This window comes from Stomoxys calcitrans, chromosome 2, assembly GCF_963082655.1.
Source record: "Stomoxys calcitrans chromosome 2, idStoCalc2.1, whole genome shotgun sequence".
In the NCBI taxonomy this organism is placed as follows: domain Eukaryota; kingdom Metazoa; phylum Arthropoda; class Insecta; order Diptera; family Muscidae; genus Stomoxys; species Stomoxys calcitrans.
The window spans coordinates 144,616,705-144,688,793 of NC_081553.1; the positions used below are offsets into that span (position 1 = coordinate 144,616,705).

General features: G+C 37.9%; 1 protein-coding gene across 1 annotated transcript; it reads left to right on the plus strand.

The window, feature by feature from the left end:
- The first annotated feature begins 13,779 nt into the window (after positions 1-13,779).
- LOC106092077 (uncharacterized) lies at positions 13,780-46,105 on the plus strand. Its single transcript, XM_013258831.2, has 5 exons — positions 13,780-14,930; positions 14,985-15,133; positions 44,904-45,183; positions 45,254-45,508; positions 45,725-46,105. The coding sequence occupies exons 1-5, from the start codon at positions 14,136-14,138 to the stop codon at positions 45,803-45,805; spliced, it is 1,560 nt and encodes a 519-aa protein (XP_013114285.1). The 5' UTR covers positions 13,780-14,135; the 3' UTR covers positions 45,806-46,105.
- Positions 46,106-72,089: the final 25,984 nt, after the last annotated feature.

Genomic DNA, 72,089 nt, shown 5'->3' on the forward strand with positions numbered 1-72,089 from the left:
ATCTTCGCCTACGGTAAAATAACCTTTCTTTTGTTATAAAACCAAAAACGCTTTAATGGTAAAATGTTTCGACAGTCGCAAACGTTTATTCGTTTACTATTGTGTCTCTCCTACTAGAGGAAGAGGGTGATTATTTAAAATTCGGAAATTGACAATTTTTAAAATTTCGCTACAGGTACGTCCAATGACAAAAATCATTAGAGCAATATGGAAGACTTTAGATATAATTCGAAATAAATTCGAATATGTTCTGGTACGGTTTTAATTACCAACTTAGATCTGCTTATAATTGATACAAATATGAGTTTGAATTGTGTTAAAAATTGTGTGTTGGTTGAATTGAACTTGGTAGCATTTTCAATATGCACAATCTATTTTAAAATTAAAAAATATACATATACATAATCATGACGTTAAACTAATTTATAAGCAAAAAAAAAAAAAAAACTGGTTGAAACCCCGAATATATAAATTTTATATATCAAGAATGAACGGTATTGCCAGTGTAAAAATCGTTATACTTGTCAAAAATTTTTGCAAGAATTTATCGCCAAAACATATATACACCTAAGCCAGTAATCGACTTGTTTTGCGGTCTAAATAATTGAAAAAGTAACCTCGAAGAAGAATATTTAAGTTAACCTCAAAGAAGAATATCTACTTACAAAATCCTTAATTTTTTTCAATAGCACGACCCTAAGTTGTTTCATGTCTGGTATTGTATCCCCACCTAAGTACCGGTGTCTGTAAGCCGCGAAAGCCGGGCAATGATATAGTAAATGCCCAACGTCTCATCATCTTCCCCACATGCTATCACTTGCCGGACCCATTTTTCATAAGTGAGCTCGTAGTCCTATGTGTCCCGTTTTGATACCAAAATTTATATTAACCTCTTTCTCACTTCATTTTAGTAATAGCCTCGTCTTCTCACGATCCTGATCACCCCATAGGATTTTCGCCGCCCTACAGACCGTTTCGCTGTTTATACATGCGCGTTCGTTGACCACGCCCTCAACTTGGGCTGCGTCTACCCGCCTTCTCTGGCCTTCACGTCAAATCGTTTACTCTTTTATTCCCCCTTACTCCTCTATTACCCGTCACGCAAACAATGCGGATTGTGCCACCCTCAGAGAAGGCGTTAATATCCTTCTTACACTCCAATACTCTTCAAGACCTTATCGTCCTGGTTGTTATTGCCCTGATGGGCAATTTACTTTACATACTCGACATCCTCGACGTACTGTTCACACTCGACGTCCTCGCGTTAACACCATACCAATTCTCGTATTCCGTGGTCGCCCGGATCTCTGCCTACATTATCATATTATGGTCAGGCAGTCTTAAACGGATCTCAGTCCCTGGGTTCTCAATGTAGGCTCCCAGGTCCACTCTGTCCTCTAGCTTTGATCCCTATGTATATCATGATCTCCCAGATGCTAATACCAGAGTTCCGTCAATCCAAGACTATGCCTCTGGCAGGTGGTCAAGTGTCCGATCGGAAATCTCTTCTAATCCATCCGGGTTTCCTATCGTTGCCTCTATTATACCGCGATGGAACCTATCCTTTATCCTATCGCCTTAGCTCTCAAAGCCGCAATGGCTGCCTCACACTTAATCTGTATGTCAATGGGTCGGATGTCAAGAATAGTCTTCAGTGCCCTAGTGGGCGTGGTCCTCATCGCCCCGCCTATGCCAAGACAACATGTTCTCTGAACCTGTTGTATTATCCTAACGATGCACTTTCTTCATCGCATTTCACCAAACTACTGAGGCATCAGTAAGTATTGTTCAAATCACGCTCCTGTAGAGCCAGTGGGCTATCCTACGATCCTGAATGTGACACTGCCAATTCAGTTTCCTGTCCGAGATCACTCCTAAGAATTTGACCTTGTCAGATATCGAAATTTTTCTGTTGAGGAAACGTGGTGCGTCAAATTGACCCACTTTCGTCGTCCTCGTGAACACGCAGATTTCAGTCTTGTCTATCTTTACATTGAGACCCCCGGGTCTAGCCCAGTCGTATGTAATATATACCAGACCCTTTTGCCCCTTCTGCTGATTCTGATCTTTAGAAGTATTATATCATATGCATAGCAGACAAGGTCAAATTCCTCCTCAGTCAGCATCCGTAATAGGTTATCTATGAAGATCAACCACAGGAGTGGTGATAAAATATCCCCCGGTGGAGTGCACTGTGCCATTTTCTCCCTTATATTTACGGCACACAGAGGGAGAAAATCAAAAAAAAAAAAATAGTAAAATTATGCCGTGTGAGAACGGGTAGAAATATCTCTATGAAAATTGAAGTTGTAAGAGCTAAGGTTTTAACGAGATCGTGTGCAAAGTTTCAAGGCGCTAGGTTGTCCCGGCGCCTTTTGGCATGCCACTAAGAACATATTGGAGATGGCTCTTAAGTGAAATTTGAAAAAGATATTATAACCTAAATAGGTGCTATATGTACTTCAAAATATGCAACTTTTAATTTTTTTATTTAACGATGGAAAAACTTCTCGATTTCTAAAACTTCTCCAGATCTCCCAATTGGGCACAAGTTTCTTTTACTCCATGCAAAAATTTGTTTGCGCCTAACGATATTTGTAGTCTCCACAGAAAATTCACTGAAAAATGCCGATTTTGAAACAAACCATCATTGCTTGAAAGAGGTATTTTGGAGATGAAAAAAAAATTGACCAGAACTTATTTTTAGTTTGTTAAGGATACTTTTATTTGCAATATTCTAAAAGAATCACTAATATATATATTCGTTTTTTTCCCTAGAATTTTAATTTTTTATACCCACCACCATAACATGGGGGTAAACTAATCTAGTCATTCCGTTTCTAAGACCTCGAAATATTGATCTGCGACACCATAAAGTATACATATTCGGGATCGTCTCAATTGCATGCGGTGTTCTGTTACGAATTCCAACAACTGTACCAAGTACGGTTCTAAACGGTACATAACCTGATATAGCTCCCATATAAACCGATCACCCAATTAGACTTCTTGAGCCCATGGAAGCCGCCATTTCTGTCCGATTTGGCTGAAATTTTGCATGCGGTGTTCTGTAACGGCTTCCAACAACTGTACCAGTAAGGTTCTAATCGGTCTATAACTTGATATAGCTCCCATATAAACTTATATCCAGATTTAACTTCTTGAGCCCCTGGAACCCGCAATTTGTGTCCCATTTAGCTACAAGTGTGTACATGGTGTTCTGTTATGACTTCCAACAACTGTGCCAAGTACGGTTCTAACCGGTCTATAACCTGGTATAGCTCCCATATAAACCGATCTCCCGCTTTGACTTCTTGAGTCCCTGGAAGCCACAATTTTTGTCAGATTAGTCTGAAATTTTGCATGCGGTGTTCTGTTACGACTTCCAATAACTGTACCAGTAAGGTTCTAATTGGTCTATAACTTGATATAGCTCCCATATAAACTTATATCCAGATTTAACTTCATGAGCCCATGGAACCCGCAATTTGTGTCCGATTTAGCTACAAGTGTGCACATTGTGTTCTGTTATTACTTCCAACAACTGTGCCAAGTACGGTTCTAACCGGTCTATAACCTGGTATAGCTCCCATATAAATCGATCTCCCGATTTAACTTCTTGTGCCCTTATAAGCCAGAATTTTTGTCCTTTTTCGTCTTTCATTTTATATTATTTAGTTTACTCTCCTTCCCTCAACTCCATCCTAAATGAAGCAGCAGTCATTTTCAGCAAACAACAGACTTTTCTCAAATTGCAAACATTTAGCTATAACAGCAGAACTACTGTTGTAATAGCACTAAAATTTACTACGTACAGCCAGCAGACAGTGTTTGCTGCTATCAGCAGGCTTTTTTCCTTGAGTGCATGTCGTCTTCTAACGTTTAAGCTTGTACATGGGTTTTTTAAGAGAAAATTTTATCTTGGAAGCGTCATTTACGCTATCGACCTATTCGCAGAAAAGCTTCCAGGAGGCATGTTTTGTAGCTCTGGTAACCTTATTGTATTTCAGTACACGTTCCAGTTAACTTCCGCTTTTTTACGATGTGCTCTGTGCGGACCTCTTTCCCAATGTTGCGAATCTCCACGGTCATCCAGGGAATTTTTTTGGGCTGATTTCCTTTCTTGAAGAGGACAACTGTCTTCGAAAGACCCCACTATTGCAGTCGTAATCCTTTTGACATTGTCTTCTATGCTGGGACAATCTAAGTTATGTTGCCCGAGTATTCTCTCATTAGTCTTCCGAATTTTGTCGGTTTGGTTGCACAGGGAGGAGAAGGAGGAAGCAACTCTCCTTGTGGTTGGCATTGATCAAGTCTCCGTGACAAGTTTGGCTAAGACATGGCGCACCACAGGAGCAAGGCTGTCATTTTCAAGATTGGGAAGACAAGGATAGGCAGAGATCCTCATATTGAGACATCAGGCCGTTCATAGGCAGGTGACTCAATGCCGCCCAACTATCCAGGGAGCTGACGACGAGACAATCACCGCCTACTCAATATTGGAAAGACTAGGATAAGCAATGATCCTAATACTAAAACAACAGGCAGAGCAGGTTAGAGAGACCAAACACAGCCTAACGAACAACGACCCGACGACAGACCCATCAACGACTTCATGATTCGGAAGACTAGGACAGATAAAGCTCCTAATATTGAAACAAGAGGCAGCGCAGCGACAGGAGTTTCAATACAGCCTAAAGAACAGGGAGCCGACGATGCTATCGACTTTATAAAGATTCGAAAGACTAGGATAGGCAGGCAGTGCAGTGACAGGAAAATCACTGCAGCCTAATGAGCAGGGAGCAGACGATAAGATCATCACCCATTCCCAAGAAGCCCATTTACTGGAGGACCAATGATAGAGGTTATCCAGATAAACCTCCACCGCAGCGAGACTGCTACAGACGCTCTGATGGAGAAAATCAGCAAGGGCAAGATTCATATTGCCTTAATTTAGGAGGCATGAACGACCCGGAGCAAAGTTTCTGGACTGAACCAATTATTCTATACAAACACTGGTACTCGGCCAAGGACCTGCCTTATTTGTCATAAAAATTTTAATTATATATTTTCCCCAGAGTTGTCAATGTCGGATGCGACAGTGTTGAGACACTTTATCTGCGTTTCGAATCTGCAACACCACTACCCACATCGGAGCTTCAAAGGCTGGTGCGGAAAGCAAAACAGACAGGAAACAAGGTACTAATAAGGTGCGATGAGAACTCTCACCACATTTCGTGGGGTAGTACCAACACTAATAAGCGGGCCAAGCCATAGAAAAGTTCTTGAATACTAACAACCTAATGACACTTAATATTGGTAACACCGCTACCTTGTTTAATAGGATTAGGAAGGAGGTAAGATGTGACTTTATGTTCGAAAAATCTAATCGATGAGGTTTTGGATTGGAAGGTCTCCAAGAAACAAAATCTGACCAACGCTTCATTAGGTTTAGAATCGCACGGCCAGCGCCGAATCCGATAAGCTTCCGGAATAAGTTGAAAATCAACTGGACAAAATTCGGAAGACTACTCAGAAGAAGTCTTGGCAAGTTACTGTTATTTGTTTGTTATTTCTTTCCGCAATAGTTTTTCTGTAACTCGTAAAAGGTCATAATTTTTTTGAAAAATTTTAAGTCACTCAACGATAGCTACGATAGTGTTATCCATTAGGCGGTTGATGATCTGCGTCTGTTTCCAGTGGAATGGCAGATCAAGAGCCCGGAAGTAGGCTTAGAATAAACTCCAAAGACCCTACAGCTGCGGTGGTGGTATCCCGTCGAAACATGTTGTCTGCTATAGAAACTTCGACTGGTGGAGCGGCTGCTTCAGCTCCACTAGCTAAAAGACGACTGGTCAGCAGGGGCTTTTGACGAAGACACCTGGTTCGAGTCTTAAGGATAAGGCCGAATCCATTCTTTCTTCGCATGCCCGGCAAACCAACACGCTCTTTAAGAGGTTGAAATAATAGAATAGGCATCGCTCTCTGGATTATTGAGAGGCTTGGTGCGAATGACCCTAAACTCTTACTAATTGGGAGAGAGACTCCCTAAATTGGGCTCGGGAATTTGCTGCACAGGCTACCCCAAAGTCTATAGGTCTAGATTCGGAAACTGGACCGCAGTCAGCCAAAAGGCTTCGGTCACCTGGAGGGTATCCCATGGCTAAAAGAACTAGGGCCGATACAGACAAATTGCTTTCGGGGATCAACGCTCAATTAAAATGTAACGTTGTGCGCTGAAAAAGATTGGTGAGATCTGGCCAGGTGTGGCATTAGATTTAGCCAAGAAGGTAGATATTCCTTCTCGACCAATGGCGCATGCTTGGATACCAAGGATACCCTCAGATTTTGAATCGATACTTGGAATATTAAGTGAATGTAATTCCAATCTTTCATCCACCGATTGGAAGATTGGTAGGTTGGCCGATGATGACCGGAGATATGCAGTATTCGTACTAAATTCCGGCTGTCTCGCAGACCTCAACGAGTCTGAAGGGGTTGTATCCTACGGACTCGACAAGTTGAAACTGAAGGTCCATAGAAGCGGCGGGGTTGGGGTTTCAGGAGACGACTCAGCAGTTGTTGCTGAACACTTGCCTGAGGAACTATCGACCACATCGCTAAGGTCTGGCGGATTACAGGAGATTGGAAATACCTCTGTCACGATCGAAACAGGATGGCAAGGTACCGAAACGGGGCCCGACAAGCCATGTAAGAGTTGGCCATCCAGTTGGACTGGCTCAAGGTATATGCCAGCGGGGAAGGACGGAACTCAAAAAGTACTTCGACAGCAGATTCTAAGCAGGAATCGTCAACATCGCAAGCGTCCAGTGTCTTGAGGAATGAGTATTTCCACAGCTTTCTCCCCTGTCCCTGTGATGCGAACGGAAGCTCATCATAAAAAGATCCAACGAATATTGTGAGGATGAAATCCTGGCGGAATCAGATGACGAGGCTAACACAACAGTGGTAGAAGTTCTGAATCCTGGCTATGGTCCGATTTCAACAGATAAATCTCCACAATTGTAAGGCCGATTCGGCGGCACTAAAGGTCCTCCTGATGGCAGGGTGCTTTTGACGTAGTTCTTATCTAGAAACCATGCTTGTGTGGAGGAATGGTTCATGGACAAAGAATTCCAGGATTTAAACTACTCAAAGGTACGGGGAGTGGGAGATACAGATTTAGTAGTAGCCAGCCTTGAATTAAACAAGTCTCGTTACTGGTTGGCTTCCCTATATATGGCACACGATTCAGAGATGCCACCTTCAAATCTTCCCTATATGTGGCACACGATTCAGAGATGCCACCTTCAAACCTTAAGTTGTTGGTTGAAGCCGCTTCTGTAGGGAAAAAGAGCCTCATTGTACGAAGTGATGCTAATGAACATCACCAGATATGGGGAAGTTCGGATGTCAACGAAAGGGGTGAACTGCTTATCGAATATATTGTAAGTTGCAATCTTTGTAATAATGGGTATAAACCGACCTTTATTACCAGGAACCGGCGGGAGGTACTAGATATTACCTTTGTATCGTAAGATATAAGTGCAAGAATATGCGACTGGGAAGTGTTGGATGACCACAGCTTCTCTGATCATCGTCATATTCAGTTTCAGCCTTGGAGAAAATACTCTAGAAGTGGTCTCTCGGCTAAACAGAAGAAAGGCGGATTGGGATAAATTTCGGCACAAATTCTGCACGTCTATCCCGTCTATTCTGTACTCGAGACCTATTACGGTGAGGTGTATTCAGAAGTCGGGGGTTATTTGGGAAACTGTGTCTGAGCAGAAAATCCCTTGGGCGATAAAAAGTTTTGACTCCTCTAAATCGACAGGACCTGATGATGTATCACCGATTAAATTGCAAGCTGAGTTTGATAAACTGGTTCCTTCGCTAAGGGAGATATATACTTGTGGGATGAGGAGTCACAAAGGTCATTTTCATTCCAAAAGCAAGAAAACCACACGAAGGCGAAAGATTTTCGTGCTGTTAGTCTGTTATCATTTATACTGAAGACTCTTGAGAGGTAGATAGAGACATTCTTAGGCCAAAGATCCCTGGAGATTTCCCGTCGCGGCAGCAGCATGCTGTAGTTAAGGCAAATCCACTGAAACAGCCCTTCACGACCACTTTGTCGGCTACATAGAGTTTTCTCGCTGTTAAGGAATATACAATGGTAGCATTTCTTGACATTGAAGGTGCTTTCAATTATATAAAACCGGCGTCAATCATGAAGGAGTTGGAGTTTCTATGCATCAACTCTAACGCAAGAAAGTTTATTTATAACCTATTTACTAAAAGATGCATTACGACAGGGTTGGGATCTGTGGATCTAAAAACATGGGTCAGTAGAGGAATACCTCAAGGAGGCGTACTAACTTTTCAAGTTTGGAATATAGCCATCACCAATTATTATAATTGTCATCAATTATTACCCCTGCTGATGACTTGGCTATTGCGGTTAGTGGAAAGTTTCCCCGCACTCTAACATATATACTCCAGGGAGCTCTACGTGCAGCAGCGAAGTGGGCTACCGAAAGTGGTCTAGGCGTAAATTCGAGCAAGACAACAATAGTTCTTTTCAGCAGGAGATACGAGTTACCTACAGTGGCAGCTGTCTTCTTGGGAGGAGAGAATGTTCCATTTACAGAAAGCGTTCCATTCACCTGGGTGTTTTGCTGGACAGGAAATTGAACATCAAATCTAACATTTTGAAACTGGCAGGAAAGGCAACTCTTGCCCTATACACCTGTAAGATGGATGGCTTGTTTGTGCATCACAGCCGCACTGAGTACAACACCATCTGAAGCACTGAATTTAATGCTACACCTAATGCCTCTGGATATCGGGGCTAGATAAATTGCTGCGACCACGGCCCTGAGGCTAAGGGAGCTTTCTCTTTGGCCATGTGGTGTCTACAGACACTATGTTATCCTTGATACAATGTCCGATGTTCCAGGCAGTATGAATTACACTCTGCTTTAGTTGCTTTTTGATAAAAAATACTGTATCACTATTCCTGATAGAACCGATTAGAACTACTATATTCCTGATAATAGAAGTTACGGTTGGTACTAATCTTAAGGACCAGGTGGGCTTTGTGGTGTATTCTAATGATCTAGAACTGGTCATATTGAAGAGGTTTCCCGACCACTGCATTGTGTATCAAGCGGAGATCCTTACAATTAAGGAAGTAGCGGAATGGCTAATATATAATGTCATAACGACGATTGGCATAAATATCTTTTCAGATCGCCAGACAGCTAATAAATCCTTGGAGAATGTATTTCTGAACACAAAAACCGCCCTTCACTGTCGCAGATCCGTCAACGAGATGGCTGAACAGTTCAAAATTCACCTGTTCTGGGTGCCGGGCCTCAGAGATATCGCAGGGAATTGTAAGACGGAGAAGCTTGGGAGACTAGGAACTACCTTACACATTCCAGGTTTACCCAGAATCTGTGGGTATGCCTCTAGCGACATGTAAGCTAAGTTTTCCCTGTCAGGCCCGAAGGTCAACGAATGATAGATGGTCACAAAGAGGGGGCGGTGAGCATTCCAAAACTATATGGCCTAATCTAGCCTTGAAGAGGTCTACCGTTTTGCTGTCATTGGCTAGAACAAACGTCTCAGTCATTATGTCCGTCATGACAGATCACCGTCTAATCGGAAAAACATTCTGGCAGACTGAAGGTTGTCTGTAACGACTTTTGCAGAAGCTGTGAGACATTGAAGAAGAAAAGACTATAGAACACTTTCTGTGGATGTGTCTCTCACTGGCAGTCAGAAGGATTTTCACCTTCAACTGTCTGATCTGGCGGATGTGAACATTCGCAAGTTGTTGGGCTTTTTAAAGCGATCTGGATGGTTCACACAGGTTCTGTTCCTGTGTTATCACAATGGACGCAAACGTTTAAGTGAATCTGATGGTAAACTGCTGCTTAAACCTAACCCTAACCTATGCATTGACATCGAGGGGGCTTTTGGCACACTGATCCAATCCTTAAACTAGTATCGGGTGGACCCGATCTTTAGACCATATGCAAACGAACATTTGGATTAATTATGTGTCCAATGACATAAGTAAAGGGTGATTTTTTAGCTATTTTCTTTTTGGAAACACTGGTTTAAACAGCTTACGCACGTTTCGTGTTATGTTTCACTGTCAAACATCTTCAGTTTGGCATATAACTTAACCGTGAATCGTTTTACAAACGAACAACGCTTGCAAATTATTGAATTTTATTATAAAAATGCCCACTCTGTTAATCAAGTTTATAGCGCTCTTCTTCTATTTTACGACGAAGCTAATTTTTGACTCAATGAGTGCGTAAATAAGTAGAATTGTCAACTCTGGAGTGAAGATCAGTCAGAAGCACAGAAGAAGAACTACCAATGCACCCAGAAAAAGTCCCAGTTTGATGTGGTTTATGGGCTGGTGACATCAATTGGCCGTATTGTGAATGGTGAGCGCTACCGTGAAATGATATCCAACTTTTTTTGCCCAAAATGCAAGAGCTTGACTTTCATGACCTGTGGTTTCAACAATACGATGCTACATGCCATACATTACGCGTACCAATGGTCTTGTTGAGAGGCGAGTTCGGTGAACATTTTATTTCACGTTCGGGACCGGTCAATTGGCCGCCTAGATAGTGCGATTTAACGCCTTTAGACTCTTTTTTGTAGGCGCTTCAATCGACGCATTTGAAGACAACATTGAAGAATTTATTCGTGAGATACCGGCCGAAAAGTTGGAAAGAGTATACCAAAATTGGACTAAGCGGATGGAACATTTGAGGCGAAGTCAAGGTCAACATTTGCATGAAATAATCTTCAAATATAAAATTATATGGACGGTACTATCGATTTAAATAAAGATTTCATGCATTTCTCTGAATTTGATGTTTTTTTCAAAACTTTCCTATAGCTCTTAAAACATCACCATTTATTAGGGAGAAAGTGGCACAAGGCACCCCACAGGATGTATTTTATCGCCACCCCTATGGATGACCACCATCAATAACCTATTACGGATGCTGACTTAAGCCTGGTACTAAATTCGCTTTTTCGGCAAGTACTTTTTTTAGATAATAGATTTTACAGCAAAACAACTTGCTGATTTCATTCAGTAGGACATTCCCTCAATACTTATGGAAAAATTTTAATGAAATTGTTATTTTGTCATTAGGAGGGATTAGAACCCATCTGCTACGCAGATGATGTTATAATACTTCTAAGGGATAAGGATCCGAACCAGGTATGCAGAAGGGCCGAAAGGGTCTTGCAGATGGCACAGGACTAGGCTAGACCGAGGGGTCTCAATATTAACCCAGAGAAGGCTGAAATCTGCCTTTTCACGAGGAAGACGATGGTGGATCAATTTGGCGCCCCACGTTTCCTCAATAGAACGATTTCGATATCTGACAAGGTCAAATACTTAGGTGTGATCTTGGAGAGGAAACTGAATTCGAAGTGTCACATTCAGCAGCGTAACGAGAAAGCGCACAAATGTTGGGCACTATGTAGCGGGCCGTAGGCCCCAAGGGGGACCTGAGTCCAAGGATAGTCCATTGGCGTGATTAGAGCAATACTTACTTACGCTTCAGTAATTTGGTCAACTGCTATGGAGAAAAAGTGGCACTTAAGGATAATACAACAGGTTCTGACACATTTTGTCTTGGCATAGGCGAAGCGATGTAGACCAGCCACTGTGGCTATGAGACTTAAAGCGATGAGAGAATGGATTGAAGATAGGAGCAGCTCATACCATCGCGGTAAAATCGAGGCGACGATAGGAAACATGGAAGGAATGGAAGAGGTTTCCGATCCGATACCTGAGACTACACTTGAAGTCGAGTGTAAAGCACTGATGTCAACGGCACAGTCTTGGATTGACGGAACCCTAGTTTTGCCTTCTGGAAGATCATGTTACACGGATGGATCAAAGCTAGAGGACAGAGTGGACTAAGATCGGTTTAGGGCTGCCTGACCATAATACTGTCCAGCAGGCAGAGATCCGGGCTATCATGATATGAGTGAGGTGGTGTGATGTTAAGCGAGGACATCGAGTGTGAACACCTTTACGGACAGTAAACAGGCCATAACGCCAATAACTGTAACCAGGACTGTAAAACCCCGTCTACACTGCTCATTAAATCTAAAATAAAGATCTCGTCGGCTGATTTTATAAAGGGAAAGCAAATGATCGAGCCATTTAATCCGGATTTAAAGAGCAGTGTAAACGTGATTTAAGATCACGAAAGTCTTGGAATGTAAGAAGAAGATTAACGCCTTCTCTGAGGATGGTACGATCAGCATCGTTTGGGTGCCGGGCCAAAGCGGAGAAACTGGGAATGAGAAAGCAGACTATTTGGCGTTGAAGGGCAGAGAACTGCCGTCAATAAACTTGGTTAACCCGAAGACTTTCGGATTGACTAAGTCCAAGTTAAGGGTGTGGGCAACGAACGCGCATGTAATCCTGTGGAACAGCGAAACCGTCGGTAGGACGGCGAAAATTCTATAGGGAGATCCAGATCGTGAGAAGACGAGGCTATTACTGAAAGGAAGTAAGAAGGAGGTCAGTGTAGCTTTCGGTATCATAACGGGACACATAGGACTACGAAATCACTTATGTAAAATCGGTGCAGTAAGTGATTGCATGTGTAGGGCATGCTGGGAAGATGATGTTACGTTGGAACATTTCCTATGTCATTGCCCGGCTTTTGCATTTAACAGATTCCGGCACTTAGGTGGGGATACAATACAAGACATGAGCCAACTTAGGGGCGTGGAATGGAAAACAAATTTACTTAATTGAAGGTCATATGTCTTCTTTATGTTCTGCCGAATCAGGCGAAAATTGAAGCATTCGAAGAAACATTTCAATAGGAGAAGAAGTGCGGCTTGTAGGTTCTATATATTAATCTGAACCAAAATGGTCGATTTGCAATCTCTGCAATGACTTACATCAATAAGAAGAATGGGTGCAAAATTTCAAGCAGCTGGCCTTATGCGTTCCACCGTTCTACAGGCGAACGGACGAACATGACTAGATCGACTTTGAATGGTAAGACGATTAAGAACGTTTATGTTATGGGGTCGCAGATCAATATTTAGAGATGTTACAATAGGAATGACTAGATTAGTGTACCACCATCCTATGGCGGTAAGTATAACAAATGAAAATCACTTCATATTTCACAACCAAATAAACGCTTCATTTCTGTTCAATCATATTCACATGTTTCTTTGTTTATTCATGAACTTAGGACGAATAAACCTAATTTTGTAAGTTTCGCTATATAGTTGCATTGAAGATGTTCAGCACACCGTAAATGTAAAAATTTGTTGGACTCACATATTTTTTCCTATGTAGAATTATTGCTGTTCCCTTTGTAGTATTGTTTCTGAGCCTAAATAAATAAAGTAGCTTAATACACATTTTTTCTCGGGCGCACACCCATACAATGACTTGTATACGGCGTATGGCAAATTAAATGTATTGGTACTACGTTTGCGTCTGCTCTCTTCCAAAATGAGAATGACGGAAAAGAAAGTAGGTAGATGGTTTGGACGACTCCCAACCGCTATTGACGTGTACCTTCCAGAAGCCACTAAACCAGCGTGCAACGCCAGTGCTGAGTGCTTACAACTCTTCCAACTGCTGAGAACTTTGCAACATGTTTGAGATAAGCAACAGGTAAGTAATTGGGAAGTAGACATATATGAATTAGTGTTGTAGCTTAAGTGTGTATAGGAGAATGGCTAACACAACATCAACCTTGTGACCATAGGAAAGTTTCAGCACTTTTGTATTGATCAGAAGAAAGAAAGTCTTCAGTCGAGTCGCTGGTGCTGTCGGAAAATAACGACTACGAAAATCTTCGGTAGTGAAATTTAATAGAGCGTCTTAAATAAATATTTTTAGATATTACGGTTTACAAAATTAAAAGTAAGAAAACGCACACAAATTATACGTTTGCTTTGTGTAGCCGGCACCCATATTTAGTGTAGAAGAAACATTTGTTGGAAAAGAGAAAAACGAGTTCACGAGCGTGAAATTGTAACTGTGATAAAGGTGGTTGTGAAAGTTTGTGTTTTCTGGAAGACTGTTGAAAGTCATTGCCTAGGAAATGTCGCTTAGAAAGGCCATTTTCTTTTTATTATTGGTATGCCTAAACGCATCTTTCGGCCAAGCGTCACAACAATCTGATAAATCCACTGATGATGATGATTCGAATCCCTTGTTTGATATGGCTTCGATGTTTATTCAAGAAGCCATGACCAATCAAAATAATGGAAGAGGCAGAGGCGATAGTAGTGGACCAGGCTTGTCCGCAGTAGCATCATTAATTGGATCATTTTTGCAAGCAAATAGCGGGAGCGGAGGCAAAAATGCCGGCTTGCAAATTCTCTCTGGTATTGGAAGCCTGTTGGCTAACGCTGGTAACAATAATGGCCGCAGTGGGGGATTTGACCCGTCCATCATAGGAAACGTTATTGAAATGTTTACCCAAGGTGACGACAACGACGACGACAGTAGTGATTATCACCGAAAAAGGCGTGAAAATGAATCGGGCATAGATCTCGGCTCCATTATCCAAATAGCATCAGCATTTATGGGACAAAATGGCGAGCAGTCATCTCAACGTCCCCATAACCATCAGCAAAAACGTTCAGTGAACAACGAAAATCCACCAACTGAACATAAGGAAGATAATGGGCTTATGAGTTTACTGCCACTAGTCATGCAAGCTATTAGCTCTTTTGCTGGACCCGAAGGCCAACACACACAAGAAAAACATAAGGATCACGCGTGGGTTTTGCCCCCATTTTTGGAACATATGCACGTTATGTGGGATCATTTTTCGAACTCTGAACTAGCCGATGCTTTGTATGAGAAATCTGGAATAAATAAGATTCTAAAGGTAATGATAAACCAAAGCAGGTGTATATAAATCTCAGCTTAATCTCTTACACAGGGATTCAAAGGGCGTGATGGTAAAGTCGACTACGATAAGTTGTTCGAATCTTTAAACAATCAGTCATTTAGGCGGCGCTGGATAAAATCTGCTACACTGTATTTGGCTGATTGGGCAAGTTATTTGGCGAACCCAGATGTCTACCTAAAGTAAGTATAACATAATTTTCATACCTGTGCATGTTCGTCCCTGTAAATGTAATGATTGATTTCTTGGAAACATTTTGCAATTAACAAAAATATCATCTGCTACTGAGTTAAAATTCTAAAATTCATCCAACATTAAGGAACATACGGAAAGTTGAATAGAAGCAGTTTCTCCATTTTCCTAAACGTATACATATAGTGTTGGAAATAACAATAGAGACAACAGCTACTAAGAATAGTATTGAACAAAAAGAATAAACAAAGGTGTTTATTTCGGTAAAAGGCCAAACCTGACGAAATGAAAACCAGTTGAGCTTAGAACGGTAAACTTAATTTTAATATTAAATCTCATTTAATTCACGGTTCCTCGTTATTTTGATATCTTCGGCAAATTCTCTTGGAAAAAATTATAGAAAGACTTATTATTATTTTACGTTGTATTATATTACGTTGTTATTAATTATGAATTCTTTTCTATTTGTAACTCAAAATCTAAAGGAGGGGAAATCAAATGGTTCACATTCATGCACATGTTTTATTGCAAAATTTCGTTTCGTTAATTAAAGCACTAACTACTAAAAAGGGTTCGCAGAGTTCACACAACTGAAGAAGAGAAAAAAGTTATTAAAAAATTTAAAAAAAAAAACTAAAGACCATAAGGAAAATGTAAAATCTTAATTTTTTCCTACCCAGAGGTTTTCAAGAAGGTTAAGGTCCGCTAAATTCGATAGCCCTTCCAAATGCGTTACAGTAAGCTCTTGGAGTAAGAATTTCGCTAGGCTGGAAGTGTGCTTTGAGTCGTTAACTTAGATGAACTGTAACTTGAGTGACATTTATTTTTTGGTTAATAGAAGCATTTTATTCCTTAAGGTATCGTCGTAATCCACAACACAAAGTTTGTTCTTAGAAGCTTTAATAAGTGTCCGTATAATTTTGTCGAAGAGTATTGCCCGAAGATATCACCATAACGAGGAATTAAATGAGATTTAGTATCAAATTTAAGTTCACCGTTCTAAGCTCAACAGGTCAACATTTAGTCAACTTTAAGCTTTTATAAAAAATAAACACTTTTGTTTACTCTCCTTGCTTAATGTTATTTTTAGTAGCTGTTGTCCCTAGTTTTTTCACCACTGTATGTAACCTTATGAAAATAGTTGTGGGGGGGATTTATACTCTTATATTTAAGTTTGGTATTACTTAAATATTTTCCCATTATTGGCTTTGTTTTAGAAAGTCTCTTACCACTTGGGCAGAAACGCAGTACGTTGCGAAGGTTCTTATTATTCGAGTACAACTAATCCTATTAAAATCTTGTTTCAAACTAACGGCCTTATTCACAAAACCTAATGACAGTTCCATAAAGTAAATCTGTCAAATCAATATATTTCGAATCGGTATACTGACACATGTCCTGTTACTGGAATACTTATTCATCTTTCAACTATTCTAGAACGAAATGACAATGCAGCTGTGTCATTGTTCTTTCTTAACCTTAAAACTTATTCGACCTCCACACACGGAGCATATTTGCTTTTTATTATTATTATTCAAGTAGCTATGGAGTACTAGTACTTTACTTTCCTGTTTAACAGTCGCCATTATATTCCCTATACCCAATACCACTATTGTAATGCGGGATGGTTTTAATTTGGGTTAACATAGCCATGTTAGTCTCTCTGTTTGAAGACTATATTACATTATTTTTTGTTGATTTGTTCTGACTTTTAGTTTCAGCAAACATTTCATTATAGGCTATGGAAATCGGCAAAAATCGCTTTATTTTATGTTTGGCCCATTTTGATTTTATTATGTATCTTTGTCAAAAGACCTTCACTAACACGATCTCTTAATACTATCACCGAACTTTATGATATTCTGTTCAGATTTCTATATGGGCTGTATATTTATATATGTGGGCCGATTTGCAAAAGTATGAGCTTAATCGATATATTTCTTTGAGAAAATATGATATATGTCCCAACATTAGGGATTTATTTTTATCTTTAAAAAATTATTCGAAAACTGCTTAATTATTTAAAATAAAACCAGTTCTGGTGCTGAGCGTGACAATTTTACGTCATTTTGCTTTATATCCCATTACGTGCTGGCGCTTATTTGTCTTAGAACGCATCACAAATATGAACCGGAAGTTGATTCTAATTTACTTAACTCAATAGTAAAAATGTTTTTTAAAAAGGAAGGTATTTACAATGCATCTGTTGATGTAATAAAGGATACTCAGGTCGACTTTTCGAACCCCTTTTAGTTTTTTGCTAAATAATTCTGAGTCAATTTCGTCTTTACAGAAAATGTCCTTAATATTTTTTATATAAATTTAAAACAACAACAAAATATAATAATAATTGTGGTGACAAAACTAAAGAAGCACAAAGAGATGAACATTTTTTTGTAATTTTTTTTGAAGACGAAGGACACATGAATTCATGTGGTTGCCTTCAATTGTTTGAAGCTCAGCCAAAACGAATTCAATGCCAACAGTAACGACAGAAACATCCGTACCTATGGCTGGTGTCCATACACTCATAGAGAAAGTTGGCTGAAAATAGTTAACAGTGTCTGCTGAATGTTAGTAGTTAATTTTGCTGCTATCGTAGCAGTAGTTCTGCTATTACAGCAGTAGTACTGCAATTTCAGTGCAGCAGGCTTACTGATGAAAAGTCTGTTGTTTGCTGAAAATGACTGCTGCTTAATTATGAAGGGGAGGTAAGAAGAAAAAATTTAACACATATGTCAAGGTGTCTCAATGGATGTGTATAATCACCACTGAATATATACTTTCTATAACCCTATAAACAAGTAACAGGCAACCATTAAAAGTAGGATACAAATTTTTTTCATTAGACTTGTGTACTCAAACAGTAGATTTGTTAGTTGAAATAGCAGTAAGAAACAGAAACAGCTGTAATATCTGCTTTCCTATTTTCAGCAGACAAAAACTGCTGTTTTAACAAAAATGTTTGCTGTTTTGAATAACAAATTAATTGGTTGAGTGTAGCTATAAAGATTAGAGCTCGCAAAATATGGATGGCACTGTCGATATTAGTTTTTGGCTCAATATCGATTGATGTTTTTCGTACCGACACTATCGGCAAAGTTACACTATTTGTAAAATATAACAAAAAATTAGTGATCCGATCGATAATGAACCCCAATCAAAAGCCTGCACTATTCATTGATGACTGTTTTTGCTGAGCTTTTGAACGCTGAACCCACATTATTTCAAGACAACTGAAGAACGAGATACTGAAGATAGAATAAAACGAACAAGCTGCTGTTAAGAAGACAATTTGGAAAAACAACCACTATTCAGTGCTTGGGAGTATTTTAATCTCGTATTCGTCGCCGCTACAGTGAGATATGAGAAATTACTAGCTGTATATGAAAGCTTCTCGTTGTGATTTTCAATAGATAAAACATTGTACAATTATAGAAGGTAGCGTCACCTGCCAAACAACAACGATACAACCCTGTGGGGATAGAAATTCCCTCTCTTCTGTTCACTGTCAAATTGACGTATAAGTTTTTATTTGCATTGTCCAAATAAAAGATTTGTGATTACAAACGTACAAATTATGAATTAAAACAAAACTTTAAAATCTAAACAAAGCATTTTACATAAGAGTGTATGTGAACACTGATATGAACTAATATTGATATGAAGTAATACATAGTGATAAATTTCTATTATTATGCATCTCTGCAATCTTCCATAGCGAAACAATTAAGGATGGTCTCATTTCTACAATCCGCCATCTCGTCATCAAGATGCCATTTCAAAAATGACATTGTTCTCAGTTTGGGTCAATTCGCATTCGTCGCCCACTCCCTTAACTAGGACTGCGTCGACCCGAAAGGCTTCGGGTAAACCAAGTTTATTGACGGCAGTTCTCTGGGCTTCACCGCCAAATCGTCTGCCCTTTCATTTCCCCTTACTCCGTTATGGACCGGCACCCAAAGAATGCGGATTTTGCTATCCTCAGAGAAGGCGTTAATCTCCTTCTTACACTGCAAGACTGTTCGTGACCTTGTCGTCCTGGTTGTTATTGGCCATTATGGCAATTTTACTGTCCGTAAAGATGTTCACACTTGACGTCCTCGCGTTAGCACCACACCACTTCACGCATTCCGTGATCGCCCGGATCTTCGCCTGCAGGACCGTATGATGGTCAGGCAGTCTCAAACAGATCTCAGTCCCTGGGTTCTCAATGTAGACCCCCAGGCCCACTCTGTCCTCTAGCTTTGATCCATCCGTGTAACATGATCTTCCAGATGGCAGCAGTGCATCGCACTCGACTTCAAAGTTCATCTCAGGTATCCGATCGAAAACCTCTTCTCTTCCTTCCAGGTTTCCTATCGTCGCCTCGATTATACCGAGATGATATGAGCTGCTCTCATCCTCAATCCATTCTCCCATCGTCTTAAGTCTCATAGCCGCAGTGGCTGCCTCACACTTAATATGTATGTCAATGGGTCGGATATCTAGAATAGTTTCCAGTGCCCTAGACAATCTAAATTATCTTGTCCAAGCCTTCTTTTGATGTAGCGATGGTCTGAGAAGAAATGCTCCATAAGGACCCTCCAGCCTCATCGATTAGATTTTCCAAACAAATTGTCACATCTAATAACTCTTCCCTAATCCTATTAACAAAGGTTGCGGTGTTAACAATATTAAGTGTTATTAGGTCGTTAGTATTCAAGAATTATCCGTCACTGAACTGCCTGATGTTTTAATATTAGGTTCTTTGCCTATCTTAGTCTTCCGAATCATAAGAAAGTCGGTAATGGTTCCATCATCGGGTCCCTGCTTGTTAGGCTGTATTGTCTCTACCATCCCTGCACTGCCTGATGTTCCAAAAATAGGATCTTTGCCTATACTAGTCTTCCAAATCTTGAAAAATGGGCTTCTTTGGAGTAGGTTATAGTCTTATCATCGGCTCCTTGTGCGTTAGGCGGCATTGAGTTATCTGCACTGCACTGCCTAATGTTTCAGCATTAGGACCTTTCCATCCATCATAGTCTTCCCAATCTCGAGAAAGTCATTGATGGTTCCGTCGTTGGGTCCCTGTTCGTTAGGCTGTGTTGGGTCTCTCGCCCCTGCACTGTCTGATGTTTTAATATTAGGATCTTTGCTTATCCTAGTCTTCCCAGCATTGAGGCAGTCGGTGATTGTCTCGTCGTCGGCTCCCTGTCCGATAGGCGATAGCGAGTGTCCCACCACTGCTCCGCCTGATGGCTCAGTATGAGGATATTTGCCTATCCTAGTCTACTCAATCATGAAAGAAGGGACGACGGCCCCGTAGTTCGCCAAGCTTTTAGCCTTAGCTAAACTTGTCACGGAGACTAGATCAATTCCCACCACAAGCAGAGTTCCTTCCTCCTTCTCCTCCCTGTGGATTGCCTTGTTTAAGACTTCCATCATCCGTTCCATTGCGATTTCGCCGCCCTAATCCTTGATGAAGAGCGTCGCCTTTATGAGCTGTGGGATGTCCATCTTTCTCACCAGGTCGAGCTTTGTGGCCCAGGGATTGTGGATAATTCCAACTAGCTTTCTGACAGTATCAATACATTCCTGTATCAATACAAAGCGTAGCGTTAAGATATCCTCCACTCAAAGGTTACTATTTAGGAAATCATTATTCGTAAAATCTTTTCATTTTAATTTTCTTGGGAAAAACTCAAAAAGTCAGTTGAGAATATTTTTTAAAAAGTATTTCACTGTGCCCGAATCTACGGCCAAAACTTTCCAAGAAAAAAAAGAAATGGTTTCATTTGATAAATTTAGTTTAAAATGTAAATTAATCGGAGAAAACGTTTCGGGGTTTTAAAGTTGTGTTTAAATATTAGAAATAATATTTTTTAAATAATTTTTTTCTATAGATAAAATTTTAATTAAAATAATAGAGCTAGAAGTAAGAGAAAATTCTTATTGGACTATGTCTTACAGAAAGTTTAGTCAAATGCCTCTTAAAGAAAACTTTAATAATTGTTTGTTTAAAACATTCTCAACATTTTTATCTTTTAAAAAAATTATATTATAATTCCGAAATTCGTTTCGGGGTTTTAAAGTTGTGTTTAAATATTAGAAAAATTTTTTTTTAAATAATATTTTTCTATAGATAAAATTTTAATTAAAATAATAGAGCTAGAAGTAAGAGAAAATTCTTATTGAACTATGTCTTACAGAAAGTTTAGTCAAATGCCTCTTAAAGAAAACTTTAATAATTGTTTGTTTAAAACAATCTCAATATTTTTATCTTTTAAAAAAATTATATTATAATTCGGGTTTTAAAGAAAATTTTATTAAAATTTTGTCTATAAAAATATTCATTGAAATTTGTCTTTAGAAAAAACAATTTAGGAAAATGTCGTTTGAAAAGATGTTATTGAAATTTATCTTTTAGAAAAAAACAACTTTCGAGGAGCTACATTCTGTCTTTAGACAGAAATTTTGTCTCGAGAAATGTCAAAATCATTTTCACATTTCTGTTAAAATTATGTCTACAGGAAAACTAATTGAATTTTTTTGATTGAAATTTAGTCTTTCGAAAACATTCCATTAAAATGTTGTCTTTAGAAAATGTCTTTAAATTTCCCACTTTCTCCCTTATATTTATGTCATGGGACACACAATTTATCCTCCTGTTCTTTATCATATGGTTTATCCAGTCTCTAAGGACCGGTCTAAGGTTTGGATCAGTGTGTTGGTCCATACATGGTTAAAAGCCCCCTCGTTTTGGCATCGAAGGGTTCTTCTATCTTATGCACAACCTCGTGCAGGGCAGTCCCCACCGACCTTCCCTTGACATTGGCATGCTGTTTGCATTTGAGCAGTTCGTTGAATGTCGCACTTTTTATCATGGTATCCACAATGCGTTCCATGGTTTTAAGTAGAAAGGACGTAAGGTTTATAGGTCTGTAGCCTTTGGTTTTGCACAAATTGCCTTGCCGGGCTTAGGAGTATGTGAAAGTCCTAGTCACGCCGTGCAAATATTGGCCAGGTGGGCCGCCTGATAGTATGTCATTTTCTGTAGTAACACCGGAAATATTCCATCAGGTCCGGGTGACTTAAATAGTTTGAAGCTCCTCAAGGCTTTCTTTACCATAAATTCTGTTACGAAAAGTCTTCAATCAACCTCATTATTCCAAGATACTGGATTTAAAATCAAATCAAAAGAATCAATATGTCCTCCGTTATCTCTGCTGTCACTCCCACGTCGTCTACTAACGTGGGACATGGGTTTTTGAGAGAAACTATTTTCATCTTGGTGGAGTCATTAACTCTTTCGACCTGGTCGCATAAAAGCTACCACGAGGCACGTTTTGCCGCTCTGGTAATCTTATTGTATTCCTTGAGCCCTGTGTAATACACATCCCAATTTACTTCCGCTTTTTTACGACGTGCTCTATTATAAAGTCTACGAACCTCTTTCCCAATGTTGCGAATCTCCCCGGTCATCTTGGAGTTTCTTGGGCCGATTTTCTTTCTCGAAGAGGACAGTTATCTTCGAAAGACCCCACTAGTGTAGTCGTTATTCTGTTGACATTGTTGAATTTAAATTCCTTAAGAAGTTTTTCCATATGCTGTTAAAAATGTATTTGATAGTCAACGGAAAAATCATCCAGTTCCATCAGCATTGCATATTTCTGACAACTTGTATCCCATTTTTATTATTTTTGCCGGAAATTTGTGTATGGATAAAGTGATTTCTTTCACATTGGAAGAAAGCACTTCGCCACATATGTATATTTAAAAATCTGATTTCAAGGCGTTTGAAATATCGTGAATCACCTATCACTAGCAGTAAAATTACTTTTAGGCTTTTGTTCTAAGCATGAGTCCTGTCATTGTGATTTTCTGTTCCCGCTGATTCAAAAATCAAGCATAAAGTCGTTTGTGCATTTCCTCGTATTCGACGTTCTGCAAAGTTTCTTTCTTTGCTTTTTAAGGCTCATGTTGAATTTGACATGTTTTTGCCTTACGACATGTCAAATTTTGCTATAGTTAAAGTTGCACACAAAGTGTGATACGAATAAAAATAACACATGAAAATCACTTTTCGAAATAGCACTGTTATTCTTTCGATTAGAGCAGTCCTCTATTCCTTCTGACAAAAACATAACGAAAACTGTTGTTTTTGTTGTGAGTTGAATGAAGGCAAACCCAAATTAAATTGTTTCCACAACTTTAACAATTTGTTACCATAAAAAATCAGCTTTTGCTCAAATTTTAGGTAATATCATACAAAAATAACATGTAGTTGTAGTTGTTGTTGTAGCCACATTTTCATGTGGATGTGGCTATCCTCGCCAAGCTTCTGTGTGAGCAAGCTCGTTCCGGTCCAAAGGACCGATCACCGCAGGAACAAAGTTGCCATTGGTAATTTAAAGGCGCCAATAACTCGCTTTGTCATATCGAGAATCATAGGCACTCAGTATTTGTGCAAGAGCCGGTGCCGCATGGCCTCTTACTGAGACTCTCCGCTCAATACCGCTGATTGGAGCATTCCAATATCCACAACCTGTGGACGCGCCCGGTAGCTTGTAGCTAAGCTTCTCGTAACAGCAATTAACACCACACAAATCGGATCTCAATGTTCCAGTTTGTCTGGTGCTTACAGCTATCCCGTGCCGGGCAAAATTGAAATACTAGTATGGTAACATCATGAAATACCAATGATACATAAAAAGTGACATGTCATAAGACAAGAACATGTAGTGTGATAGAGCCTATAATTTTGTCACATTAAAACGTTTGGCAAATTATTTGCTCGCATGGCATCATCAAGTCTTTTAAGAACTTATTTTTTCTTTGTAAAGACAATATGTTTTTTCTACGTTTGTTTGAAATTTTAAAAAAATTACCCAAATTCGTAAAATAGTATCAAATTTCTTATTCAAACAAACACAAAAATTACACGTAAAATTCCCTTACTTTTTTACACCAAGAGATAAAAGAGTGAAGCAGTGCAACACTTTCTCGAAAACTACACTTAAAATAAGAGAGCAAAACATACGAAATTCGCAAAGCTTCACTGAAATAAAAATCGCTCAAAAAAAGAAAGATCTCGTTAAAAAATTTTAGAGACGTAGATTGTTTAAATGTGTTTTTAAACTGTTTGCTGCCACACACAAGAAACGAAAAAAAGGCTGTAAAAGAAAAAAAAAATTATAAGAAAAAGATGTCCAGAAATAGGAACACAAGAATTCTAATTTCAGAAAGTTCCATGTAATAAAAATGCCTCTTCTAATTTCTGGACAGTTCGAATTGGTAAGAGTTTGAATTTGCGAGAGTCTATTGTATGACAAAATTTGTTTTATTTATTTATTTGTTATTCCTACACATCAAGATAAAAAGTCGTATAAATTACAGTAACGAATTTTAAGTTTAGATACATATCTGTGTTAATCAAGTACATGAACCAGTTAAAATGAAAAGTACATCATTTTAAAGGTTTTAAAAGGTATAAAAACTCGACACGGAAAACTTCAAGTAGAAATAAATTTAATGGGCTAGGGAAGTAAGAAATAACAACAAAAATAATTATATTAAATTAGAAGTCTCCCCCTACATCCGAACTATGCGAACAAGCTCCTAAGAGGGTGCAAAAAAGAATGTGCTGTTAAGAAATCGTCCTACAGCCCGGCTGATCAAACAAGGCCAAGGAAAGGTTTTAGGGGAATTTCCGAGAATGAAAAGAATCCCCCTATGATCCGAGCTAGCAAACAAGCTGTATGGAAAGTTGTAGGAAAACTATAAGAGCTACTCTTTCTACGTCCAGCTGAAAGAATATTATTATAATGTTTGCGTTATCGTATGCAGGGTTTGAATTTCTCGACCATTTTTCAGTGCTTGACTATTTGCTTTAACTGTGACTATGCAAAATAAACCAGCAAAAGCAATTAAAAAAACAACTATTGAACTTTCTAAATAAACAGTTAGAGCATTAAAAGCAAGCCAAGCTATATGAATCAATATGAACTTCTTAACTATCAGTATTTAGTTTTATTACATTTTCCTTGCTTTGAATTTGCTATTTTTCGACTTGCAGAGTCGAGGAAATACAGAGAAAACATTAAAAGCAAAAACGTCTAAAACGTGCTAAACGTGTATAAATCATGTCTTGCGCCCATTTATTCTGAATGACCGGATCTGGTTAATATTAGGCGCCTGATTCGAGAGGTCTTATAGAAGTCACAATTCAAAGTTTCAGCAAAATCGGGTAACAAAGGCGCCTGTTATGGGCTTAAGACCCAAAATCGAAATGACGGTTTATATTCCAGTTATTTTTTATTATGTTCCGTTTTTGCTCGTTCAAGAACTTTAACTGGGTACAACAAAAATATGGGTCTGTGCAAAATGTCATAATTACTACCTGCAGACAAACATGTTAGAATCTTACGCCGATCGAATATAAAAAATTTGATTACTACATCGAAAAATTAATAATGTTTTTTCTTAAACTTTATCGCAATATCTTAATGGATTGTATCTCATGTCGTATTCCAAACACGTATTGTGTTCATGAAGAGCAACCGTTGTGTTGTTGTGTTTATGTTCTTCCTTCTCTTTAGTCATGTGGCTGCTAAAGACACTGTGTTACCTTTGATACAATATCCGATATTGTAGTCAGTCTGGATTACACCCTACCTGAGCCGCTTTTTGATAAAAAGTACTGTACCACAATTCCTGATAGAACCGATTGGAACTACGATATCCCTGGTAACAGAAGTTACATAGACTTCTATATGAATGGTTCCAAACTAAACGACCAGGTGGGCTTTGGATGTACTCTAGAGATCTAGATTTGGTCATATCGAAAAGGTTACCCAACCACTGCAATGTGTATCAAGCCGAGATTCTTGCAATTATGGAAGTGATGGAATGGCTAAGATATAATGTCATAACGATAACTGGCATAAATATCTTCGCAGACAGCCGAGCAGCAATTAAATCCTTGGAGAACGTATTTCTGAACACAAAAACCGCCCTCGACTGTCGAGATGGCTGAACAGTTCAAAATTCACCAGGTTTTGGGTGCCGGGCCACAGAGATTTTCCAGGGAATTGGAAAACGGACAAGCTTGAGAGACTAGGAACTACCTTACACATTCCAGGGAAACTGGAATCTGTGGCTATGCCTCTAGCGACATGTAGTTTTCAGGACCAGGCCCGAAGTACAACGAATGATAGATAGTCGCAATGAGGGGGTTGTGAGCATTCCAAAACTATGTGGCCTAATCTAGAAATGAGGAGGCTTACCACTTTGCTTTCACTGGCTAGATAATACGTTTCAATCATTGTGTCCATCATGACAGGTCGCTGTCTAATCGGAAAATATGCTGACAGACTGAGGGTTGCCAGCATGAAGAAGAAGAGAGTATAGAACCCCTTTTTGTGTGTGTGTCCCGCACTAGCAGTCAGAAGGAGTTTTACTTTAGGTTCTCATTTCTTTAAGAAACTATTTGAATTACCGGATGTGAACATTCGCAAGTTATTGGGCTTTTTAAAGCGATCTGGATAGTTCAACGATAGGAACTAGAAGGCATATTCCTTCTTCTGTTCCTGTGGTATCAGAATGGACGAAAACGTCTAAGTGAGTCTGATGGTAGACTGCCAATTTAACCTAACCCACTATTTTGAAGTCAATTCAAACCCAGATCGTATGTTATTCAATGTTCTAGGAAAAAAAAGAGATATATTAGAAAAGGGGAATAAATTAAAATAAAAATAACAAAATTGAGTTTATAATAAAAATGAAAATTATTAAAAAAGGAAAATAAACAAAAATAAAAAATAAACGGCTACATGGAAAAATGAATATTGTTTTTTCTTAAAATTTAACGCGTTGTCTCGATGAATTGTATCCCATGTCGTAGTGTATTCCAAATACGCTTTGTGTTTATGAAGAACTGCCATTCGGATATAAGACTACGCGGTCTAAATGGAACTAACCCTTTCCTCGACTTGATCGGTTAAATCTTGGTTTACCGTTCAGATATGTAGATATGTAACAATTATTTTCTGCGTAAACAATAAAGATCTAATTTTAAGAAGAGTGTTAAAACTGTAGCCATAACGCAAATTAACAAACTGTGTAATGTGATCGGTCCATATCCATATACAAAACGAATAATGTTATTGAAAGCAACATTTAATTTGCGTTGACTCGATGGATCGCAGCTAAAAGTTTGCATCCGTATATATCAGTCCTTGGACAGGAAAGTTTTCGCATGCAGAAATAGATTCTTAAGAGGTGTGAATGAATGTGTGATTCATAAAGATCGCAAATTTGCATAAGTTTGGCCAACAGCCACATTCACATGATTTGACTAAGTCAGTGAGCTATTAAATATAACACCCAGGTTTTTTGCTTTGGAAACGATGTTAATCTTTTAATTATTTATGAAGCCATTAAGAATCCTGAAAAAATATAATTTTTTCCCTAAATTTTTAAACCTTTATGTTCCCTTCGATTTTTTTTTTTCAAACTTACATAAAATTGTTCCTTATTTCATCACCTTTCTACTCCACAAAGAAAATTTTGGGACAGCCAAATTTGTAAGAGTTGCAAAGTACTACTTAGCCACCCTCTCTCCGTGTTCGTCTATACTAAACTATGCAGTGTTGTGCAAAACAAAGGCAAAGCTTTTTACATCTAAAACGAACTTATGATTCTTTAACGAATATTAACACAGATCAATGAACATTTTTAGAAAACTTGTGCACTGATGGGAGATTGCCGCTTTTGTAGATAGTGCAAATAGTCAATAAATGAGTGTGCAAAATAAAAGCAACGCTTTATACTTTTAATATGAATGAAAAAATTTAAGAATTTTAATGATTTTTTTTTTAATTTTTGTACTACGGATTGTTGAGCAACGAATTACACAAATAGAAGTAGTTTTGTTTGCTTTTGGCCTGGGAGAAAAATTTTTAAACTCGTAAAATTTTATTCAATCTTTCAGACCATCAATTTAAATTGATATACAAAATAGTATTATATTCATCAGTATCTTATTTGTAGGCGTAATTGTAGTAAAATGTGTGAGTTTTAGGCAAAAGTAAAGCAAACACAAATTGTTACGTCCGTATATTCAAGTAGGCGACATGGACGATGTAGCAATGTATCCGAGAAGAAGTAATTATACGCCAGACATCAATCAAAATATCGCGGGAAAAACCCAAAAGAAGAGTATTAATTTTCGAAAGATCGATGGCATATTGAAATATTTTAATTTTACATTTGTTTCTCTATTATGCTCCAACCATTCAAATTCAACAGAAAAATTAAAGAAATTAAGATATTTATTCTGCTGATATTAAATTAAAAGTTTTAAATGTTTGAAAAAATCTATTCAACATTTTTGAACTTCTTAACAACACTTGAGGTAGATTGTAGAAAATTTGGAAACAATTTTACGTAATATGCCTGAAAAATTGAAAGATAAGATGGATTATAAAAATTTTTGAAATATTTGTGACAGTTTTGCTATTCGAAAACAGCAGAAAATGTTTGCTGTTTTAGCAACAAATTACTGCTGTCCCATTTTCAGCTGACTTTCTGCTGTTACAGCAAGCATTTTTGCTGTTTTTACTAACAAATTTCTCTGAGTGTATTATTTATGAAATTTAAATAGAATGATCACGGTGAGTCGATTTTGACACAAGTGCCCATATCCCAGCTACTATAAGATTATTTTGAAGCAAGGAAATTTTAGTATAAATGTTTTAACTTGTTTTTCCTTCAGTTTTAACAAAATTTTAATGCAAATTTTGACAATATGAAAAAATTATGGATAACTTTTTAACGAGAAATACTTTTAAGGACGCCAAGATTTGTAGATGCTGACTGTGGCTGGTCTTAACCATCGATGTTTTTAGATAGAAATTATTAGAAACATACTTCAAAATTCAATTAATAGCTCGTACAAGCCAAGTTATTACAAGTTCGTCACTAGCCAACTCTATCTTTGGATACAAAACTCTCATTTTAGCTTATTGATGAAAATAGTAAAGGTTCTAATGATCTCTTACATATGGATAAAGCTCTAAAGCCAAACGAAAAAGATTTATATATATGTATCAGTTATTATACACCAACAATAATCTGTCTTTTAGATGTATAACAACCATGATCAAAATGGTGCAACTGCTATGAACCATAAATTAACGTCTATCAAAACCTCATTTATATAAAAATAGGGTTCTTAAACCCCAATTTTTTATATGGCTTTGACAGCTTTCAGTATGTCAAGTAAAGTGGTTATACAACATTGTATGTACAAAATGCGCTAGCCGAATTTTAGGAATATTTTTATCAACGTGAAAAAGGTTTGCTTTTGTTTTGCACAACACTGTATGTACTCGTAATTGTCAAAAAAGTTACCATTACTTTTAAGTGGCGTTTTTATCAGAGAATACCTCATACTGCATACGCGTTTCGCCATTTTGATTTTGCTTTATGTTATATTAATTTAGCAGCATATCACACATATTCCAAATATACATTATATGTAATAATTTATTCTAATTAACAAAATATAAAAATTGGTATAGATTAATAAAATGCCGTTCACGCAATGTTAGGAATAACATGCAACTGATAATCCCCATTTTGAACAACATTGTAGGTGTGAGATGCTCTCTTTAATTTTTTTTTAAATCATCTCTTTATGAAAAAATTAGTTTTTGGTCAGAAGATTGATGTTTTTCAAATATAAACATAAAATACAAACAATTGAATAATTTTTTCTTCCCTCTAATCCTTAAATCAAAAAATATCATTGATTTTAAAAAACTGAAAAGCGATACGCACACGCATGCTTAAGAATATATATCGAATACAATCGGAATGATAAAACTGGTACAGCCTCCATCCTACGGGATAAAAAAGGACCATAAAGTAAGTTGAACTTTTATGTAGAACTTTATGTTGAGAGAAATGTAAAGAGAAATCACAATTTTCATTCGGTAAGAAAGCCTAATGACCCAAATTTCTCCATCTATTGATCAATACTGCAGTGTTAGTATTGTCATGCGAGTTATAAACCCACCAAACCATCCAACATGTTTAACCTTAATCGTGCCGATGTGTAGTTCTAACAATTCTTAATACGTGTATTACCAATATGGTATTAAGGTTGCGTTGCAACTCCCAAGTATGTACATATATTTTTCGTGTTGATTTATCCACAACACATTGGATTTGAAAGAAAGAACTTTCTGTTTATACAAACATATACGACTAAGCATGTTTGTACTTATATATATAAACTCATTCCAGTTTATATGTATATGTATGTTACTAATAACGGGTTTATGTGTGTTTATCCATGGCTCGAAACAGGTTCAGATGAAGGTGTTTTGGCAGCATAACAAAATCCGAGTGTAAACAACCGGCAGGCAGTAGCTACTGGTCACAATTGAGGTGATTACATTTGTGTTAGTTTATGCCATAAACTAACAAAGTAAAAACTAGGTCAATTGAAAATTAGCATGATTGTTTCGTAGAGGACGTGAATATTAAATGAGGTTGATATTTCATTCATTTATTCTTATCAATTGATGGAATTCATTTGCATTACCCTGCCTCTAGTAATTTTTCCCTTTGTTCCTTTCTTGTTCTCGTTTGTTGTTTTTTTTTAAATTCAAAATTAATTTTGCTTACTTCCTTTCGGCTATTGCTTAAAGAAAGCAAGCAGGTCAGTTTGTAGTAAGCAGGAGCTCAAGATGTTTGATGGAAATAATAGACTTTCCAGATACTCGGACCAGATTGTAGTTGATTGGCCAGCGTACTCTTTATGATAATATGTTTTTGCGAATTTAATTGATGACGCGACTTTCTTTTAAATTTCAGATAGTTTCCCATTGAGATTCACTTATGCGTTTTCAATTTCACACAAAAACAGAATTTGGGGTGTAAAAACCTTTTCAGTTTAGCGGTATTTTCAGTTAAGCGATTTTCGTTTAAGCGAAAACATCAAAAATTATTTGTTTTTTCCATCAAGTTTCACCTTTGCGGGATTTTGCACTAAAGCATATTACAGCAATGCGGTGTTGACCGTACTTATAGAATTTTGTAACCTCCCCAACTGTGTATTTAAAATTTTTAATCGGTTAACAAATACTTCTGCAAAATACTGACCATACCTTGAATCAAGTTTTCAAGCAAAATTTCTTGTGAGCGTACTTACTCATAAACCGAGACTGGGCCGTCCAAAATAATTTTGTTTACGGACAAAATTGTAATGAAAACAAAATTTTTATGAAATTTTTTTCCTAAACAAATTTTAATGCAATTTTTTATAAAAAAAAATTTAATAAAATTTTTTCTAAAGACAAAATTTGAAGTTTACATTATCAGCCAGTGCCGGACGCACACGAAATAAATTTTTAAAGATACATTTTCATTAAAATTTCTTCTAAGAAAACAATTTAATGTATTTTTTCTTAATATAAAATTTCTTCTAAAGACTAAATTTCATTTAAATTCTCTAAAGACAAACTACAAAAGTGTTGCTCAGGCCTGGGGCCCCTTGAAACAATTCAGTAAAATTTTTTTCAAACGGCAACATGTTTAGGTTATGTTAGGTAAGGTTTAAGGGGCAGTCTGCAATCAGACTCATTTAGACGTTTTCGTCCATTGTGATACCACAGGAACAGAAGAAGGAAGAAGCCTTCTAGTTCCTACCGTTGAAATGCAGATCGCTTTAAAAAGCCCTGTAATTTATGAATGTTCACATCCCCTAAATCATACTAGTTTTCAATGAAATGAGAACCTAATGTGGAACTCCTGACTGCTAGTGCGGGACACACACAGAAGATGTTCTATAGTCTCTTCTTCTTCTGGCAACCTTCAGTCTGTCAGCATGTTTTCCGATTAGACAGTGACCTGTCATGATGGATACAATGACTGAGATGTCTGTTCTAGCCAATGACAGCAAAGCGGTAGGCCTCCTCATGTCTAGATTAGGCCACATAATTTTGGAATGCTCAAAGCCCCTCTCTTTACGACCATCTATTATTCGTTGTCCTTCGGCCTGGTCCTGAAAACTTAGCTTACATGTTGCTAGAGGCATACCCACAGATTCCAGTATCCCTGAAATGTGTAGGGTAGTTCCTAGTCTTGCAAGCTTGCCGCTTTACAATTCCCTGGGATATCTCACGTTCTCAAGGGATTTGATGGCTGACTGAAAAGATATTTATGCCAGTTGTCGCAATTACATTATATCTTAGCCATTCCACCACATCCTTAATTGCAAGGATGCCGATTGATACACCCTGCAGTTGTCCGGTAAACTTTTCGATATGACCAGTTATAGATCTTTAGAGTACACCCGAAGCCCAAATGATCGTTTAGTTTGGAACCATCCGTATAGAAGTCTATGTAACTTCTGTTACCAGGGATATCGTAGTTCCAATCGGTTCTAACCCTACCTGAGCCGTTTTTTATCAAAAAGCGGCTCAGGTATGATGTAATCCACATTGCCTGGAACATCGGATATTGTATCAAGAATAACACAGTGTCCGTAGCCGCCACATGACCAATGAGAAAGATCCCTTAACCTCACGGCAGTGGTCGCTGCAATTTGTCTAGCCACAATGTCCAGAGGCATAAGATGTTGCATTAAATTCAGTGTATCAGATGGTTTCGTCCTCAGTGCGGCTGTGATCCACAAACAAGCCATCCTTTGGATCCGGTAAGTATTGAGCAGTATGTGGACTTTAAAGTCCCGTCCACCAGACCACAACACCATATAGCCTCAGATGTATCCTTCATGGGGCTGCAGATTTCTACCCAGGATTTTTTCTGAGCCTTTCTCAGCTCGACCTTATATTTTCTTAGATCAGCCTTACAGATGTCCCAATCGTGTGGTGCTCTTATGGCTTTTACTCTGTTGAAGAGTTTTCTGCAGTCTTCCTTAGACCAACCAGCTCTGGGGTCCACCATGGAGATCGCTGTTTGCCCCTTGGCTTTTCACTAGGACATGCTGACACAAGCGAGTCATTCAATGCCTTTATGATCCGCTTGTCCACTATATAAATATCCTCCGTAGTTTTCACTTCCTTTTCTGGTCTAGAAGGGATAGTGATGCAGAATTTGTGCCGAAATTTATCCCATACCGCTTTTCTTCTGTTTAGCCAATACTGCAGTATTTTCTTCAACGCTGAAACTTGCGTAACGATTATCAGAGAAACTGTGGTCATCCAACATATTCCAGTCGCATATTCTTCCACTTATATCTTTCGATACAAAGACAATATCTAGTACCTCCTCCATTTTCCTGGTAATAAAGGTCGGTTTATCCCCTTTATTACAAATCGCCAGATTGCAACTTCGATAAGCAGCTCACCCCTTTTGTTGACTTTCGAACTTCCCAATATCTGGTGATGTGCATTAGCATGAATTTCAACAATGAAGCTCTTCTTCCCTACAGAAGCGGCTTCAAGTAGTGACTTAAGGTTTCAAGGCGGCATCTCTGAATCGTGTACCATTGAAAGGGAAGCCAACCAGTAATGAGACTTGTATATTTCAAGGCTGGCTACTACTAAATCTTCAGTGCTAAGCGTCGGAAGAAGAAAAATATTTAGGCTACTCTTTGCAAGAATACAGTCTCCGTGTCCCATTCCCTTTCAGTGGTTCGAATCGCGGAATTCTTAGTTCACGAACCATTCCTCCACACACCTATGGTTCCTTGATAAGAACCACTTCAAATCCCCCTGCCATCAGGAAGACCTTTAGTGCCGCTGAAGCGGCCTTACAGTGGTGGAGATTTATCTTAAGAAACCGGATCATAGTCCACCACTGTTGGGTTAGCCTCGTCGTCTGATTCCACCAGGAGTTCATCCTCACAAAATCTTGTTATGATGAGCTTCCGTACTCATCCAGGAGGCAGGAGGATTTTCAGTCTCCTGCAATCCGCCAGACTTTAGCGATGTGGTCGATAGTTTCTCAAGCAAGACTCAGCAACAATTGCTGAGTCGTCTCCTGATTCTCCAACCCCACCGCTTCTATAGACTTGTTGAATTCGTAGGACACAACCCCTACAGACTTGTTGAGCAGCCGGAGTTAAGCACGAATACTGCATATCTCTGCTCACCATCATCCTCATCCAATCTACCATCTTCCAGTCGGTGGTTGAAAGATTGGGAATACATTCCCTTATTCTTGCATGTATCGATTCAGGATCTGAGGGAATCCTTTGTATCTAAGCATGCGCCATTGGTCGAGAAGGAATATCTTCCTTCTTGACTTAATCTAGTGCTGCACCTAGCCAGATCTCACCAATCATTTTAGCGCACAACGATACATTTCAATTGAGCGTTGATCCCCGAAGGCAATTAGTCTGTATCGGCCCCGATACCAGCCTGTATCGTCACAAACTGGAGGAGACCCAGGAAATTCCACAAGGACATCGGAGTATACTGATGGCAGTCCATTGACTATCCCACTCCAACTATTCCTAGGTATGCAGCCCTGTTCTTTTCCCTTGTCGACAACTGTCATCATCAAACTGTTCCTAGCGACATTTGCAAAGGTTTCTGGACCCATCTTACTGTTTTTAGCCCTAGTTCTTTTAGAGATTTAGGGATCTATATAGTTATTTTAGGGATCTATCTATTATTCAAACCTCTTATAGAGCGTGTTGGTTTGCCGGGGAAGATCGATGGCCTGTGAAGAAAGAATAGATGCGCCCTTGTCCTTAAGACTCGAAGCCCCTGCTGACCAGTCGTCTGTCGACTAGTGGAGCCTGGAGCAGCCGCTCCACCAGTCGAGATTTCAGTAGCAGACAACATGCTACGGCCTGATACCATCAGCGCAGCTGTTGGATCTTTGGAGTTCAATCTAAGCCTACTCCCGGGCTCTAGATCTGCAGCTCCACTGGAAACAAACGCAGATCATCAACCGCCTAATGGATAACTCTATCGCAGCTATCCTTGAGTGACTTAAATTTTTCTCCCAAAAATAATGACCTATTACGAGTTACAGAAAAATTCTTGCCGAGGAAAAGAAAAAACGTCTGCTCCACTCAACGGTTCAAAACGACAACATTTTTCAAATTTTTGCAAAAGATAAAATTTGGAAGTTGTTATAAACAAAAAAATAAGTCTATTACGGATGCAGTAATTTGGCTCCAGTATTTCATGCAATTAATATGGAGCTCATAGTTATTAGGGTCAAAATTCTATTGATTAATAGCGAGCAGCGTTGATTCTCGTAGTTATAAGTTCCTTAGGCTTTGGCCTTAGATTTGCATAGATAAAAATAATTTTGAAAAACAACACCTTTTGCCGAAAAAAAACAACGACGAAGTTTGATAATTTTCCTGCAGCAATTTATTTTGAATCTCAGCGACCTAAAGTACAAATTTGTTGTTGAAAGGCACTCTTTGAAAGCCAACATATAACAACAACAACAATGTATACATAAACAGACAAAAACCACTGAACTAGCCACCACATGTGCTTTGTTGCACAACTTCGGTGTGGTGGTGTTTTGTATTTCTAATATTTCCTCTTTCTAATATTGGGTTGCCCAAAAAGTAATTGCGGATTTTTTAAAAGAAAGTAAAAGCATTTTTAATAAAACTTAGAATGAACTTTAATCAAATAAACTTTTTTTACACTTTTTTTCTAAAGCAAGCTAAAAGTAACAGCTGATAACTGACAGAAGAAAGAATGCAACTACAGAGTCACAAGCTGTGAAAAAAATTGTCAACGCCGACTATATGAAAAATCCGCAATTACTTTTTGGGCAACCCAATATTTTCATAATTATATTAATTTTGCCCGTCGTGTGATTTGCACTCATGCATCTTATGTTTCAAAGTCTCGCACGCATCAATTTTCACGATGAAACAACACTATAAACATTATTTCTCAGTAGGAAGTGTCTCAATCGAATTCAATTTTAAAATGTAAAAATGACTTTAAACAAATTTTTTGCTTACGAAATACTTTTTTTAGCCAAATCTTCTAAGATAAGTTTAAGGAAAAACAAAAAAATTAAAAAATATTTTTTTAATCGGCCGGGGGACTCGAACTTGGGTTTGCAAATACTTAATGGCATGGGAGTCTTTTATGCAACATGGTAGTACGCGTGTTTTAACAACCAACTTAACAAAAAAATTTGTTGAAAATCCACAAAATTTCAATTATTTTGCCTGTCATGTCTCAACAAACCTACTTCAGCAAATAAAGTCTTTAATTCAATGCTAAAAGTCGTTGCGAATTTAAAGTTTTACATACAAATTTGGTAGTTGGTTTTTTCGTAGAGTTGTTTTTCCTGTGTGGGCATAGTTCGTAAAGTTCGTAAAAATTTTCAAAATTTGTTATTTGAATTTTCTTCCAAGAAAAGGTTATTGCAATGAAAAGATTTTGCTAATAATTATTTTTTAATGAAAAACTTTAACGAAATTTGAAGCGTAAAATTTCATGCTTACAAAAATGCCAAACCTAAGGTTATGTTAGGTTGAAATGTGGTGTGGATATTCATCCACCCCATGCCACTATGGGCAAAAACCTAAGTCAGTATTCGGCTTGTTGTGCGCTCTAAATACTATAATGTAACCTCGAAATCGAAAATTTAAGTTTGGAATTCCGTGCTACTAACAAAATCTATAATTGTTTTTCATACCACGTCCCTAAGTTGGTTCATGTCTGGTATTGTGTCGCCTAATAAGTGACAGTGGTTGTTAGCCGCGCAATGACATAGAAAACGTTCCAACGTCTCATCATCTTCCCCGCATGCCCTACACATGCTTTCACTTGCCGCAACGATTTTGCATAAGTGAGCCGAAAGGCTTCGGGTTAATCAAATATATTGGCGGCCGCCCCCTGGCCAAATTGCCAAATCGTCTGCTTTTTCCTTACCCCCTACTCCGCTATGACCCCGCACTCAAACGACGCGAACAGAGAAGGCGTTAATCTCCTTCCTATACTTTAAGACTGTTCGTGACCTCATAGCTAATTTACTGCCCGTAAAGACGTTCACACTCGACGTCCTCGCGTGAACACCGCACCACCTCACGCATTCTGTGGTCGCCCGCATTTCCGCCTGCAGGACCGTATTATGGTCAGGCAGTCTAAAAGTGATATCAGTTCCTAAGTTCTCAATGTTCACTCTCAGGCCTACTCTAACTTTGATCCATTTATCTTTGAGATCATGCTATACAAATGATACAAATGTTGAGAGGTCCAAAACTACTCACTATTCTAAATTTTGTTAATTTCGGCCCATGGCCTCATTAGGGTCTACAGTTCTTCAGTTCGAAATATCTGCGAAATAGGGTAAAAAATGCGCCTTCTATGGGCGCAAGACCCTAATTTAGAAAATCTGTCTATATGTTCTATATTTCCTTATATGATCCGGTTTGATAGGTCTAATACAACTCTGTTCCACATTCGCGCGAAATCGGTTAAAAATTCACCTTTTATAGGCCCAAAAATTTAAATCGGAAGATTGGTCTATCTGCCATATTTATTCAAATATGATCCGATCTTCACCATACACGATCTTCACCCTAATGCAACTCACTGCATCAAATATCAGCAACATCGGGTAAAAAATGCACCTTCTACGGGCTCAAAACTTCATATCAGCAGATCAGTTATATCACAGTTATAATTAAATATAACCCAATATTAACCATATTCGGTCCGAATATTCAAAATTTCAAATTAAAGCAATAAATGCGGCTTTTAGGGCTTAAGGCCCTTAATCGGCAGATCGATCTTTATACAGAAAAAATTAAAAACATGGTTCAACCATGAAAAATGTACATTCAATTAAACAATTCGTTGAAATCGGACCTATAAACTAATTTGTATAATTGATTAACAATTTTGTTATTTGGATTTTTGATAAGCTTGATTAAGTTGACCTTTTTGATTATAATTTCGTGGATAGTTCGGCTTGAGGTCATGTACAATTATTAAAAACAGATGTCGGTGTTTTTTTTATTAATTGTTTAAATTCCTCCAATATTTCGATTACCGCCGGTAATCGTCATCAGGGAAAGGATAACTAAAAAGATTATAGTAACATAAAACAGAATTTAACAAAAGCACAGAAACAAAATATTTGATAAATTTTAATCAAATTTAAAATAAATTTAAATCTCAAATAACATTTTTACCAATTTAATAAAAGAAGTAATTGATATATTTTGCATTGAAAAAATTAAAAAAAAAACTTTTTATTTTATTGGATTTAATTGTGGATAAACCCTGTAATATATAGCATTAAAATATTTATTTTTTAATTTATATTTTCTAAAAGAAAGAAGAAAAAATTGCATTTTCTTTATGAACCCCTCTTCATCGTCGTGGATACCGTCTGTAAAAAGTACCAATAAAAATATGTTCAACATATGCCTTTTTATCAATCATTTGCCATGATACAAAAAAAAAAATCGGGTTTCAATGTCAAAAATAATTAAAGTAATCGGTAAAATGTAGGTCTATATTTTTCTATGTATGGGAGCTATTTCTAAATATGGTCTAATATGGACCGTGTTCTGTTTGGTCCTCAGGGACCATACTGCAGCGCATTCGCCCAAATTTCAGTGAAATCGGTGAATAAACGCAGATCGGTCTATAAGGTAGCTATATCCAAATAAAGTCCGATTTGACCCATTCAAGAACATTACCTGTGTATGAAAAAAATATGGATTGGTGCCAAATTTCAGATCCATACCACCATCTTCGAGGGCTTGACTCAACACAGGCGGGTGGCGTGATTCAACAGAGGAACACACAGACAAACGGAAATCGTGATATCTATGAATTTTACGATGATCAAGAATATAAATGTTCTGTAGGGTCGGAAATGGATATATCGATGTGTGGCAAACGGAATGACTAAATACGACATACAGCCCATCCTATGGTAGTGGGAATAAATATAAAATTTCGCTAAAAATCTACCAAAATCGAAGAGGACCGGCAATCTGATTTTGGCAGACATACCCTGCATGTATCAGAATGTCATATATACCTGTGGGATGGAGGGACACGAAGGTCATTTTCATTCCGATAGCAGGAAAACCTTACCACACGAAGGCGAAAGACTTTCGTCCTATTAGTCTACCAACCTTTATGCTGAGGACTTTAGAGAGGTCGATTGAAAAATATCTTAGGGCGAAGATCCCTGGAGAAGGCAATTCCACTGAAACAGCCCTTCACGACCTAATCGGAATATACAATGGTAGCATATTTTGACATTGAAGGTACATTCAATAATGTAAAATCTAGGTCAATAATGAAGGAGTTGGAGTTTCTAGGCATCAACTCTACCTTAAGAAAGTTTATTAAAAACATACATACTAAAAAATGAATTACGGCAGACTTGGGGTCTATGGATCTAAAAAGATGGGTCAGAAGAGGAACACCCCGAGGAGGTGTACCGCTCCTCTACTTGAATATAAATTGCAAATTTTGCCCATGAATATTCCACTAAGGAACAGGGTCAAACTTCTCACATATCAATGAGTGCAGTCCGATTCAAGTTTAAGCTCAATGAGGGACTTCCTATTTATAGTCGAGTCCGAACGGCGTGCGGCAGTGCGACACCTCTTTGAAGAGAAGTTTTACATTGCATAGTATCTCACAAATGTGCCCAGCATTAGGAGGGGAAAACTACCGCTGACATTTTTTCTGATGGTCTCGCCAGGATTCGAACCCAGGCGTTCATCTTCATAGGCGGACATGCTAACCTCTGCGCTACGGTGGCCTCCTTTGAATATAGCCATTTGCAATATATTATTGTCTCTGGAAGAAATATGTGTAAAAATTGTCTCGTATCCTGATGACGTGGCAATTGCGGTTAGGGAAAGTTTCCCAGCACTCTAAAAGATATACTTCAGGAAGCGCTACGTGCAACACCGAAGTGGGCTACTGAAAGTGGTCTAGGTATAAATCCGTGCAAGACAGATTTCAGCAGGAGACACAAGTTGCCTACTGTGGAACCTGTCTCCTTGGGTAGAGAGAATGCTCCATTAACAGAAAGCGCAAAATACCTGGTAGTTTTACTGGACAGGAAATTGAACTTCAAATCCAACTTTTTGGAAAGGACACCTGCCCTATACACCTGCATGAAAGCCATTGACAAAAGTTGGGGTTTGGACCGCGTGTCATGCATTGGGTATATACTGCAGTTGTCCGACCAATAATGCTATATGATATTGTGATCTGGAGGGCAGCGTTTCAAACGTCCACCTACTGTTCAATACTCAACTGGATCCGAAGGATGACTTGCTTGTGCATCACAACCACACTAAGGACGACATAATCTGATGCATTGAATTTAATGCTACATCTAATGCCTATGGACACTATGGGTAGAGAGATTGCTGCGACCACTGCCGTAAGGGAGCTATCTATTTGGTCATGTGGCTGCTACGGACACTGAGTTTTCTTTGATACAATATCCGCTGTTACAGGCAGTGTGGATTACACCCTACCTGAGCCGCTTTTTGATGAAAAAAAGTACTGTACCACTATTCCTGATAGAACCGACTGGAACTACGATATCCCTGGTAATAGAAGGTATACAGACTAAACGATCAGGTGGGCTTTGGGTGTACTCTAAAGATCTAGAACAGGTCATATCGAAAAGGTTTCCAGGACCACTGTAGTGTGTATCAAGTGGAGATCCTTGCAATTAAAGAAGTGATGGGAAGGCTAAGATATGAATCCCTGGGGAACGTATTTCTGAACACAAAAACCGCCCTCGATTGTCGCAGATCTCTCAACGAGATGGCTGAATAGTTCAAAATCCACCTGTTCTGGGTGCCGGGCCACAGAGATATATCAGGGAATTGTAAAGCGGACGAGCTTGCGAGACTAGAAACTACCTTACACACTCCACATTTAAGCTAAGTTTTCAGGACGAGGCCCGAAGGAAAACGATTGGTAGATGGTCACAAAGAGGGGGCTATGGGCATTCCAAAACTTTGTGGTTTAATCTATACTTCAGGAGGTCTGTAAGCATGTTTTCCGATTAGACAGGACCTGTCATGACGGACACAATGACTGAGACGTCTGTTCTAGCCAGTAACATCAATGCGGTAGACCTTTTCAAGTCTAGATTAGGCCACATAGATTTGGAATGCTCACAGCCCCCTCTTTATGACCCTCTATCATTCGATGTCTACTTCTATTGCTAGGAATATTGTAGTTTCAATCGGTTCTATCAGAAATAATAAAGTTTCCAATAAGAGATGTTTTTTTTTTGGTAATCAAAGAAAAATTAAATTTTTTGAGTTAAATGCAAGATGCTTATTTCATAATAATAAGGAAGTTATGATAATAAAAATGAAAAATAACATCAGCCAAATAGCCACCACAACCACGATAACAGGATCATTTCCTTTCCATGAAACTTTAAATAACAGAATCGGTGAGTGGCTGCCCTATGTACTGGGTAGCCTCACGAATTGTATGTTTGAGGTCTTGCATCTACGCTGGGCTGTTGGCGTACACCTTATCTTTAACAAAAAAGATAAGGTGTACCTGATCACTAGATCTTGGTGGCCAATTGTGATCTCCTCCTCCAGAGCTAATACGGCCCGGAAACTTTACCATAAAAGAACAATGATTTCGTTGCTTGTGGGGCACGTAGCGCCGTCTTGTTGAAAGTAATAGTTGTCTAGATCAATATGATCCAACTCTGACCAAAATCAAACCATTAATCACCTCTCGATAGTACTACCCATTCACCATAATGACGCCGTCAGACCATAAACCAAACCGTCACACATTGAGTGGGGTTCTCCAAGCCCCAAATTCGAAAATTTTGCTGTATTGCAGTCCGACAAGGTACTTGACGATAATAATAACAAAAAGGCGACTATTAGACAAAAAGAAATTTCTTAATTGTCGTCAAGATCGGACGCATCCCTGAATTGATCTCCATTTTGAATGACAAAATGTGCAATGCTTTCAATGTCACACTGTAATACAAAATAGACCGAACATTTTGCGAATATGTCTTATGGCAACGGAAATTTCGTTTGAGGTGCATACCGCCCTTAAGAACAAATATTGATAATGTAGCATAATAGTTTTATAATTTTAAACGCTTCTTCTGGAGCAGATAAAAAGTTATTGGCACACATATATGTACGTATAGCGTATGCAGTTCGCAAACTTCCGCTGAAGTTGGAATTGGCTTGATAAGAGTTGGTTCAAGGAGTTTAAAAAAACATCTTTATATATATTAAATTGAATTTTTGTTTGTTTGTTCCGTATAGACCCAAAAACGGCTGAACCGATTACCTTAAACTTTTCACAGATTGTGTAGGTTGGTCCGGAAGGAAACATAGGCTATATAATTTTTTGATAGCGAAATACCCATAAATTAAAGTGGACCGATCGCGACAATATGGACCTCAAATGAAAGGTAATCAGGAGTAGAGTACAAATTTTATATTAAAATTGGGTCCAAGTAACTGATGGGCCGCCCCAACCCCAAAACCCCTAAAATAGGTTTTTTGGACCATTATCACAATATGGGACTCAAAAGAAAGGTATTCTGGAGTAGATTGCGAATATGGTAAGGAAGGCGAAATAGACATTATAATTTGATTAAATTTAAATTCGGGCCGGTCCAACCCTAAAATTCCCCCAAACAGACATATTGGGCGTTCATGTCAATATGGGCCGCAAATGAAAGGTATTCGGGAGTAGATTTCGAACCTGACATACAAAATTAAATCGAAGTATAGGGGGTCATCCTACCCCCAAAAACGCCTTAAATGGGCGTATGACCCATCATGACTATATGGCTCTAGGGTTTTTTGTTTGTTCCGTAGAATCAAAAACGGCTGAACCGATTTTCTTAAAATGTTCACAGATAGTGTAAGTTTGTCTGGAAGGAAACATAGGCTATATAATTTTTAGATATCGGATGGACTGGTCCCTCCCCCTTACCCGAACTACACCATCCAAAACCAAAAGTGGACCAATAGGCACAATATGGGTATCAAATGAGAGGCATTGGCGACTAGAAAACGAATATCGTATTAATATTTGGGTCCAAGTACCCAGCGGGCCTCCCCAACCCAAAAACACCTCTAAACAGATATATTCGACGTTCATGTCAATATGGGTCTCAAATGAAAAGTATTCGACAGTAGATTACAAATATGGCATAAAAAATTAGGTCCAAGTAATGGGAGATCACCCCATCCGCATGTACCCCCAAATGGGCATATTAGCCGACCATGTCTATATGGGACTCAAATGAAAGGTATTTGGGAGTAGATTGCGAATATGACATTAAAATTTGTGTTCAAGTCTAGGTGGCGCTTTACTTTCCAAAATTAAGTCAAATAGGTTGATTGACCCATTATGACAATATGGGACTCAAATGAAAGGTACTTGAGAGAAGGAAACGAATTTGATATCCAATTTTGGAGCCGAGTGTTTGAGGGTATGCCCAAAAGCATCCCCTAAACTAAACTTCATTTTCGATTATGGCAATATGGAGTTCAAATCAACGGTATTTAGGAATTTTATATCTATTTTCAGGACAAAGTACCGGGTGTCGCCCCAACCCCAAAACACCCTCCAAACATTTATTTACTGACCATGGCAATATTGGGCTCACATTAAATGGATTTGGGAGTGCAGCACGAATTTGATAGCCTTATTTTAGTCGAAATGTCTGAGTGCCATCTCTCCCCTAAAAAGCACTTCTCAATACGCTTATTTTCAAAACCACCAGATCTCGGATATTGGAAATGCAATTCGTTCTATTTTTTTTTTTTGCACTCCCACAAATGTTGGGGTGGGGTGCCTTGGGGCCGTCGAAATCCCGCCAATTGGGTAAATAGGCCAATCATGACAATATAGAGCTCAAACGATATCCAATTGAGGAGCCATGTGTTTGATATCCAATTGAAGAGCCATGTGTTTAGGGAACTGCCCCACCCGAAAACACCTCCATATTATATATAAGCTATTTGATGTTTAAACTGATTGATTTTCGGGAAATTGGCACTCGTTTTTGGGACAAAGTCCCTGGGGTCCATCCCACCCTCAAATTTTGTCCGATGTTATCGCCAGGATTTGAACGCAGGCGTGCAGCGTTGTAAGCGGACATAGGCTACAGTGGCACGATTTCGATATACACATTCAAGGCGAAGTGTCCCAACCCTAAAAAATATTAGAGAGTTAATGAAGGCGCAGCGGAGCGGGCCCGGTTCGGCTAGTATATGTATATGAAACAAGTATGTTCATAGAATAAAGAAAATATATTTGTTAAAAATAAAACAACAAATTGACGGAAAAAGTTTGAGATGTTTTTTTCTTTAATTATGCAGTTCATGTGAGAAATTAAGTAATTTTTCAAATGTTAACAATTTTAGTTAACCTGAATTCGACAAAAATCTAAATAAGGTGTAACAGTTTTATTAAACATAGTATCTCCAAATTAATTCTTTTCTAATTTATTTTAATACAACTTTGATTTAGAGCGCGTCTGGAAATCAAAATGACAGATTAAAATTTTAAAAAATTTCGGATTTTTTTGCGAGTATAAAAGAAGTTTCTCTTATACTTAATTTAACAAAACTGCTAAATCCCCGTTTGTTATGGATATGACGGTTTCTTCCGCCGCTTTTAAAAAATGTCCAAAGTTGAAAAATATCCGTTTTAGATCATTCTATATAAAACTTCCAACTATTACAAATGCTATCATGTCATACACAGAAATTATTTATTAAGAAGTGCTCTTCCACATTTTCAGGTATTTCCAGACGGCACAGTTCATGTTTAATGGATTCCTAAAAGCTCAAGGTTATCCAAAAAGCACTTTTTTCGATGCCAATAGACCTACGGAGACGATTTCTAATTTATTGGATCATGTTGCAAAACACCATTTGAATGTGAAAATCCAGTCGCGACAATATGTGAAGCCTGCTGTTGGATATGCTAAGGACATCTTAAAATTGGGCAAAGCACGCGGACTCTTGCAATTTAACTCGACCGAAATTAGTGACAAACTTACAGATACTCTCAATTTGGAGGTATGTATGTGAACTTAGATTAACACGTAGTTATATTCTCTTTGGATATTTATTATGAAAAACTTTATAGGTCATTGAACCCATATTAAAAGTGCATCGTGCATACCGATACGTGTCTAAACAGCCACAATGTGATCGCTACGTTCTATGTAAGCTGAATGATCCACAACAGTATTCAGACGAAGAAACGCTTGGCCTCATATCGAACGTTATGCCGAAAATTGTGAAAGTTGGAAGTATGGGAGCTGCTTTTTTTATCAGCACAGAAACGGGAACCCCCTTCTGGACATTATTCAGCGTTGTTACATCCGCATCAAGCTGTGAGGTGAGTATTTTCAAAATATCTACATACATATGGCCCAAAAATGTGGAGAAATGCGTTTGTTTGAACGTTGCTTTGGTGGCTGTTACGGTCGTAGCGCTGCAACAAACAACCAAAGCGGCTAAACAAGTTCTAAACGTTTCACCATTATTCTCCAAATGGATTGTTCATTTTAAATCAATTAACCATTCCTTTTCTCACGCATTACACGATTTGTAGGTTAAATATCCTGTTGACTGCAGTGGTTTTCACGAAGGCGAGGCAAGAGTAACCACAGAGTATATACACAACGAATTGTAAGAGTGAATGGATTAGACCAGGAAGATGAGATGTGGTTCTCCAAAATATCAAAGACCTTCAGTAATGTCTTTACGGGAGGTTATGAAAGTTCCAGCGTAAACAATGCATGATATGCTTTTTAAGCCCATAGTGTTTACTCGATTACAAACATTCAAATAGATAAGTTCGCCTATAGTAGCTGAAATTTATTTTATGGATTTAGTTTAACACGTTCCTGTAGCGTGATATTTGTAAAATGTAAATAATTAGTATTATCTTGTTGAAGATCAAAAATAAATTAAGCACAAGTGTAATTTGAAAGACATTAAATTTTTCAAACTGCGGAGTCGGGCAATTTGGCTGAGCAAAATTACATCGAATCCGATACATAAAATAGAACTGCAAATTAAAAAAAATATATTTTCAATGAAATAAATTTGAAAATTGAGAAATAAATCAAATTTGTCAAATATGCAATAACAATACTTTTCTTGATTTGCGATAAAATGCGAACAAAAAGTGTGCTTCTTAAAGGCGAGGCAATAGTAGAGAGAGAGAGAGAGAGAGAGAGAGCCACAGAGTATAAAAACAATGAATTGTAAAAGTGAATGGCTAGAACTAATGAAGTTTTTTAAAAGTAAACATAATGTTAAGAAAATTAAATAACTTTTTCTTTCCTGTCTAATGTTATATCAGAACAAAACATTGTTTTAAGGTCGCAAACAAACAAATGATGCGTACACCCATGCGTGTGTTCATTCGTTGTTGTCTCAACAACCGCTGAGAATAAGAGTACGTGTTAATTGAGGATCAACGCCAGCTTAAAGAAAATTTTATGTTCAATGAATTAAGAGCTCGCTTTAGCCGAAAGAATCTTATATATAAAAATCAAATTGTGTTTGTTTGAAGGTTGTTTGTTTGTTTGTATGTTTGTGTGTTCCTTATAGACTCATAAACGGCTGAACCGATTTTCTTGAAATTTTCACAGAAGGTGCATAATAACCCCGTGGTGAAAATAGGATACTACATTTTTTAATATCTGAAGGGGGGCGGACCCTCCCCCTTACCCTAATTTTCAGAAACGCCAGACCTCGGAGATGGGTTGTGCGATTTAAGCGACATTTTTTGTGCTCTCATATAGTACCCTAAAAATAAAAATTTGGTATCCAAATTTCGGATGGGGTACCTAGGGGGGCCGCCCCACCCTAAAACCTACCAAACATATATTTAGACCAATAAAGACAATATGGGACTCAAATAAAGGTATTTACGATACGAAAACGTATCTGATATCCAATTGTCGAACCAAGTGCTAAGGGGACCACCCCAACCCCCAAAACACCCCTAAATCGGACATATTTACCGACCATGGCAATATGGGACTCAAATGAAAGGTATTTGCGAGTAGAATACGAAACTGATATCCAAATGTGGGACCACGTTTCTTGGGGTACACCCCTTCCCCAAAACACCCCCCAAACAGGACATATTCACTGACCATGGGAACATGGGGCTTAAATAAAAGGTATTTGAGTGCAGAATTAGAATCTGATATCCAAATATGGGACCAAGTGCTTAGGGGGCCGCCTCTCCCCAAAAACATCCCCCGAAGGGGACAAATTTATGACCATAGCCATATGGGGCTAAAATGAAAGGTCTTTGGGAGTAAAGCACGAAGCTGATATCAATATTTGGGAAAAGTGTCTATGGGGCCACCCGACCCCCACACGGAACTCAAATCCGATATACATTTTCAAGGCCAACTCACTGAGTGGCCGCCCATCCCCCAAAACACCCCCACAAGCCGGTCACACTTGCCAACTATTGAAATATGGGGCTCAAATTAAAGGTATTTGGGAGTAGACCACGTATCTGATATTAACATTAGGGTCCAACTGTCTAGGGGACGTCCCACCACCACAACAACCCCCAAATAGGAAGTATTTGCTCATTAAGACAATTTGGGTCGTAAAGAGAGTGGAACTAAATATTTATAGTTTTTAGGGCCAATACCCCAAACCGGACATATTTGCTGAATTTTGCAATAAGGAGTTTAAATGAGATTTGAACACGAATTTGATATCCAATTTTGAGGCCAATGGCAATATGGAGTTCAAATGAATGATATATAGATATATGAGAATAGAGCATGTTCCTGATATATTTTCCGGCCTTAGTGTTTGGGCGACCACCCTAATCCCCAAAACACCCCTAAATCGGCCATATATATCGACCATGTCAATGTGGAGCTTAAATGAAAGGTATTGGGGGTAGAGCAAGAATTCATACCCACTTTCGGGACCAATTTTCTGGGGGTCAACCCCTTTTCCAAAATACCCCACAAGCAGCAATTTTTTTGTGTCCTTCGCAAAATTGGGCTCAAATAAAGGTTTTTGGGAGTATAATACGAATTTGATATCCAAATTTAGGACCATGTATTAGGGAATCACCCCTTCCCCAAAACACTCCGCAAAGGGTAAAAAATTTTCGACCATGCCAATATGTGGTATTTAAGATTAGAAAACGAATTTGATAACCTATTTTGGGCCATGTGTTTGGGATTTAAATAAATGGTTTTTGAAAGAAGAGCACGATGTTGATATTTTTTCAGGGCCAAGTGCCTGGGGGACCACCTTACCCCCGAAAACACCCCTAAATCAGATATCATGAGAGTAGCGGGCTGAAATAAAGTATTTTAAGAATGGAGTACACCTTACATCCAAACTTAAATTCGTAGACCAATAAAGATCATATGGGATTCGGACAAAGGCACTTATATTGTTAAACTGTTAGTCAAGCGATATACTATTTTTGTAGCATGGTATTTCACTAAAAGCTCTTTAATTGTCGAAAATAAATATTCCAAAGAAACTTTTGTTCCATATAAAGTAATAGAAGGCGCAGCGGAGCGGGCCCTGGTAAGCTAGTTGCCTATATATTCCAAAATCTATTTTTCACATTAAATATTTCGTACACATCATACGAGGAGGCCGTCCGCCTATTACTATGAATCCAGGCCCGCACATCAGAAAAATGTTCAGTGGTGGTTATACCTCTCGCGAAAAAAGTGTCGCACTGCGGCAAGCGACTTTACCAGTCAAACATGGTAATAGCAATTTTAATAAAGGGTTTAATTGCCTTGATAATTTTTTACATTGATATTCTATTATCCATTGAATCTTGGCATGTGATGAGTAAAAAAACATGCATCGGGAAAAGTACAGCTAATAGACTGCGTTGTCGAGCTTGGTGAATGTGGTAACTGTATCGTAGAGACGTTTTCGCAATTAATACGGTTCAAATACAACATACCAACGCACGGCCCTTGAAGCCATCAAACCTAATATGGTTGAAAAGTCTTCTAACCAAAGCGTCCCATAGTGGTTGGTGTGTGTTGCTATTTCTGGCTTTCCTTTCCATTTACAAAGAAAATCTCCGATTATTGAGCTCATCTCGAAAGAGAAACAAACAAAAATTGAAAAATTTAATGATCTTCGCCTTAACAGGCAAAAGCTTGAAAATGAAAGATTCGGCAGAGCCCGGCCGGGATTCGAACCTGGGCACACGGAGCAACAGCGAGAGCAATTCAACTTCCGACAGATGCACGGAATCAAGTGTACTATAGAAGTAGTGTAGGTTAGTTTTGGTTAGGTAAGAGTGGCAGTCATTTGACAGACTCACTTAGACAATTTTATGTCCATTGAGATACCATAGTAGCGACAGACCAAGGCCTCTGGCGGAAATGAAACCCTCGACCCTGCTATGGTAATCCGAGCACGCTACCACTTCCAGCTACCGGGGCGCTCATGGAAGTAGTGTAATTGTCACAGAAAAAAAGTATGTCATTACGTAGCGTAGTTTAAGTGGTAATTGTTTAGTAGAGCCATCACACCTATTATGGTTGAAAAGTGTTCTAACCAAAGACGAAACGCTTCCCATAGTGGTTGGTGTTGTTGCTATCTCTGACTTTCCTTTTCCATTTGCAAAGAAAATCTCTGATCATTGAGCTCGTCTCGAAAGAGAAACAAATTTTTAATTACACGAATTAAAATTATTTAATAGCATAAACGGCATATATCTGTTTTCACAAAAAGCAAGATGAGATAGTGTTCCCTTTCACACAGATGTAATCCGGACAGAAGTGCAATTGAGCCAAGTGTATTTAAGCCTACACACCACTGAATACAAAAATAACTCATAGTTTACACATTGTTGCGTGCACAGAAAAAGTACAGACCCAAATATAACACAATCATATTTTTTTATTTCGTGCGTCCTTGCGCAAAAGATGGAAAATATTGTATAAATAAAATGAGGTATTTATGTACGTAAAATTGTGTTGAAATATGTAATAACCCATAAAAAAATAAACTTCCTTATATTGACTGATAGAAACACAACAACCTAACAGCATCCCTACACGTGGATCAATGCTTCGAGATATTATACCCCAAATGCTAAGATTGGTACCCATTTTCATTCATTTATATATAAAAATATTTTCCTTATTATACACAGACACGGCGCCGGCAATTGTGTCCCTTTTCTGATACGCCAACTTCCTGTAAACCTTGGTCGAACCCACCCAACGCAAAATTTGGTAAGGACATGTCATTATTTTTGGCATGTAATATAATGGATAACTCATTATCCTCAGATTTACTAGCAGCTAAAATATAACAAGTTATCAACAGGAATGCCATCTGTGTTACCGGTAGTACAACTGTCATTATATACAACATTCGATGAAGTTCAAGAATAAGAACTTATTTGTAATAGAAAAAATTCATTATTTAATCTTACTATTGATAAAAATGCCGTTAAGCTAAATAATATGGAACCTCCATTTTATTGGCGACTCCGAATAGCTTACCGCAAAGCGACGGCACTTAGTAGCACTCCCGGCACGGGTTAGCTGTGAGCACTACACATTGGCGCCTTTAAATAGCCCATGGCCATACTGTTCCCGCGGCGATCGTTCCTTTGGACCGGAACGAGCATACTCACCTGTAGAAGCATGACGACGACGACTTAGTAGCACTAGGAGCGTTATTATTATTTATTTATATATATATATATATATATATATATATATATATATATATATATATATATATATATTTATATATATATATATATGTATGTGGTACTGTACATAAAATGTTCGACCAAGGTTTTATGTACAGTACCACAAATTTTTGAAACTCACACCTTCCGTCCTTAGCGCCGTTTTACAAGTCAATACAATTTCTAAACTATAAAAATAAGATAATATTATTAATATTTATATGTTATACATGTCACATTAGCACTCTACAATTTCCTCCAATTCGTTGAGTATGGAAATAATCTATTCTATTTTCTCACATTATAATTTTTTCACATTTCTCCGTAACGTTTTTCACAATAAATTTTATTTAATTTAAAATTATAATTAAATAAATTATATTTTATGAAGAGATATAAAAATTACACATTTTTTTCTTGATATTTTTTTGTCTAGCCACGCTACTTTGTGTATGATAGATGCGAGACATATATTCGACTCATTCTAGCTTCTTTTCGCATTATATATGTGTGAAAGGGAACAAATTTATTTTAATCTTTGTATTGAATAATTGTATTCCTACTATTAATTAACTTCAACTTATTAACTCATGCAATTAAAAATATGATCAACGGACGACTTGTTTACCAATCACTTGCCGTAAAAAAAAGTTAATTTCTATGTCAAAAATTATTAAAGCAATTAACACCTTGTTCGAAAAGTTTTTTAAAAGGCAATAGCATATTTAATTGGTGAAATTTGGGTCTGTACTTTTTCTGTGCACGCAACAATGTGTAAACTATGAGATCCATATTGCTGTACCATTATGACCGTCTCCTCTTGTAAACATAAGTATTTTTTGTTTTTTGTATCCGCAATTAATCGACTAAGGTATAAAATTGTTTATTTGTGGGGAAAATATCCATTATTTTTTTAATTACGTCAATTTAACGTGTTTTTTTAAAGAATTAACAGTTTTCCAATAAATTGGTTTATTGAGTTGATAACCGCTTTAGTTGAATTATTCAGCCTGTCATAAATAAAAATTGCAAAATCATTTATTAATAATAAAAATTTGTTTATAGGACCGATTTAATCAAAATTTTTAATTGAATATACAAATTTATTAATTGAATTAAAATTTTAATTTTTTCTGTGTGCTCGTTTATCATTGACATTAAAATGGAACCGGACAGCACTCATTGATATGTGAGAAGTTTGCCACTGTTCCATAATGGAATGTTCATGGGCAATTTGCACATATCACACGAGCTTCCAGAGTTGCTAAATTACCAAAGACATATGGGAATACATACCGTCTAACACCACCATTAGGAAGCAAATCAAGAGATCAACTTAATATCTGGGGTATTAAGGGATAAACGTAATGCAGCTGTCAAAGGCCGAGGTGATCTTTTGATACCCACCACCTCGGTTATGTATAAAAACCAACCATTTCCTCAAAATCCGGTGAAAAATGCACCATTTATGAACCCATAGACAGCTATAACAAAACTCCGCCCGACCTGGACCGAATTTGTCGCAGCTGTCGAAAGGTCTAACACAACTCACTGCTCCAAATTTCAGTGAATTTGTCTGAGCCTTATATGTGGTCAAACCCATAAATCGGGTGATCGGAGATATCCAAAAATGATCTGCATCATATTCGAGAAAGATATGTTCGGGTCTGACACAACTCGCTGCGCCTAATTAAATGTGGCTTATGAACCTGCTACCTTAATTTATTAGATCGGTCTTTCTCAGTGGTAGCCACACTAAAACAGTAGAAAATACTAAAATGTGTTTGTATGACAGACACTACAAACCGAACGATCAACTCAGCGAACAACAATGAGTCAACCGAACAAGCTTTTACTGTGAGTGCTCGTTTTTCATATACTTAATAGGTCGAATTATTTCCAGCGGATTATTCTTACTGAGGATGCGGTGCTGAATAGTTTAAAATCATTAAAAAGTTCCAAGACACTAGGGGCGGATTGTTTACCGGCGAATATTCTCGAATCTTTTGGGTATGAGTTATTTAGGCCACTCACGGAAATATTCAAAGATTCACTTTCTTCAGAATATTTTCCTCATTCCTAGAGGCAGATGTATTATTGAGATTATAGGTTATTGCCTACTTAAGTTCAATACCAAAGCTGTTTGAACCGCTGGTTCATGTATATAATGGTTTTGTAATAATTTTCAAACATATATTATTTTTAATGATTTTACTTAGGCCTTTGACACCGTGGTGCACGACTTATTACTGTTTAAACTTGACATGATGGGTTCAGTTCTTTTGAATTGGATATATTCTTATTTGCATGACCGTACGCAGAAAGTTTACCTTAATCATGTTCTTTCTAAGGATCTTTCATGGGGCTGATTAATATCCGCACCCTCCTTCAACCTAACCTAATCCAGATTCCTTTACTTATCGTGGTGTTATTTTGGATAGTAGATTACATTTTAATTTGCACTTTAACTCGTGCATCAAAAAGGCGAAGTCGTTATTGGGTTTTACAACACGGTGATCCAAGGAGTTTGATGGTACTCATATGACCAAGCGTTAGTTTAAAATCGTAGTCTGGAATACGGCTGTGTGGTTTGGAACCCATTCTACATGTGATATTCAGATAGGATTGAGGACCTCCTATGAGGACCGCTGAAACTTATTGATTTACCAATGCTCGAAAGGAGACTCTTCATGTTTAAAGCCGTATTTGTTGTGATATTATTGAGTGATCAGATTGATTCCCAATTCTTAACTAAATTTTAATACTCCTTCCAGAGATACTCGGCATATTATACCTCTCAGACTAGTTATAGTGAGATCTAATTAAGAATTATACAATTCGCTTCGCACTTTGTGTGATGTATATAACAAATTATATACACAGGAAAAAATAAAAACTAGGTTTAATTGAAAAAATTGTACACTCAAATAAAAAATTTGCTGAAATAGGTCCTATAAAGCAATTTGCATTATTGATTAAAAATTTTGAAATTTGGATTTATGATAAGCTCAAAAAATCAATTAAAATTATTATTAACCCCATATACCAATTATATGAACATATCCCGTTCTTTTAAGCAACTCTTTTTAGTGTTAAATAATTGATATTTTTCATATTAATAAAAAACTTTTTATTTCATTGGATTAGATAGCGTATAAACATGATATATGTATTGCTTAAATAGAAATACATTATTTATTTAATGATCCCAGGCTTCGAAAGAAGAAGACAAATTGTCGTTTCCATTATGAGACTCTCTTCATTGTCGGGGACAATATTTATTTAATAAACTTCTTTATTGAATAAATATTTTCTTCAAAAAACATTTTTTTCCTTTTTTACAGTTAAATCAACTTAAGAAGTAATTTTATAAATTAGCGACAACGTAAAAAACGTCTATCGCATTCTAAATATAAGTATATACAATAATAATTGATATAAGCTTATTTAATTGAATTAATTAATTAAAAGTTGCCTATATGTATAGCTTATTTTGAGATAGTTTATTAAATGAAGCCAATTTTCTTCTTCTTTGCGATCAAGTATGTTGATTGTTTCAAATGCCCAGAAACTGTTGCATTGTTTCAATTTCATGCATACTACACAATTAAATTTTTTTGTTTGAGACATCGGAATCAAAACTGTTATACCCAAGAGAGATCATTCCACTACGCGCTTTAAATATCCACACAATTTCCGCTTGGGAGTACTTTCAGTTTAGATAGAGATGAGATCTGCATGAGTTTAAATATCTATATATGCGCAGGCTCTGGCTGTGTTGTTCTATCAACATTCTTTCTTCGTGTAGCCTTTGTTTCATACCACTTAATAAATCTTTGCAGAAAACGTTCCAGTTTCTTTGTGACGACATCGTTCGCGGCCATTGAACGCGTGAACGCGTTAATTCTGTTGGCCAAAATGATTTTTTTTTTTGGGAAATAAGCTCTGATAGTTTATTCGGCAGCCTATACACAAAATAGATAAATAAAATACCTCCCAAATAGCTTAAATGCTTTCCCAAATAGCTTAAATGCTTTCCCCCATTTTTAAAAACCATAATTTCAGATTTTGCTACATTTTCTTCCAAACTCCACATTATGCAGTATATTTCCAGATCTATAATTTTTTGTAAAACTTTTATGTTATCTGAAAGCAAAACGATATCATCTGCATACAAGAGAAACCTAACGTCCATATTGTCCACAAACAAACCACGTTCGATGAACTCGTGCAGGTCATTTTGTAGAGAGCAAATAATAACGGCGATAAAAGGCATCCTCGTTTTACGCCTTTGGTTGTTTTAAAGTATTCCGATAGCTCCCTGTCATTCCTTACTGCTGACTGCTTATTGCTGTATATTTTCTCTATTATTAAGACCATTTTATATGACACACCTATTCTAAATAGTTTACATTTAAGGGCTTGAATTGGTATATTGTCAAAAGCTGCCTTGAAGTCCATAAAGAATGAATATACTTTTTTCCTCTCTGTTAATTTCTTTAATACTCAGTACCATTTTCTGCAATTCCGACATAGTAAAATGTCTATCCAAATCCGGATCATTTTTATAAGGAGGAGCATAATACATAAAAGTGGTTTCATTGAAATTATTTAATAAGTTGTCGTAATAAGCTTTAAAAGTAACTGGGGTAATATCTGATCCCACGAGGTTACATTGGTTGCGAATTTCTTTCGCCATTTTCCGTCATTCTTTGGAATTTTTAATATAATTTAACTTGTTAGCTATTGTATTGTAATACACAAATTTACTAGTACTGCATGCAGTTTTGCACTCTTTTTGTGCGGCTATATACGTCTCTTGTCTTCTACTTCCCTTGTTGTCCTGTATATATTTAAGAGTTTAAAACTTTTTAATCTTGCATTATTGCATTTTTTGTTGTACCATTTATGTTTCGTCACAAATGGCTTTTTTCGTCACAATGGCTTTTGCAACTGACTCGAGAGACAAGCAAATATGGGGACTTCCCCTCCAGATGCACCCCTTCTTTCCACCCAACTCACCGCTCGGGAGTGTTTTCAAATAAGTAAGTTTCTCTGGCGCACCCTGTATACGAGTATATACATTATGGGTTAGCTGATCAATATTTCGGGGTGTTGGAAAGGGGTGATGAGAATTGTAACACCCCCACGATACCACCATCATTGAAACCCGAAGGACTCCGTTAACTTTGAATGCGCTAGATCTCGGAAATGTTTCGGGTGATTCAAGCGAAATTTTGTTCGAAGTTAAATAAAAACAAAAATTTGGTATACAAAATTGCGGTGGGGTGGCTACGGCAATCGCCCTACCCCTGAGACAAATCTTGACATATGTGACTCAAATGAAAGGTATTTGTGAAGAGAACGAATCTGGTATCCAAATAAGGGTCAAGCGTTCGGGAATATGAAATATGGCGATCGATTTACGATCCGTGCCGCTTAGAGCTGAGGTACTAGCGATATCGTGCGCCTTTTGACAGTCCCCTAAATCTGGTCACCTTGGTTTTTCGTAAATTTGTTGGCAAATCTTAGTTTGTTGTCCATTTGCGAATGTCCACCTACGACGCTGAACGTCTGAATTCGAATCTTGGTAAGATCATTTTCAGCGGCGGTTGTCCCTCCCAATGCTAGTGACATTTATGAGTTACTTGGACAACACTCTTTGATATGCGAGAAGTTTGATTCTGTTTCTTTTTCATTGCTTATGGGCAAATAGGCATTTTCATGAATAAACACTCCTTCGTCTGTTCCGATCATCGTTAGCATAGGTGCACTTCTAGATAATACTAATTTCTCACTTATTCCCAGTTTAGGTTAGGTAAGGGTTAGGTTAAAAAGAGGGTGCAAATATTTATCCGCCTCATGCCACTATGGACGTACACCTAAGCCAGTAATCGGCTTGTTGTGCGCTCTAAAAACTATAAAGTAACCTCTAAAAAGAAAATTTTAAGTTACGAATTCCATGCTACTTACAAAATCCTTAATTCTTTTCAATACCACTCCCCCAAGTTGGTTCATGTCTGATATTGTGTCTCCACCTAAGTACCGGTATCTGTTGGACACGGAGCCGGGCAATGACAAAGGAAATGCACCAACGTCTTATCATCTTCCCCTTGCCCTTATGGCAATTTTACTGTAGGTAAAGATGTTCCCACTCGACGTCCTCGCGTTAGCACCGCAACACTTCAGGCATTCCGTGATAGCCGGATCTCCGCCTGCAGGACCGTATTATGGTCAGGCAGTCTACAACAGATCTCAGTCCCTGGGTTCATAATGTATACCCCCAGGCCCACTCTGTCCTCTAGCTTTGATCCATCCGTGTAACATGATCTTCCAGATGGCAATACTAGGGTTCCGTCAATCCAAGACTGTACCCATGGCAGTAGTGCCTCGCACTCGACTTCAAGGTTCATCTTAGGTATCCGATCGGAAACCTCTTCCCTTCCTTCCAGGTTTCCTATCGTAGTCTCGATTATACCGCGACGGTATGAGCTGCTCCCATCCTCAATCCATTCTCCCATCGTCTTAAGTCTCATAGCCGCAGTGGCTGCCTCACACTTAATATGTATGTCAATGGGTCGGATATCTTGAATAGTCTCCTGTGCCCTAGTGGGCGTGATCCTCATCGCTCCGCCTATGCCAAGACAACATAATCTCTGAACCTGTTGTATGGTCCTTATGTTGCTAAAGTTATAAAGTCTGCGGACCTCTTTCCCAATATTGCGAATTTCCCCGGTCATACAGGGTTTTTCTTGGGCGGATTTCCTTTCCCGAAGAGGACAACTATCTTCGAAGGACCCCACCACTGCAGCCGTAATCCTGTTGACATTTTCGTCAATGTCTTCTATGCTTGGACAATCTAAATTATCTTGCCCAAGTCTTCTTATGAGTAGCCTTCAGAATTTTGTCCAGTTGGTTTTAAACTTATTCCGGAAGCTTATCGCATTTGGCGCTGGCCGTGCTATTCTAAACCTAATGTAGCGATGGTCACAGAAAGAGTGTTCCATGGAGACCCTTCAATTCTGAACCTCATCCATCAGATTTTCCGAACATATCGTCACATCTAATACCTCCTCCCTAATCCTATTATCAAAGGTAGCGGTGTTGCCAATATTAAGTGTTATTAGGTCGTTAGTATTCAAGAACTCTGCCAAGGCTTGGCCCTGCTAATTAGTGTTGGTACTACCCCACTAAATGTGGTGTCGGGGAGTCGAAACCGCCACCAACGTCGGAGCAGCAACGGCTGGTGAGGAAAGCAAAACAGACAGGAAACTAGGTACTAATAGGGTGCGATGCGAATTCTCACCACATTTCGTCGAGTAGTACCAACGATAATAAGCGGGCCCAAGCCCAGTTTACTTGGCCTTAATTTTTTTTCCTACTTTCGAGTTCTTAAGATCTGTATTCATATACGCTTGGCATCCGGTATGTGGCATTTTTAAAAATTGTGATAAAAAGAAGGTGTCACGAGGGAGGATGATTGAGGAGCGGATTCAATCGAAAGCCAGCTAAAACACAAAGATGGCCCCTTCACGGAATTCGATGGTACCAAATGGAAAAAGGCCGTCATTGGATCCAGTAACGAAAAGTCATTAAAATGTTTCTACAACAGTGGTCTTGATCCACTGTGCTTTGCATGACGATAGAGGTTTGCTTATTATACATATAAAAGTGCAAAAATTCGTTAAAATTTTTTTACCTACCTCCGATATGAAGCATTTTTAAAAATTGTGATGAAGAGAAAGGACCAGGGACATAGCCATGGGGTACCGGGGGGCTCGGGCCCGCTCCCCCAAAAAAGAATTTGTCTGTAGAAAAAAATTTAATTTATTGTAAACACAAAAATTTAGTATAGTTTTTTTAAACGATAAATTTCATATTTATAATGTTTTTTGATCAGACCAGGACCACCTTAAAATTACTTTTCTTTAGATCAAAATTTTAATGAAAATTTTTTCTAAACAAATTTTAGTAAATTTTTTTTAAAGACAAAATTTCATTTTTAAGGACAAAACTTCATCACCGTTTTTCTTCCTAAAGTAAATAAATTGTAATAATTCTGAGTAACATTCTCATCAGCTCGGTCCCCAAAATATAATTTAAACTTTACCTAAGGACAAAATTTTTCTAAAAATTATATTTTAATGTTTTTTTTAAAGACTATATTTATGATAAATTTTATAAAGGCAAACTTTTGCCGCGTCTACCTCGAAATTGTTTTAAAAAGTAAAAATTTCAATAAAATTTATTGCACCTGTTAAATGCATTTTGCGACATTTAGAAATAAAATCAAAGTGAAAACTCACAAAATAAAATGCAAATTTAAAGTTTTTCTATGTAAAGATAAAACATGAAATACATTTTTCTCTAAATGCAAAATATTAATGAAATATGTCTAAAGGCAAAATGTTGCTCAGGCCCGGGCATTCTTGAAATTATTTTTTCTAAAAGATTTCGATAAATTTCAATAGCATTTTTTCTATAGACAATTTTCATAAATATTTTTAAAGACAAAATTTTAACCCATTACGCTTGACCCTCGACTCCCTTGTCCAATTTGAATAACATTTCATAAATTCATAATTTAGAGCGTTAATATTGAAGTAGTTATTTTTTTTAATTTTTTTAACAAAAATTGTTTTTAAGAAAATTTTGAAAACATTTTTGAAAAAAAAATATTTTTTTTTATTTCCTAAGCCACAACGTACACAATGCTTTTATTATCTTATAACATTTAGCGAAGAAAGGTACATTTAATAACATTGAGATAAAATAGCGCCTGTTGATTTATCGTCATAAATTTATTTTTTTAATATAGAAACCATCTAATGCAACAAGACAAGAAAAATGGATTCCAGAAATCTTACTCCTAAGAATTTTGAGAAAAAAATTTCGACAAGCCAATTTCCCCCCAAAAAAATGACCTTATATCACAGGACAAATTGTTTCTAACTAGTTTTAGTCGTCCAATTTACGCCAAATCCCAATTTCATTAGAATACCTCTTTCCTAGCTCGAGCTGGAATTATTTAAAGACAGCTCCATTCTTGGGTATTTTTCTGCCCTTTCGTATTTAATGGGTTAATAACATTTTCTTTAGAGACCGTGTCACCGAGATTTACATTTTAAAATAATCATTTGAAATGAAACTACATACAGGGTGGCTGATGAATATTGCTACAATGATGAATATTGCTACATTTTTTTTTCGGTGTATGGAATACATTTTTCTTTTATTCATGTTAAATTAAATTATTAAATTAATTATTAAATTATTATTAATTAAATTAATTAATTAATTAATTAAATTAATTATTAAATTATTATTATTAAATAGAAAAAAAGTTATTACATTTTTTTTTGGTAGCGGCTTTCATCAGCCACCCTGTATATCTGTTTTACCTTGGAATTTCCCAATATAGCATTTAAGGCAATTGATAGGAAGCGTGATTTAGGATCGAAGTTTATCAGTCAATAGCAAGCGACATTGATTCTAGTAGAAATTTATTAGTTCTGTAAGCTTTGACGGTAGGGATGGACACAATGAAATATTTTTTAAAAAATTGTAAAATTTACTTTTTGAATTATTGACTTTTTTCTTATTTTATCTCCAATAAATTAGGAAAACTTTAGGACTTATTAAGACATGATGCAAATTATAGCCATATACGGCAATATTTGGATAAAGGTGGTCTCACGCGAACAGGTGAAAACAACCTGCCAGTTTGACGGTTTTAAAATGTCAGTTCTGTGTTTACATTCTCGGCAAACTAGTCCATTTTTTGCACGTTCTCTTTGTTTGGGTTTCTCTTTCTCTCATTTAACTGGCACACGTACGCCAACGAGGGCAAGTTTTTTGGTTGTGTTGGAACAGTGCCAATTTTGGAATGACATCTTGATGACGAGATGGCGGATTGCACCATATGATTTGTGGTTGTTAAACAAATGAGACCACCTTTAATTGTTTCGCCGTGGGATGAGAACGTAGATGGCTCGTCGTAAAAATTGGTCAAGATTTTTCTTGTAAATATTTTACATTTATTGTTCGTTAGTTTTTTTAATTTATTTAAGTACTATTTTATGGAAAACAATAACAATAATTTTATGGAAAACAATGTTGAAATCATAAAACTAGTACAAATTTAAATGAACGCAAAAGAAAAAAATTCATCAAAATACTGAAGCTGGTTCGCAAAACTCGCCAAAAAATCTATAAAACTAAAATATTCCCAAAGACAAGCACATTTTGAAGGTGTTGAAAGATTAGGATTGGCCTGAAAATAGTGTGTTGGCAAGCCGTACAAAATTCAGCTCTGATTTAACCACATGTCAACGTCAATGGGCCAATTCCTGCAAGCAGTAGCGACGACAGCTTTCAAAAAAAAAATTTTGGTATCTTTACCAATTTCACAGTAAATTTTTGGTAATTTTCGATTTGGAAAAAATGTGGAACGAACCCGGTAAGGGCTGTGGTGAACGGAATTTGCAACAAGGAGGTGCAAAGGCGGATTGGGAAGCGATGATAAATATGACACAGTACCATTCCGGATACTATCGATGCGGTGGGGAGACTGAGTAGGATCTCAGACTTCCTGACACAGCAACCTATTCGAGATAGTATGTCCTGGATTCGCTTTCCCGGGAGAGGTAAGTAGTAGTATGAGACCTATGATGGCTCCAAGATAGAAATAGAAACGGATTTGAGGGTCTACACTCGACATCGGTATGTCTACGGGGCTGCCGAACTTTCAGGCAGAGGTCTGTGCCATTATGATAGCCGCAAATGAACTACCGGGAAGGGATTTACCGCCTTTTAATCTAAGAATTTATATGAACAGTATAGCGGCCCTCACGGCCTCGGGTTCGAATACAGTAAAGTCGAAATAACCAAATAACTACACCACTAGTATCTGTGTCTTGTATAATGTAGCTATGTGTGAAGTAACTATTCTCTTGCTATCGTCAGTGTTCCCGTTTTGGGCTTTTTCCACCAAATTTGGTGGGTTGAATTTACAAATTTTATAAATTGGTTGGATGAACAGCCCAGATTGATTTGGTAGATTTTCAATGTGATCGACAGTTTGTTTTTAATAGTAGCATATTTGTATATATCTTCCTAGAATAGTTAAAGTATTTTAAATAACAGAAGACAACGCTTCTTCTTTTAGGATAGCAACGGTAAATAAAGCTTGAGTGTATGATTTTGAATTAAGGTTTAAACTCCATTGGAATATTCTGTTATGGCCTTTAAGCCAGTTTGCTGTGTCACTTAAAGTAAGCGTTCCATTGTATGTTAAATCATAGGGTGATTAATTCGATTTGTTTTTATAGTTTAGACTAATAAAGTTATCGGTTTCTTAACATACAACTTTATCAGAATTTTGTTTCTAATGGCAAGTTTGTCTTTGGAGACAATTTTTTGAACATATTGTTCTTTTAATCAAATACATATTTTGACTTAAGGGAAAATTTTATCAAAATTTTGTCTTTTTAGAGAAACTATCAAAATTTTGTTTTATTTACTTAAGAAATTTTCAATTTTGATTAACTAGTTGAGTATTTCGTAGGTTTTTTGAAAACTTTTGGTTGGAAAATGTTTTATGTTGTGGCAGCACTGGCTATCGTACACACCACACTTAGAGTTGGTACTCTATTCGGCTTTTACGTGAACATCTGTCAAACTCCATATAAAAAACATATAATCTAAAAACATGTGAAATAAATGAATGCCTTTTTTTAAGCTAATGGCTTAAAGAGAGCATTCCAAAAACCATTAATCCTAGTGAAATATGAATGTAAGATTGAGTAAGTTTGGGTTAGGTTGAAAAGAGGGTGCGGATATTAATCCGTCCCATGCCACTATTCACTATTTCACTTGCCGCACCGATTTTGCAGAAGTGGGCTCGTAGTCCTATGTGTCACGTTATGATACCAAAAGCTGTACCATCCGGATCACCCCATAGGTTTTGTGCAGTCCTACCGACCGTTTCGCTGTTACACAGTGTTACATGCGCATTCGTCGCCCACGCCCTTAAATAGGACAGCGTCGACCCCAAAGACTTCGGGTTAACCAAGTTTATTGACGGCAATTATTCGGCCTAAACTGCCAAATCGTATGAATTATTTCAAGACCGAATAAAGTTAGCGCAAAACCTGTGAATGAACGGAAGACACGCCGCAAACAGTATAGGCTGCAAATATATTTACATTGAAAACTTACTCTTTTGGCAATCGGCGATTACTTAGAGTAGCAGTGGGGCAACTGTGTTTTGTTGTAATGGTTGGATATCTTCATTTGGTAGAAATATATGATGTGGAGTAGTTTTCTTTCTTGCTGCGCTACAAATGAAAATACTCTAAAGAGCATAGTTTCAACCAAGAGGATATACCATTTTGACAAATCCTACCAATGAGTTTGGGTGGTGCCAAACGAAATCGAGTTCTAGGAAACCACTCAAATGCTATTACAAAACAAAAGCCACATTTTTCTGCCCAACTTTAAAAACAAGGATTTTTGTTGTCTTTTTATAATAGAAACAGATTACCCTATGATCTGCAGCCGGATAATATTCGATTGTAAAAATTCCAAAAGCTGAACAGAATACTCTGGTTTAACGACAAAAAACACCAAGCCATAAACACAACAAGCCTTGAGAGTCCGAGTTGTTAAATGTCGATATTTTATTTTTTGCCTGAATATCGATTGATTTAACAAAAATAAGCGAGCCGACGCTGACTCTTCCATCAGACTCACATATACGTTATCGTGATGCCTCAGGAACATGATATGGAAGAAGCTTTAAAAGCCCAAAAAAGTGCGAATGTTCACATCCGCTAAATCGGACAAGTTGTCAAAGAAATCAAAAGCTAAAGGGAACCATTTCTTACTGCCTATGCGGGACAGACACACTGAAGATGTTCTATAGTTCTCTTCTTCCACGACTTTCGCACAGCTTCTGTAGAAGTCGTTACTTGCAACCTTCAGTCTGTCAGCATGTTTACCGATCAGACACTGAACTGCCATGACGGACACAATAACTGAGTCGTCTGTTCTAGCCAGCGGCAGCGAAGGGTAGACCTCTTTAATTCTAGATTTGCCCACATAATTTTGGAATGTTCACAACACGCCTTTGTGACCATATATCATTCGTTGCCCTTCGAGCCTGATCTTAAAAACCTAGCTTACATGTCGCCAGAGGCATAAGTACATATTCCAGTTTCCCTGGAATGTGTAAGGTAGATCCTAGTCTCAAAAGTTCACCTGGTTTACAATTCCCCGGGATATCTCTTAGGACCGGCACCCAAACAGGTGAATTTTTAACTGTTCAGCCATCTCGCTGAGAGATCTGCGATAACTGAAGGAGGTTTTTGAATTCAGGAAAAAGAGCTCCAGTGATTTAATGGTTGTCTGAGAAGATAATAATGCGAATTGTCGTTATGACATTGCATCTTGGCCATTCCACCACTTCTTTAATGCAATCTTCTCTTGATACATTCTACAGAGGTAAGATAACCTTTCCGATATGACCAGTCCTAGTTCTTCAGAGTACACCCCAAAGTCCACCTGGTCGTCTAGTTTGGAACCATCAGTATATAAGCCTAAGTAACTTCTATTACCAGGGATAGTGTAATTCCAATTGGTTCTATCACGAATAGTGGTCTTTCTTTCTTTAATTGGCTATGACAGAATATTTGTTCCACTAGCCGAACGTAGAATAGCGTTCCAGGCGCCTCGATCTTCTGCGCTCATTCTAAAATCTCTGACACCAAGTTTCGAGGTGTCTCCCACAACTTGATCTTTCCATCGGGCTTTTGGTCTTCCCGGTTTGCGTGTACCACCGTGTTTGCCTTCAAAAGATGGTTGTGCATGCTTCACAACCATATAACAGCACGGGTAGTATCAGTGTATTGTAAAGTGTAATCTTCGTCTGTCGAGAGGTGGCCTTGTTTCTAAACTGCTTACTTAGTCCAAAGTAGCATCTGTTTGCCAGTATTATTCTTCGCTTTATCTCAAAACTGGTGTCATTCGTTTCGGTGTCGAGGTAGATAAAGTTACTGACGATCTCAAAGTTGTGGTTCCTAACTTTCTCCATTTTCTTTATCTGCTCGGTTGTGCAAGGCTTTTTGGGAGTTGAAACCATCCATTTCGTCTTATCTCCATTTACTGCAAGACCCATTTTCACTGACTCTCTTTCGATTCTTTCAAAGGCTGCAGTTACTACTTCCGGTGACAGACCTATGATATCGATGTCGTCGGCATAGGCGAGTAGCATGTGTTCTCTTGTGATTAGTGTGCCATATCTATTCACATCTGCATCTCTTATAATCTTCTCCAGCAGAATATTAAAAAGATCACACGATAGGCTGTCTCTTTGTCTGAAACCTCGTTTGGTATTAAATGGTTCGGAGAGATTCTTTCCTATTCTTACTGAGAAACGCGTATCAGCAAGTGTCATACTGCAGTCTTCTTAATTTTGCAGGGATACCAAACTCAGACCTGGCTTGAAATACCTTTGAACGTAAAGGAGTATCGAAGGCGGCTTTGTAGTCAACAAAGAGATGGTAGGTGTTAATTTGTCCTTCATGGGTCTTTTCCAAGATTTGGCGCAGTGTGAATATCTGGTCCAGGGTGGATTTACTAGGTCTAAAGCCGCATTGATAGGGCCTAATTATGTCATTGACTTTAGGTTTTAATCTTTCACACAGTACGCTCGAGAGTATCTTGTATGCGATTCCTTGTATTCCTCTGTAGTTGGCACATTCCGTCTTGTCTTCTTTCTTGTGTACGGGACACAGTATGCTGAGGTTCCAATCATCGGGTATGCGTTCTTCTTGCCAGACTGCGCAGATAAGCTGATGCATACGCCTTATCAGCGTGTCGCCTCCGGTCTTAAATAGTTCAGCGGGTAACCCGTCGCCATTATATCATCGGAACAAGGAGTGCTTTCATCAAGCAGTTGGGTCAGTCGAGTTGAATATGCCCTGCCATTTGTTGTGTTTGCAGCTTTCAATGTCCAGCTTCCGTGCAGTGTCAGATCGTACTTTCCTCGCCATGTTCAAACGGGTGCGAACCTTTGCTGCAACAAGGTAATGATCCGAATCTATATTCGCTCCACGGATCGATCGTACATCTAAAACGCTGGATCTATCACAACGTGATCAATTTGGTTTCTCGTGTTTTGTGTGAATGTTTTTATGTTGAAATCTGGTGCTACTAACTATCATGTTTTTTGCCGCGGCGAAATCTATCAGCCTCAACCCATTACTGGACATTATCTCGTAGAGGCTAAACTTTCCGACCATCCTTCGGTGGTGGGTATAAAAATGCATCTCACCCAAAAAATGGAATGAAATCGTGAACATTTTCGTGCGATTATATTTTACAACATTCGACGTCCATTACCTCAACAACAGTGCATTGATGAATTTAATAAAATTTTTGACGATGGAGCTCCATCAAGGGTCAGTGTTTGTAGATGGTATGGTGAATTTAGCCGAGATCAGAGTTCACTCCAAGACGAATATCGTGGAGGTCGTACAAAATCAGTTGTTGTTCGAAAAACCATTGATGCTTTGCGCCAACTGATATTGCAACAACGTCATGTGACCTATCGTGAGATTGAGACAATAATAATTAATATTTGTTTTTGTCTTCTCCAATCCCGAAATATAAAAGTCAACCCTCGTATACCTGTGCATTACACTCGGTTAAATCCCCCAACTCTTGCCAATGGCTCGCTTGCAGGTGTATGAAGAGTCTCCGAAGACAAGTACCACTGTGGGTAGCTTGTATCACCTGCTGAAGAGAACAACTTCCGCCTTAGACGGATTTACGCCAACGTCACTTTCGGTAGTCTTCCTGAAGTATATCTCTAAGAGTTCTTGGAAACTTCCCCTAATCGCACGTCATCAGCATACGCTACCACTTTTACACCTTTTACATCCAGAGACAATAATATATTGTTAATGGCTATATTTCAAAGTAGAGGAGACAGTACACCTTCTTGAGGTGTTCCTCTGCTGACCCATCATTTTAGACCTATAGATCCCAAGCCTGTCGTAATGCATCTTTTAACAATTAAGCTATTAATCAACTATCTTACGGTAGTGTTGAGAGCTAAAAACTCAAGCTACTTCAAGGTTGACGTCGGTTTTGCATTATTGAAAGTACCTTTAATGTGAAGAAATGCTACCATTGTACATCCCTTGACAGCGAGAGAACCCTCCATGTAGCAGATTAGATCGTGAAGGGCTGTTTCAGTAGACTTGCCCTTACTATATGCTTGTTATTGCTGAGACAGGCGATCCTTGCCCTAAGATATGTTTCCATCAACCTCTCTATAGTCTTGAGCATTAAGGAAAACAGACTAATAGGACGAAAATCTTTCGCCTTCGTGTGGTAGGTTTTTCCTGCTTTCGGAATGAAAACGACCTTCTTGTCCCTCCATCCCACAGGTATATAGGACAATCTATCGGACACAGCTTGTAATTCATCCGGGGAGGCATACATTGCGCCTATAGAGGGCGCAATATACATTCGATTGGGTGATGGGAAATTAACGGTAGTTTCGAAACTTTCAATTTTTATTATTACAAATATGGAATTTGCAATTATCAATAATTTGCAGCTCTAAAACGCTAGCGGCGAAACCAAATAAGGGATGCGAAGTTAGGAGTAAAAGTTAATGGATGAAAGAGAAACATCTAGACTGGTGTTAAAAATGTTATTTGCTTTTAACATGTTTTATAACTTCAATGTATTCGAAAGTGCATTTAAACAGCGTTGCAATTTTATTACATAAAAATATTTGTATTTAACACACAAACGAAGGCCAGCGCAAGACCATTTTCTGCTTGCAGGGCACAATAACAACCATAGAGTGATTCAAGAACTTAACTCTTTATTTAAAAATATAATATTAGGTCTGTTCTCGTACTTTCCCAGTAAAAAATTGCAGAAGAGTAAGAAGTCCTTATTCTCGTTTGATATTTGCTTGAATCAAACAGCTGGTTTTCAAAAAAATCTGTTCCATGCTGCAAATTGCTGTTGGGAAAAATACCTCAAGCAGAAACTTGCAAGCTCTCAATTGCCAAATTCTCAAAATTTACTTGCTCTCACGAACTCTCCCGCTCTCTTCCGCTGGCAAATAAAGTACGCAAACGACTTTCAGTAAATTTTTTTGTATGAGACAATAAAGGACTAGGCTAAACAGATAAAAAAAGACGAAGACAACGAGATGAGTGAATTCAAAAAGATTGATTCAGATTTCAGTGAGTGCACGTTGCGCATTGCATGTATTCGGGCTCATTTTGCTTTAGACAAAGCTCCTCAAAGAAAAAAATATCCGTATCTCGGAATAGGTATTGCCTATTACGAAGAATTTTTAAGTCTTTTGGAATAGGCTAGAAATGAACTCCAAAGACCCAACAGCTGCGGTGGTGGCGTTAGATCGTAGCGTCTTGTTCTCCCCTCCTATAGGTGTGAGTGCCTTGGCACATTTTGCCGAGAGTAATGCTTCAAGCGTACAACTAGCCGTCAGACTAATTAATCAAGAAGAGATGGATAAACCATTCGTATCATGGTATCTTGCTGGCTATGTTATACGACTTATAACGCAAAGTGCGTCGGACTTTCTGTAAGGACTGCCGATAACATAAAAGAAGAGAAAGGACTTCGTTGGTGTTGTCCAAAGTGTAAAGTATTCGATGATGAGTTTTATGCATTTCTTAAGAATACTCGCAGTGAATTCGAAACAATTAATAATGAACGCATTGCCTCAATGGAAAAATGTGTAAGATACAAAATTTTTGAAAATGCATCATGCCTGGGGAATTTTCTGCAATCACCCATGGATTAAATGCGTAAAAGAAAAAAACCATTGAATCCTAATGTGAACGCAGTTCAGCCTAACATTGAAATTCCAATGAATAAGCAACCATCAACCATTTTAGTCATCGATTACACGAGACTTAATACTCTGCCGACTTCTGGCCCATTGACTCCATCAGCTGACACACATCTGCTTCATCAAGTGCTCCTAGTGCCTGTGCCTCGTCTGGCACAACAACATTTTACACTCCACAAGCCACCAGGTACGACTCCACTAAACTACAAGTTGCCCCGAATAAGAAAGCGATTTTTGAAGCCAAATTCGCTGCTGAAACTTCCACCGATGACATGCTATTTTATCTTAAATCAAAGATTGACATTGATGTCCAATTGAGTGTTTACAAAGTACCATGAAAGGCGTAGCAAAGCTTCTTTCCGAATTATTGTTCCAGAAGACTTTTGAAGTCGTTATAAAACCTAATTTTTGGCCCGCTATTGTTTATTTTTATATTGTTTACCTCCCAACTAATTCTAACTCTGGAATTATTCCAAAAAACCGAATTTTTCATTTTCTTTCTTTACTCAGATAGCTTTAATTTCGATTATCATATTATCGCTTTTACTGAAAATTGGCTTCAGAATAAGTTATACGATTCTGAAATATAACATTCCAAATATCAAATATATAGGCGTGATCGAGGTCGTAAAGATATTTTTGAAAAATGTTTTAATATTTATTTCATGTTCTTACGTCCCACCCTCCTCATGTGAGGATATTTATTTAAAACAACATCTATCTGCAATCCCATCAGCATTTCAGTCATCTCGACCAAGAGACACATTGATCGCTCTTGGTGATTTTAATCTTCCTCAAGTTAACTGGATTTATGAATGCATTAGCAATTTGTAAAATTTTGGTCTTTTTCAAATTAATAACATTTTATTATACATTTTAAATTCTAAGGTTACTACATTTGTAATATATTGTCATTAGTCTCTAAGGGTATTTATTATCTATAGACTTGAATAAATAAAAAAGGGACGGGGCAGTTAATTTGCGACGGAACGTATGTTGGGATTCTTTGACAAGCAAAACCAAGGTTTGGTCGCAGAGAAGTGGGAGGTCTTCCACAGGGAGGAGAAGGAGGAAGGAACTCCCCTTGTGGTTGGCATTGATCAAGTCTCCGTGACGAGTTTGGTTAAGGTTAAAGACAAGGCGCACTACGGGAGCAAGGCTATCTTTTTCAAAATTGGGAAGACTAGGATAGGCTGAAATCCTCTTATTGAGATATCAGGCTGTCCAGTGGCTGGTAACGCAATACCGGCCAACGAACAGGAGGCTGACGACGAGAGAATCACCGCCTCTCTCAATATGGAAAATACTATTATAAGCAAAGATCCTAATACAAAAATATCAGGCAGTACAGAGGCGAAAGACACAATACAGCCTAACAAACAGGGACCCGACGAAGGACCCATCACCGACTTCAAGATTCGGAAGACTAGGCAGCGCAGCGGCAGGAATCTTAATGCAGCCTAACGAACAGGGAGCCGACGATGGTACCATCACCTACTCCCAATAAGCCCATTAACTTAAGATTTGGAAGACTGAGATAGCCAAAGATCCTAGTATTGAAACATCAGGCAGTACAGGGAATGGAAACTCAATACAGCCTAACGAACAGGGACCCGATGATGGAACCATTACCGACTATATAAAGATTCGGAAGACAAGGGTAGGCAAAGAACCTAATACGATGACATCAGGCACTGCAGTGACAGGAAAGTCTATCCTGTCTAAAGAGCAGGGAGTAGACGATGAGAACATCACCTACTCCCTAGATGCCCATCTACTGGAGGACCAATGATTGAGGTAATCCGAGTAAACCTCCAACGTAGCGAGACTGCTACATATTGCCTTAATTCAGGAGCCATGGATGACCCGGAACAGAGTCTCTGGACTGAACCAAATCAACTACCAGAATAATTGGTAAATTGCTAACACTGGTATTCTGCCGAGAACCAGTATTATTTGTCATAAAAATTTTAAATTTATATTTTTCCCAGAGTTGTCAACGTCAGATGCAACAGTGGTGAGGCTGGGAGACGGGGATCACTTTATCTGCCTTTCGACTCTCCAACACCGCCACCCACGTCGAAACTGTATCGGCTAGTGAGGAAAGCAAAACAGGAAACGTGCCTCCTGGAAGTTTTTCTGCGAACAGCTCGATAGCGTTAATGACGCCGCCAAGATAAAAAAGTTTCCCTCAAAATCCCATGTTCAAACTGAAACTTTAGTAGACGACATGGGAATGAGAGCTGAGATAACGGAGGACATGTTGAGTGTTTTGATGAAATCCACTTCCATTAGATACGACGGAAATCACGGAGACACCGGAATCTTGGAATAATGAGGTTAATCGAAGGTTAGGTTTGGTACCGTGCTTACCCAAGCCCGACAAGGCACATATTGTGGACACCATTATAAAGTGTAGAAAATCCAGCGAACTGCTCAAATACAAACAGCATGCCTGCATATGTCAAGGGAAGGTAAGTGCATATTTATATCACATATTTTAAAATATGCTTTACAAATATATCGACTACAACTATATATTCCAATTTTAACCAATAACACCCCTATTCTTAGGAAAAATATCATTTTATTGAATTTGTTTTTAATTATTTCCTTTTTTGGTTGTGTGATTTCATCACTTTTTGAACGTGACTTTTTTTTGGTTTTGCAATGAGTCGTTTTAAAAACAACAAATACAGGAAAAACTGGAATTTTCTGATACAGATTGCACAAATAAAAAAAAACGAATGGAGATATCTTTGTTATTTTTTTTGAATTTGGCAGATTAAAGTGTCCTTAAAAAACACAAAAATAAAATCTGGCCGATTTTCAGATTTTCTAAATACCATAGGAAAGATACGAAAATTTCGAATTGGCCTTTAAAAAAATCTTTTTATTTTTTCAGTTACAAAAAATCGAATAGATAGTGATTAGTGATTTTCAAGATTGGGAAGACTAGGATAGGCAGAAATTTTCATTCTGCGACACCAGGCCCTGCAGTGGCAGGTGACTCAACACCGCCCAACAAACAGGGGGCCTACAACGAGACAGGCAGGCAGGCAGTGCAGTGGCGGTCTCTCGCAGCCAACACAGCCTAACAAATAGAAACCCGACGACGGACCCATCCTCGACTTCAAGATTCGGAATACTGGGATAGGTAAAGATCCTAATATTGAAACATTAGGCAGCGCAGCTACAGAAGACTCAATGCAACCCAACGAACAGGGAACCGTTACCGACTTTATAAAAAGTCGGAAGACTAGACTAGGCAATGAACCTAAAATGATGACATCTGGCAGTGCAGGGACAGGAAAGTCAATGCAGTCTAAAGAA

Excerpts from the sequence above, each read along its gene's own strand:
- LOC106092077 (XM_013258831.2), top strand. The coding sequence starts at position 14,136 with ATGTCGCTTAGAAAGGCCATTTTCTTTTTATTATTGGTATGCCTAAAC. Across the intron at positions 45,184-45,253 it reads CAGATACTCTCAATTTGGAG|GTCATTGAACCCATATTAAA; the intron begins GTATGTATGTGA and ends AAAACTTTATAG. Across the intron at positions 45,509-45,724 it reads CATCCGCATCAAGCTGTGAG|GTTAAATATCCTGTTGACTG; the intron begins GTGAGTATTTTC and ends CACGATTTGTAG.